This window comes from Eretmochelys imbricata, chromosome 9, assembly GCF_965152235.1.
Source record: "Eretmochelys imbricata isolate rEreImb1 chromosome 9, rEreImb1.hap1, whole genome shotgun sequence".
NCBI classification, from domain to species: Eukaryota; Metazoa; Chordata; order Testudines; family Cheloniidae; genus Eretmochelys; species Eretmochelys imbricata.
This window is the reverse complement of record NC_135580.1, coordinates 21,483,431-21,555,519: the sequence shown is the minus strand read 5'-3', so window position 1 is coordinate 21,555,519 and position 72,089 is coordinate 21,483,431. Positions and strand designations below refer to the sequence as shown.

At 43.1% G+C, this 72,089-nt stretch overlaps 1 protein-coding gene across 1 annotated transcript; it reads right to left on the bottom strand.

Moving 5' to 3' along the window:
* Positions 1-28,773: 28,773 nt before the first annotated feature.
* On the bottom strand, positions 28,774-44,995 carry NMD3 (NMD3 ribosome export adaptor). The gene is made up of 16 exons (XM_077827268.1): positions 44,890-44,995; positions 44,492-44,552; positions 43,855-43,989; positions 43,304-43,400; positions 42,432-42,512; positions 41,682-41,810; positions 38,730-38,820; positions 38,442-38,520; positions 37,966-38,062; positions 36,182-36,299; positions 34,432-34,577; positions 33,376-33,488; positions 32,016-32,088; positions 31,265-31,371; positions 29,812-29,882; positions 28,774-29,464 (listed from the first exon to the last, which is right to left on the bottom strand). The coding sequence occupies exons 2-16, from the start codon at positions 44,533-44,535 to the stop codon at positions 29,331-29,333; spliced, it is 1,515 nt and encodes a 504-aa protein (XP_077683394.1). The 5' UTR covers positions 44,536-44,552; positions 44,890-44,995; the 3' UTR covers positions 28,774-29,330.
* Positions 44,996-72,089: the final 27,094 nt, after the last annotated feature.

The following is a 72,089-nucleotide window of genomic DNA, read 5'->3' as shown; positions in this document are numbered from 1 at the left end:
TCTTCAGCCCGCCACCTCTCCTCCCAGTCATTTTGTGCTTTCCTGCACTCTGACATTATTTGCCTCCACGCATTCGTCTGTGCTCTGTCAGTGTGGGAGGACAGCATGAGCTCGGAGAACATTTCATCTTGAAAAAAGAAAAGGAGTACTTGTGGCACCTTAGAGACTAACCAGTTTATTTGAGCATGAGCTTTCGTGAGCTACAGCTCACTTAGCTGTAGCTCACGAAAGCTCATGCTCAAATAAACTGGTTAGTCTCTAAGGTGCCACAAGTACTCCTTTTCTTTTTGCGAATACAGACTAACACGGCTGTTACTCTGAAACATTTCATCTTGAGTGCATTTTTTTTTCTTTCTAATCTTCACTAGCCTCTGGGAAGGAGAAGATCCTGTGATCATTGAAACACATGCAGCTGGTGGAGAAAAAAAAAGGAACAGCGGTATTTAAAAAGACACATTTTATAAAACAGTGGCTACACTCCTTCAGGATAAACTTTGCTGTTAACATTACATACATAGCACATGTGCTTTTGTTACAAGATCGCATTTTGCCTCCCCCCACCGCGTGGCTACCCCCTCAACCCTCCCTCCTCCCCGTGGCTAACAGTGGGGAACATTTCTGTTTAGCCACAGGCAAACAGCCCAGCACGAACGGGCTCCTCTGAGTGTCCCCTGAAGAAAAGCACTCTATTTCAACCAGGTGACCATGAATTATATCTCACTCTCCTGAGGATAACACAGAGAGATAAAGAATGGATGTTGTTTGAACACCAGCAAACATACACTGCAATGCTTTGTTGTACAATGATTCCTGAGTACGTGTTACTGGCCTGGAGTGGTAAAGTGTCCTACCATGAAGGACGCAATAAGGCTGCCCTCCCCAGAAACCTTTTGCAAAGGCTTTGGGAGTACATCCAGGAGAGCCGCGAATGCCAGGGCAAAGTAATCCTTTCACATGCTTGCTTTTAAACCACGTATAGTATTTTAAAAGGTACACTTACCGGAGGTCCCTTCTCTGCCTGCCGGGTCCAGGAAGCAGCCTTGGGTGGGTTCAGGGTGTACTGGCTCCAGGTCCAGGGTGAGAAACAGTTCCTGGCTGTCAGGAAAACCGGTTTCTCCGCTTGCTTGCTGTGAGCTAGCTACAACCTCATCATCATCATTATCTTCTTCGTCCCCAAACCTGCTTCCGTGTTGCCTCCATCTCCATTGAAGGAGTCAAACAACACGGCTGGGGTAGTGGTGGCTGAACCCCTTAAAATGGCATGCAGGTCATCATAGAAGCGGCATGTTTGGGGCTCTGACCCGGAGCGGCCGTTCGCCTCTCTGGTTTTCTGGTAGGCTTGCCTCAGCTCCTTAAGTTTCACGCGGCACTGCTTCGGGTCCCTGTTATGGCCTCTGTCCTTCATGCCCTGGGAGATTTTGACAAAGGTTTTGGCATTTCGAAAACTGGAACGGAGTTCTGATAGCACGGATTCCTCTCCCCAAACAGCGATCCGATCCCGTACCTCCCGTTCGGTCCATGCTGGAGCTCTTTTGTGATTCTGGGACTCCATCATGGTCACCTCTGCTGATGAGCTCTGCATGGTCACCTGCAGCTTGCCACGCTGGCCAAACAGGAAATGAGGTTCAAAAGTTCGCGGTTCTTTTCCTGTCTACCTGGCCAGTGCATCTGAGTTGAGAGTGCTGTCCAGAGCGGTCACAATGGAGCACTCTGGGATAGCTCCCGGAGGCCAATACCGTCGAATTGTGTCCACAGTCCCCCAAATTCGAGCTGGCAAGGCCGATTTAAGCGCTAATCCACTTGTCAGGGGTGGAGTAAGGAAATCGATTTTAAGAGCCCTTTAAGTCAAAATAAAGGGCTTCATCGTGTGGACGGGTGCAGGTTTACATCGATTTAACGCTGCTAAATTCGACCTAAAGTCCTAGTGTAGACCAGGGCTAAGGAATGGAAGGGAGAAGAATAGACTGCAACCTTTAAAACATTGCTTAGGGCATATCAACTGAAGATGGAGTCTTTATTAGTTTGTGGAAATGGTTTGGCTGTAGGCAGATCAGCTGTATAAAATGTGACTATGCAGCTGGACAGATTTCAGTATAATCTGTTTTAATCAAGATGCCTCAGATCTTGTGGGTTTGTGTTTTTTAAAGGGAAACTTTACTGTCATCTTCCTGCTCCTGATCTTGTCAATATATTGTCTCAAGTGCTTGCCCCTATTTTAAAATCTCTGTATCAGGGTGGCTAGGGTAGGCAGGAAGACAGAGTGACAGAGGGGCTTGAAGTACTGTCTCAAAAGGAGGTTTGCAGAAGGTATTGGCTTCCACTTGGGGCTTCTTGGTTAATTGGCTGAAGATCAAAAACTCTTGATTTGAAAATGATGCTATTGTGCCTCTGTATGGCTCTTCAGGTGCTGTATCATTCTTAAACTCTGCATTGCAAATGCATTATTTGAATTGAACAGTTTGGGGGCATACTATCCATGATGACTCCAAGAAAAGTCTTGGAGTCATCATGGATAGTTCTTTGAAGATGTACACGCAGTGTGCAGCAACAGTCAAAAAAACAAACGCGATTTTAGGAATAATTTAAAAAGGGATAGAGAATAAGACGGAGAGTATCTTATTGTCCTTACATAAATCCATGGTATGCCCACATCTTGAATACTGCATACAGATGTTGTCCCCTCATCTCAAAAAAGATATACTGGCATTAGAAAAGGTTCAGAAAAGGGTAACTAAAATGATTAGGGGTTTGGAACGGGTCCCATATGAGGAGAGATTAACGAGGCTAGGATTTTTCAGCTTGGAAAAGAGGAGACTAAGCGGGGATATGATAGAGGTATATAAAATCATGAGTGGTGTGGAGAAAGTGAATAAGGAAAAGTTATTTACTTGTTCCCATAATATAAGAACTAGGGGCCACCAAATGAAATTAATAGGTAGCAGGTTTAAAACAAATAAAAGGAAGTTCTTCACTGAGCACAGAGTCAACCTGTGGAACTCCTTGCTTGATGAGGTTGTGAAGGCTAGGACTATAACAGGGTTTAAAAGAGAACTGGATAAATTCATGGAGGTTAAGTCCATTAATGACTATTAGCCAGGATGGTGTCCCTAGCCTCTGTTTGTCAGAGGGTGGAGATGGGTGGCAGGAGAGAGATCACTAGATCATTTCCTGTTAGGTTCATAGAATCATAGAATATCAGGGTTGGAAGGGACCTCAGGAGGTCATCTAGTCCAACCCTCTGCTCAGAGCAGGGCCAATCCCCAACTAAATCATCCCAGCCAGGGCTTTGTCAAGCCTGACCTTAAAAATGTCTAAGGAAGGAGATTCCACCACCTCCCTAGGTAACGCATTCCAGTGTTTCACCACCCTCCTAGTGAAAAAGTTTTTCCTAATGTCCAACCTAAACCTCCCCCACTGCAACTTGAGACCATTACTCCTTGTTCTGTCATCAGCTACCACTGAGAACAGTCTAGATCCATCCTCTTTGGAACCCCCTTTCAGGTAGTTGAAAGCAGCTGTCAAATCCCCCCTCATTCTTCTCTTCTGCAGACTAAACAATCCCTGGTCCCTCAGCCTCTCCTCATAAGTCATGTGTTCCAGTCCCCTAATCATTTTTGTTGCCCTCCGCTGGACTCTTTCCAATTTTTCCACATCCTTCTTGTAGTGTGGGGCTCAAAACTGGACACAGTACTCCAGATGAGGCCTCACCAATGTTGAATAGAGGGGAACGATCACGTCTCTCGATCTGCTGGCAATGCCCCTACGTATACATCCCAAAATGCCATTGGCCTTCTTGGCAACAAGGGCACACTGTTGACTCATATCCAGTTTCTCGTCCACTGTTACCTCTAGGTCCTTTTCTGCAGAACTGCTGCCGAGCCATTCGGTCCCTAGTCTGTAGCGGTGCATGGGATTCTTCCGTCCTAAGTGCAGGACTCTGCACTTGTCCTTGTTGAACCTCATCAGATTTCTTTTGGCCCAATCCTCTAATTTGTCTAGGTCCCTCTGTATCCTATCCCTACCCTCCAGCGTATCTACCTCTCCTCCCAGTTTAGTGTCATCTGCAAACTTGCTGAGGGTGCAATCCACACCATCTTCCAGATCATTAATGAAGATATTGAACAAAACCGGCCCGAGGACCGACCCTTTGGGGCACTCCACTTGATACCGGCTGCCAACTAGACATGGAGCCATTGATCACTACCCATTGAGCCCCACAATCTAGCCAACTTTCTATCCACCTTATAGTCTATTCATCCAGCCCATACTTCTTTAACTTGCTGGCAAGAATACTGTGGGAGACAGTGTCAAAAGCTTTGCTAAAGTCAAGGAACAACATGTCCACCGCTTTCCCCTCATCCACAGAGCCAGTTATCTCGTCACAGAAGACAATTAGATTAGTCAGGCATGACTTGCCCTTGGTGAATCCATGCTGACTGTTCCTGATCACTTTCCTCTAAGTGCTTCAGAATTGATTCCTTGAGGACCTACTCTGATTTTTCCAGGGACTGAGGTGAGGCTGACTGGCTTGTAGTTCCCAGGATCCTCCTTCTCCCTTTTTTAAAGATGGGCACTACATTAGCCTTTTTCCAGTCGTCCGGGACTTTCCCGGCTCACCATAAGTTTTCAAGGATAATGGCCAATAGCTCTGCAATCACATCCGCCAACTCCTTTAGCATTCTCGGATGCAGCGCATCCGGCCCCATGGACTTGTGCTCGTCCAGCTTTTCTAAATAGTCCTGAACCACTTCTTTCTCCACAGAGGGCTGGTTACCTCCTCCCCATGCTGTGCTGCCCAGTGCAGTAGTCTGGGAGCTGACCTTGTTCGTGAAGACAGAGGCAAAGAAAGCATTGAGTACATTAGCTTTTTCCACATCCTCTGTCACTAGGTTGGCTCCCTCATTCAGTAAGGGGCCCACGCTTTCCTTGACTTTCTTCTTGTTGCTAACATACCTGAAGAAACCCTTCTTTTTACTTTTAACATCTCTTGCTAGCTGCAACTCCAGGTGCGATTTGGCCTTCCTGATTTCACTCCTGCATCCCCGAGCAATATTTTTATACTCTTCCCTGGTCATTTGTCCAATCTTCCACTTCTTGTAAGCTTTTTTTTTGTGTTCAAGATCAGCAAGGATTTCACTGTTAAGCCAAGCTGGTCGCCTGCCATATTTACTATTCTTTCGACACATCGGGATGGTTTGTCCCTGTAACCTCAATAAGGATTCTTTAAAATACAGCCAGCTCTCCTGGACTCCTTTCCCCCTCATGTTATTCTCCCAGGGGATCCTGCCCATCAGTTCCTGGAGGGAGTCAAAGTCTGCTTTTCTGAAGTCCAGGGTCCATATTCTGCTGCTTTCCTTTCTTCCCTGTGTCAGGATCCTGAACTCGACCATCTCATGGTCACTGCCTCCCAGGTTCTCATCCATTTTAGCTTCCCCTACTAATTCTTCCCGGTTTGTGAGCAGCAGGTCAAGAGGAGCTCTGCCCCTAGTTGGTTCCTCCAGCACTTGCACCAGGAAATTATCCCCTACCCTTTCCAAAAACTTCCTGGATTGTCTGTGCACCACTATATTGCTCTCCCTGCAGATATCAGGGTGATTGAAGTCTCCCATGAGAACCAGGGCCTGCGATCTAGTAACTTCCGTGAGTTGCCGGAAGAAAGCCTCGTCCACCTCATCCCCCTGGTCTGGTGGTCTATAGCAGATTCCCACCACGACATCACCCTTGTTGCTCACACTTCTAAACTTAATCCAGAGACACTCAGGTTTTCTGCAGTTTCATACTTGAGCTCTGAGCAGTCATACTGCTCCCTTACATACAGTGCAACTCCCCCACCTTTTCTGCCCTACCTGTCCTTCCTGAACAGTTTATATCCATCCATGACAGTACTCCAGTCATGTGAGTTATCCCACCAAGTCTCTGTTATTCCAATCACATCATAATTCCTTGACTGTGCTAGGACTTCCAGTTCTCCCTGCTTGTTTCCCAGGCTTCTTGCATTTGTGTATAGGCACTTGAGATAACTCGCTGATCGTCCCTCTTTCTCAATATGAGGCAGGAGCCCTGCCCTCTCGCGCACTCCTGCTCATGCTTCCTCCCGGTATCCCACTTCCCCACTTACTTCAGGGCTTTGGTCTCCTTCCCCCAGTAAACCTAGTTTAAAGCCCTCCTCACTAGGTTAGCCAGCCTGCTTGCGAAGATGCTCTTCCCTCTCTTTGTTAGGTGGAGCCTGTCTCTGCCTAGCACTCCTCCTTCTTGGAACACCATCCCATGGTCAAAGAATCCAAAGCCTTCTCTCCGACACCACCTGCGTAGCCATTTGTTGACTTCCACGATTCGAAGGTCTCTACCCAGGCCTTTTCTTTCCACGGGGAGAATGGACGAGAAGACCACTTGCGCCTCAAACTCCTTTATCCTTCTTCCCAGAGCCACGTAGTCCGCAGTGATCTGCTCAAGGTCATCCTTGGCAGTATCATTGGTGCCCACGTGGAGAAGCAGGAAGGGGTAGCGATCCGAGGGCTTGATGAGTCTCGGCAGTCTCTCCGTCACATCGCGAATCTTAGCTCCTGGCAAGCAGCAGACTTCTCGATTTTCCCGGTCGGGGCAGCAGATAGATGACTCAGTCCCCCTGAGGAGAGAGTCCCCGACCACCACCACCCGCCTCCTTCTCTTGGGAGCAGTGGTCGTGGAACCCCCAACCATAGGACAGTGCATCTCATGCCTTCCAATCGGCGGAGTCTCCTTCTGTTCCCTTCCCTCAGATGTATCATCTAGTCCACTCTCTGCCTTAGTACCTGTGGAGAGAAAATGAAAATGGTTACTTACCTGTATCTGCGTTGCTGGTACATGGACGCTCCCCTTTCTTCTTCTGGAGGTCACATGCTGCCAAATTTCTTCACCGTCCTACTGTCCCCGCTGCATAGCCTGTTCTGAATCTTCAGAACATGGTGTCCGTAGAAGCATATCCTGACGTCTGTCCAGGAAATCTTCAGTTTCTCTTATGCAACGCAGGGTCGATACCTGTTGCTCCAGACCTTGAACCTTCTCTTCCAATATGGAGACCAGCTTCCACTTTGTACAGACAAAGTCGCTTCTGTCCTCTGGAAGAAAGACAAACATGGCACATCCAGTGCAGGTCACAACAGCTGAACACCCCGCATCCATATTACCTTCTTTCTACGAGCTCAATCAGGAGTTGTAGTAACTACTCAGAGAAGCCGGCAAGATGTAAGCCTCAGCAGGCTCTCCCCAGGCAGATCCCAGGCAAACTCCCTCTGTTAGCCACTCTGCTGTTCGCTGCTCAGCTGGTTCGCAGCTGACTGGTTCATTCCCTCTGGGGTACCTGGCATTGGCCACTGTCGGTAGACAGGCATTGGCCACTGTCGGTAGACAGAATGCTGGGCTGGATGGACCTTTGTTCTGACCCAATATGGGCATTCTTATGTTCTTCTACTTGGCAAATACTACTCTGAAGTCTTACAGGAGCAGAGCTCTGAACTTTGAGACTCAAAATTGGGAAAGGCACTGCTTGTGGCAAGCCTCCACTGCTTCCTCTAAGGCAGTGGTTTTCAACCTGTGGTCTGTGGACCCCATGGGATCCGCAGACTATTTCTAAGATTTCCACCTCCATTTGAAAATTTTTAGCGATCCGCAAATGAAAAAAGGCTGAAAACCACTGCTCTAAGGCAGTATCTCAGCCTGTTCTGTCTCAGCCTGCATGTGGTCCCCTGATTTTGTGCAGGTTATAAAATTAAAATTGTTGTGGAACCTGTCACACAAACTGGGTGCCTTGGCTGCATAGATTGAAATTAATATTGTTGCATAATATATGGGATCTTGGCCAGAGGTGCTTTTAGCAATAATGAGGAAGGGTGGGGCAGTCGAAACACCCTGTTGGAATTCAGTAACCAAGCTCAGTGTTTACACTTCTCAATTCAGTAAGTAGATCCTCAACAAAAGGCAGGAGCATTAAGGAGCATCACTTATCCAGATTTAACATCATACATCCAGAAGGAGAGGAGTGAGTTTTCTTTGTTTTGCATGGAATGTACACTAACTTTTTTGCAATATTAAAAAAAAATTATTTTTAAGGGAGAGACAACCTCCTTTCTTAAAAGTAGTTTGTGGCAATTAAGTTGCTTTGATATGGGATTTTAGCATAACTGGGCTTTTACTATAAACTGTATGTAATGTACAGCAAGGTGAATGTTACATTAACGATAGTACTGAGCAATTATATGTCTTCGTATATGGTGAAGGCACTATATGTACACTAACTAGTGAAATCTACCTGTGAGGCAGGTAAGTGAACAATACTGTCTTCATTTCATAGAATAGAAAACTGAGGCAAAAGTTTTTAGTGGATGATCTGGTATTCCCGTCTAGCCTTAAGCTCTGTGACTGAGTGATTTGTCCAAATCCACAAAGGACATTGGGCTTAATTACCATGTTTAATTTCTGTTGTAATAACTCAACTTTTTTTTATGTTCCTGGAAAAAAATTGTTTTAATTAAAAAAAAAAAAATTAGGGGTTGGTTGATCTCAGTGAGGCCGGGATCTCACCCTAGATATTTATATTATATTTCAGAAAATTATCCATGTTCCAACTAAAAACAAAATAAAGTCTTCTCTGTTTTCCTTCTAAGTTATTTTTTTATGGCAAGCATAATGTACCTATTTGAACTGGGTTAATGTGTTACTTATTGTCAATAAAAGACAGGAGGCCATGAGACAACTGAAATGATAGCACTTTTATTCAAACCCCTTTGGTGACCCCACAGTGTTGGTATATAATGCAGAATGATGTGTGATATGTTCCAGGAAGAGAATAGAGTGGGTGAGAGAACAAACGTACAATACTTCCTAAAATAACTACTTTATATACTTGTAAAGTGTTCATCCCATCTGACAGGCTCCCTGGGTTTTCGATGTTGGTGTCTGATTTGCCTAGTCAGTGTATTATTGTTTTTCTCAATAGTGTTATATTTATGTAAATTACTCTGGATTCTTTAATTCCTTTGCTCTCATTGGTTTCTGTATAATGAATTTTCAAACTGTGTGCCAGCAATGAAGTTACTCTGCTCAAATCAGCCTCTTAGATTCACATGAAAGAGAAGGCAGGACAGTAAGTGAGGAGATGGAGGAATTTATTAATTGCAACGAAACTTTGACAAAAATTCACAAAAATTTTATTGAAATTTTTGTGAATTTCCCTTGGGTTTAATCTACTATAATGTAGGACAAAATAATAAAAAAATGACTGGGTGAGGTGGGCAAAGCTCCTAATTTGATTGGATTACATTGTTACCCTTCTCCTTTCCTTTATGACCACACAAAGGGGCAAGCATGAATGGAAACTTAATTCCTCTCATACTCCCCTCAGATGTCCTCAATGACTGTGCCAGAACGAGACTGTCAAATACCCCTCCCTGAGGACCTCAGTCAACTTGGCTCCCTTCCATTTGTCCTTGGGAAAATGAAATGCACTGAGGGGGATGTCTCCTGAAAGCATTTTGAGGTTTGGTGCCTCATGGGAGCTTGTGAAATTCCCAGATCTTCCTTCTTGCTTCCAGTTTTGATTGTCTGCAGAAGTTCCAGGTTTCCAAGGCTCTGGTGAGTCCTGCAGCTGTTCTGGGCCACCAGTCTGTCCTGCATGTCCAGATCCCATACCTTGATTACTTTTCCCATTCTTGTATTTCTCCCTATGAACTCTTAGGATTGACAGGAACTGCTTTGGATCTTAGCAGAATCTACAGGACCATGGCTTACAATGACCTGCTATGCTTCAGAGCTGCTCCTGTAGATCTTGAAATAATCCTTCAGGAGGCCGAGCTAAGAAGGTGGAGTATGACTCAACCTATGGAGCTTGGGGAGAAGTTGGGGAACATTGACATGTTGAGTCTTTCTGAAGAACCAGGGATCACACAATGCTCCTAAACTAGCTAGCTCAGAATTTCAGACAGAAGAGGCACTACAGGTACCTTGATATGAGGAGGTGTGTGAGAATCTGGCCATGCTCATTTTTGGATGGCTTCTCCTCTCTCTTGCTCTAGTCTCTTAGCATCTGATCAAGTCTTCCCACTTCAATATGTGTTTTCAGTTCTAGGATTTTAGCTGTGTTGTCACAAAGGTGATATTATCATTGTGGTTTATGTTCAGTTGCATTATGTGTCATTGACTAACTGAATGCTTCACTCCTTGAATATCTCTTTCAATCTTTACTGCTGTGTGAAACAATTACAGTACACAGAGCTGAGCATGGCATGGCTTTTCACTGAATCATATTTACTTTTTGCTTTATCCAAAACTTTCTACATTGTCTCTTCCCCTGCTAACTTTCTTTTCTTTGTTCTAATAGGTCAAACTTCTTGAAGCTGGTAAAAAATGAAGATGGCTGTTAAACGTTTGATGACCTATCTCTACTGGCTATATTATCAGTATAAACTGATCACCTGTAGTGAACTCATGGTACCCTGTGAAAAATTGGTCTTCTACACTGTTATTGTTCCTATGCTTGCTGCGATTGTGTACATGGTTTACATCTTTATCACTATGCAGATCAATCTTGCTTTTCAGTTTTTCTTACTTGTATTTGGAAACCAGCCTGAAAGTACTGTTTCTATTATAAAATAGCCTAGCCACCATCATGGTGGCTTTTTGATCCTGCACGTGGTTCTCCTAAACCTGTGTATTTGTTTAGAAGCAGTTTGAGGTTTACGCGAACACTGCTTTTTGTGTGTGTAAAATCTGCTTAACTAGGAATTGTACAGAAGATGAAACCAACCTTTATTCTGTAATGGACACTTTATCCTAGACATATTACTTACTGAATATTCCACTTGTCCACCTTAAGAATAATGTGCATATACAGTATTTTAGATATACTGAAATAGGAGAAATTAAATCTTTAATCCTTATAGATTAGAGCTGGTAAAAAAAAATTTCAATATTTGATGGAAAAACTATGGGGGAAAAAATTGTGGGGGGGAAACTTACATTTTCATGAATGCTTTTTGAGCAGCTTTATTAAACATACAGAGCTTACTCTTTATCATAGTGGGTAATATCTAATGTAGAATGACTTACTTTTCCTAATTAAGACTTACATACTTTCTTGAGCGGGATTTAATTCTAATTGTTTATATAAAAATGTGTGGAGAAAAACAGCATAAAATATTTATCAAAAGTGTAAGGGAGGAAGAAAATGTTAAAGTAATGTGTCAAGGCAGGGCATTAACTTGCTATATATTACTTACTTCTGCTTCTGTAGAGAATATAACTGTTAATACTTTACAAATCTTGTACAATATTTGTCATGATTTATGATCTCTTCCACAGTCCTGACTTACAGTATATAAAAAATGTGAGTCCAGTGCAACGTGACCTGAACACTGCCAGTAAAATCCTGGCCCCACTGAAGTCAATAGCAAAACTTTCATTGACTTCAAATGGGCCACGATGGTTGTTCTAAGATGAAAGCCCATCATACTGACCAATATTGTCTCATTCTCTCCTTGTACTCCCCCATCTGTCTGTCTGTCCATCTGTTGTCTTATGTTGTAAGCTCTTTGGGACAGGGACTGTCTTTTTGTTCTGTGTTTGTACGGTGCCTAGTACAATGGGGTCCTGGTCCATGACTGGGGCTTGTAGGTGCTATGATAAAAACAAATAAATAATAATAATGTTCTGAAAGAGCTTTGGCCTTGTCCTTTGCTACTTGCCCCTTTTCTCTCAGCCTTGGGTTTGTGCTGGTTATAGAATGATTTCATTATCCATTAAGATTGCCTTAGAATTATTTAAAACACACACAAAATTCCACCTCAGTTAATTGGACCCCAGAATGCCTAAATTAATTGGGCAGAAAAATCTGTTTATTACCTTGAAAGTTTTATAAGTTTTGATGAAATTAATTATAACTAATTATAACTAAAATTTTCAATTTTAATTTAAAAAAAATCACTTTGTTTTGGTTTTAAAAAACTTTTATCAAATACATTTAATCAAAATGGAACTGATTTTTTGCAAAACACTTTGATTATTTTATTATTCATTAAAAAGTTATTTTATTGAAAAAAGTGTTCAGTTGAAAAATGTCAGTCCACTCCCATCTTATTCACTGACCGTGACCCTGTTCTTCATCAGGAAACCCCCTCCCCCGTTCTTTCTGATCCCGTTACCCCCACCCCCACCCCCCAGCATTCAAATGTGTCTAAAATTAAGATATTTGTTCAATGTTCCTACTTCAGTGCAGTAGGAGAGCTGGACAGCTCAGCAGCGTGGTGCACAAAAGGGCAGCACCCATCCGGATTTAGTGCATCACACCCGGAATAAGCAGTAAGTTTTCTTGTATGTATTTGGAACTTGTAGAAATGTTTCTGGAATATCCTTCTCTTTCATTTTAAAGGCCATAGAATCTTCTTGTTAAAAATAGTTCATGGCTATTAAGCTACTTTGTGGGTTGTTTGTATGAACTGAGATGTTGCGACGCTTTCTGGGGTACCCAACGTTATGAGGCACCTCACTATCACCTGCTGGTAGCATGAGGAAGCCTTGTCTGTCCCTGCCGTGAGTCAGCTCTCCAATTTCATGGTTTCCTGGCAACAGAAAGCCCTCTGTTCTTGGCTCTCCTGTCACTCTGCAGGTTAGTAATTGGCACACTCCAGCATTTGCGCCCTGTGAGCATTTCCCTGGATTGTCCAGCTGCTGGTCCACTGGACACTGGAAGTATTTGCAGATTTGCTTCTTCCCAAGAAGCAGTACAGCCCAGCTTGCCAGTTTCACCTCTGATGGCTTCTCAGCTTAACACACAACGCTTGGATGTGTTTATAGTGAAAACAAGTGTATGTCTATTTAACAAGGAACAGAGATTCAGGCAGTAAAAGTAGACGTAATGGTTACATATAAAATAAAATCACAACACACATTCTGGAACCTAGACTTAATTAACAAGATGCTCTTGTGTCTAACCAAGTATTGCTCACCCAAAGTCCTTGCTGTACCTTGACAGGTTGGCTGTGACCTTCCTTTCATTAGACGAGCATGCTGTCAGCTTGCCTCCTTGGTGAAGGATCCAGTATGTCCCTTTCCACTCTAAGATACACCTGAACAATCCTTTGTCTTTGTTCATCAACAGGACATGCCCCTGTTGTTTGTTTCTTCCTGTAGATTTCTTCTCTTGCACATTTCACAATATCTCAATTAGACCTTTTGTCCATATGCAAATAACCATACATTATGAGGCACAGTGTACCAAATGGCCAGTACCCAAATAGTCAGACAGGGAGATAGATATCTGTCACCTTCTGGAGTATGCCACTTCCTGGTGGCCTGCCTTAACTCCTAGACCTTAAGAATGTAATTTTTGGTACAGATATGTAACTCCTCAGATATTATCAGTACATACCTTTTACAATGATTATGATGACCAGGGAGCTACAGGCTCTTGATGGAAACCTCACATACCACCCTGTTGTGAACTATTTGCAGATCTCTCACCCAAGGGATGCCTTTAAAACACTATGTATCCCCTGTGTCCTCTGCCAGAGATTCCTCACCAAGAGGCCCCTCTGTCACAGATGTATATAGATAATATGTATAAGCTGAATGTTCTAATGATATCACTTGAAGATATTGATGTTCATCACTTATACAGCTCTACGCATTCAAGGCATGGAACAAACATTAACTTCTACAATATCATCTGCAAACATTTTCCCAATTTGCAGTTAATGAAACTGAGTCAGGGTGTGTAAATGACTGACTGAAGCTCAGAAGGGCAGTTTGGGCCTAACTAACTCATTTCATTTCTGTTGAGTTGGATGGATGTTCTTTGAGCTCTGGAAACAGTTTCTCCTGTCTTCCATTTCTGAGGTGCTTTTCGTATCAGAAACTCAGGTGCATATTGTGTCTCTGCTCATTCCTCCTTTCCTGACACACCCACCTTGGGGAAAGGTCACAGGCTGGGGTGATGAGTCCCTAGAACTGCTCCCTCCAGCCTGGATCAGGGGAAGGGGACCTTGCTGCAGTCCTCCCAAAGTCTGGGAGAGAGGGGTGACGAGCCTCAGGAGGAGCAGAGGTGAGGCTTAGGGGGCTGAACTGCTGGAGGCACAGGAGGATGAGCGATTTGGAGGTGTGGGCAGAATTAATTGCTGGGCAGGGATGTGCTGAGTTGGAGGTGAGAGCTCCTGCAGTGGGAGCCAACATCACGTCTTACCTCAGGGGTGGCCAACCTGTGCTCCAGAGCCACAAGCGGCTCTTCAGAAGTTAATATGTGGCTTCTTGTATAGGCACCGACTCCAGGGCTGGGGCTACAGGTGCCAGCTTTCCAATATACCAGGGGCTGAGTGCTCAACCTCTGGCTCTTTTACGGCCCTATCCCCACTCCACCCCTTCCCGTCTTCTCCCCTGAGCGTGCCGTGCCCTTGCTCCTCCACCCAGAGCCTCCTGCATGCCACAAAACAGCTGATCGGGAGGTGCAGGGAGGGAGGGAGAGGCACTAACTGGCAGGGCTGCCAGTGGGTGGGAGGCGCTGGGAGCGGGATGGGGAGCTGCTGATGTATTACTGTGGCTCTTTGGCAATGTACATTGGTAAATTCTGGCTCCTTCTCAGGCTCAAGCTGGCCATGCCTGCCTTACCCAATACATTTCTCACAAACAGGATGGCCAGAGAGAGTTTTAAAAATCACCATAGACCAAAAAATGCAATCTAATCTTTTGTTAAAATAATAAAAAAACCCTTGTGTTGTGGGCTTATCTTATGATTTTTTTGGAGGTCTGACTCATGATTTTTGATCTCTTGAGATTGGCAATATGGAGTAACTGAAGACAATTGTGAAAAGCCCACACTAAATGCAGCATACTAAGTATTTGCCTGGGAAATAGGAACTTCAGAATTCTAATCTTTGCTCTGCCACTGACACACAGCTTGGCCTTGAGTGAGTCACATCACTTCTCATTGTTTCATATTCCCCACCCTGTAAAATGGGGAGGATAATTGCATGTGTCAAGACTTTGAGGATCACACAGTTAATTATAGCACTTTTAAAAAACTAGTGTAGCTGCAGAAATGGATTTGTACAGTAACTAGTTATTAGTTCTTATGAAGGGTAATTCTGATTAAAAATGTAACTTGTTATACTTGAAGATGTTAATAGCTGCTGTCAAGCATGTGAGATCTGTACGCAATTACAGACTTCGCTAAAACTGGTGGGTATGCAGCAGCTAGCCATCCTTCATCAGGCTAAATAGAAGACCGCAGAAGCCAGTGTCTGAGGTGCTAAGCCACATGCAAATCTGAGCCATGTGGACTGAAGGATTCTTTGTGGACTGATTGCAAGTGCAGGGGCTGGGGGGCATTGACTGTTTACAGCTGTGTGTGTCTGTGTGAAAGTAACCAGAAAGCCAGACAGCAGCCTTGGGCATTTCTGAAAGGGAACAGAGACAGAGCTCTTTGGGGCACAGGATTGGCTGGAAAGGTAGGCTTGGAAATTATTGTTAGTAAGGAAACTGCCTGCAGCTGTTTGTTTCTACTGTGTTCGGGGAAACAGGGCTTTTGTATGTGCTTTGTAAATAACCAGGATTTTACTGAAGAATATTACCTGCTGTGTATCATCCATTCCTCCTCCTAAAGGAAACAAGCCAGAAAGGCCCCAAATATTGGTGAACTGCTCGGGCCAAATGGCAACAAACCAAATGAGTTTTATTAAATATCAAATGGAACATCTTGTGCCCCTATTATAGATACAAATATGGTGAGATCTGTAAGCAGCATGACAAATATTAAAAAAACAACCTTTCCACTATGGAAATCCTTAATCCTAGTTTGGCTACATTTAAAATAATTAAACAGAACATCATAACATGGCAGATAATAAGGCTTATGATTTATTGTCTGCGTAATCATCTTATTGCTTCAGCCACACTTGTGGAATCATCAAGTGATGTGTTCTCTAAATTTGCTGAGAAACTCTGTATTTTTTGTCTTTTTTTAGGCCTTGACTCTGTAATCTGCTGCATGTGGGCAGATCCCTACAGCCACAAGGAGCCGCCCTGACTTACATGGGACTCCATATAGACTTTTTTTTTTTTCTTTTGAGCAGAGAAATCTCCATTTATTGCCCTCCATGACCCTTCCACAGAGCCGCACCAAGGTGAGATCCACAAAGGTATTTAGGCACTAAACTGCCTCTTCAGGGTTGGGACCAGTTTATGGTTCTAGGGCAGGGTAAAGGTTTTGGACAGTTTGTGGCTCTGGGCAAGGGTTAGGTTTAGGGCTGATGTGTGGTACCAGGCTAGGGATGGTGCCAGTTTGTGGCCCAAAGCTAGGGTTAAGGTTGTTGCTGGTTCCAGTCTAGGGTTATGGATGGTACTGGGACTAGCTGTTTGAAGCAAAGCCTGCCTGACCCCCCTGGGTCCAAGCTTGGGTGGCTAACTCAAGCTGCAACTTGTGCCACAACATCTACACTGCTATTTTTAGTGCACTAATTTGAGTGAAGCTAGCATGAGTCTATCTTCCCATGCTGGGAATTACACTTCCCAGCTGCAATGTAGACATACCCTTGCTGGTCCTTGAAGTAGGGTTAAGGTTTGTAACTGTTTTTGGCCCTATGCTAGGGCTAAGCATGGGGTTTGTTGATGGCCCTGAGCGGGGTTTAGGGCAGGGGCCAGTTGATGGCACTTGGCTAACATTAGGATAAGGATCAGTTGGTTGGTCTGGGTTAAGATTAGGGTTGCAGCCAATTGTTGGCCCAGGACTAGTGTTTGTGCTGGGACCATTTAGTGACGCTAGACTACTGCTTGAGTTGAGGTTTATTGTTCAATAGCTAAGGCTATTGTTGAGGCCTTGATTTAAAGTTAGCGTTTGGCCAATTAATGGTCCAAGGCTAGAATTAGGACTGAGGCTGGGTGGTGGCCTCAAGGTAGTGTTGGGGGTTTGTCCTGTCTGTGAATCTAGGCTTTGTTTATCTGTGTGAAATTATCTTGGTTCCAGTCTGAGTGCTAGTGTACATGTATCAGAGACCCAAACATCACAATTGTCCACAGCCCTCATAATGTTCCTTAGCCATGTTACTAGCATCATCAATTGCCACTGGATGGAATATGCAGTGCTTTTAGAATAGTCACTATTGCTAGAGAACCCCCAGGCATACATGAGTAGGAAACATTACTTTTGCATCAATACAATACACAAAATTGCTATTAGTTTGTTTTAATTTTTATTTTGATTTATACAAAGAACAAAATGGAGGGACAACTCTCCACGGTTCTAGGTGCCTGTGCCATAAACTATGCAAACAAAATTAAACTGCCCACAGAACACCAAATTCTCATCCCCTCACAAATCTGATTGCCTTTAAAAGCTCTCCTTTGAAGCAACCCATGTAAATAGACGTGCCTTGCCCTGAGCCCTAAAGGGCAATACACTTGTGCTATTTTGGACTGGGGGAAACCTGTTCCAGAGCTGAGAGCCCCTCACAGAGAATGCCCCTTCTTATTTAAATCAAGAGGGATCCAGCTCAAGTGCCCTGTTGACTCAAATTTCTCAGCAACAGAATATTTGTCTGTTTAATTATAAGAACAGTAGATGTAACTATGTGCTGAAAGGTGTCTGGCAAACAGCTACAGCACCATTTCAAATGATTTTAATCAAGACTATATCCTTGTTTACCTATGAGATGACTGTGCAGTCAGCCTATACCAATTAGAGCATGTATTTAAAAACCACCAGCTTCTTAGTGGTGTTGCTCTGATCCCTGATTAAGCACCGGCTTGGGTTGTTCTGGGTTGGTAATCTTGGCTGTTTGTATGTGGGAACAACAATCCCAGATGCAGGTTTTGGAACTAGACAGGTGTTCATAGAATTTATAAATCTTTTCTTAGTGTGGATTGGATCTGCAAACAAGTTTGTTATGCTCTCATTGCAGAGGCTCTGCTAAATATGTACTCTTTGTTGTTGTTAAACAGCAGCTAAATTACAACTCTGTCTTATTCCTAACCTGAGAGGGTAATTGCTATGAGGACTATATAGTATGTTCTAAAATTAAATAGTCTGGCTAGCAGGCTAAAGGGACTGATGATCAGCAGACTCCTTGTGTAACAAATCTGGTCTTTTAGGTATAGTAGCTTTCTTGATGAAGCATGAAATAGCAAATGTATAACAAAGGGAGTTTCTCATTGTCTCAGTACGGAAAATGTTGTGTTTGTGGCTGAAGAGTGCAAGTCAACAATCTGCACACAAGATGTACAGCTAGGAGTTTCTTTAATTTCTGACAGCAGTGAACAAGCTTGAAGTTGCTGAATACTACAGTAGCAAGGAATACAGTACAAACTTGCTCCCTCTAGTGACCAAGTGGGGTATGAGTACTTTATACTCATAAAGAAAAGGAGTACTTGTGGCACCTTAGAGACTAACCAATTTATTTGAGCATAAGCTTTCGTGAGCTACAGCTCACTTCATCGGATGCACAGTGCCACAAGTACTCCTTTTCAATTTGCGAATACAGACTAACACGGCTGCTACTCTGAAACCTGTCTTTATGCTCATAGTAGGGGACATCCCTTGCCTCAATTAAGGTGGGTATGATCTTTCTGTTTAAGAAATGATTTTTTTCCAAAGTTGTTTAACATGCATACTCTTGGAAGTTGCTGTGCATCATCAGTACAGGGGGGTAGAGTTGGTGCGAATGTGAAATTTCTTGTTTATGAAGTTCCTGAGCGACAGTGGCCAGAAGATAAGGACCCATCAGTAAAACATTCACATTCTTAAGGATTTGTTTGCACATACCTGTGGCTCATATTGTTGCACTGATTTCCTTTGAAAACTGATGTTGCCCATGGGTTTGATCTCAGGAGCTCATTTGTGAGCAACACAGGGAGCAATATACTTGTGAGCACTACTCCTTGAGCCCAGGGACCTGGAGTTTGAATCTTGCCCTGAGGGGAGTTGCATGCTATGCACATTAATGCTCTTAACCTACTTTTGTTGGTGTCTGGGTTATACTGGGATTCCTTGGTGGTGTGTACAATTTTGAAGATGTTCAGCACATCACACGTGTACCCCAATACCATCTACTTGTCTGCCCAAGACGAACCAGAGACAGTAGTGAACAGTACTGTGTCTGGGATATGAAGCCTGGTATGGGGATGTGAGTCCAGGCTGATGTGACAGGAACTAGCTGCGGCTCTGAAAATGATACTAGGCAGTATCATTGGCACAAGAGTCTTGGCTAGGATAAATCAGTTCCATTGCTGAACTCCTGCTGGACAGCACTAGACATGACAGAATGGATCTGTGTCCCGCTGTGGGAACGGGTATGTTCAGTTTGCTAGGATTGGGGATGAGAATACTCACTGAGATCCATACCTCTCAGTGGTATTGTTTTATTTATTTCTATAGGGTGTTCTTATTCCAGTCAGACCTGAGATGAAGGGGCCACCTCCCATCTCTGTGTGCAGAGCTCCTATATTAGTACACAGAGTAGATTTTGGTTCAGATAGTAAATGAGATGTGCCAAGGAAACCCATTGTACCACTCTTATAAATGCCCTTCACTCTCCGTGCTCTGAAAAGGAACAAGGCAGTCTTAGGCAACCTTAATTCTTCATTAACAACATGTTTTGAAGTGACTTATCCTGAGTATGACATTTGTGAAGGAAAAGTTTGAAACATAACCTACTGCTTAAAAGAACACCTTTCTGGGAGTGCCTTCTGCACTGCCAGGGACATACTGGCTCTATCATCTGTCACATGTGAATGTGAATTCATCTCTACATATAACCTGATTCGACGGAGAACCCAAATAGCTCTGAGATTGAATCAGAAGCATGAATCTACAAAGAATTTAATTAAAACCTATTTCCATGACATGCAGGCTCCATGGGTTTGATTAAATCTAGACACTGAACACTTTTAAAACTGACTCTCTAATGCACTTAGATCCTCTGCACTTTTGGGGCATTTCCTCAGCCTGTGTGAAGCTCAGCCAGTGTAAATTGTCAGAACTCTATTAAAGTCAACGCAGTCATGACAGTTAACACCAGCTGAGGATCTGTGCCCTGTCTAATAGCTTTGTTTACAAGACTGAATATTCAAAGTTCCATAAGGGACCCTTTCTCTCTTACCTAATCCAAAGATTTTTGTACCATGCTAATCATCATGGACTCTGAGAACCTTACAAGTTTTTAAAATTATTTTATTAGTAACTTCTATTACTTAAAAAACAGAGGAATACTTGTGGCACCTTAGAGACTAACATTTATTTGGGCATGAGCTATCATGGGCTAAAACCCACTTCACTGGATGCATGCAGTGGAAAATACAGTAGGAAGATATTAGCCCACGAAAGCTTATGCCCAAATAAATTTGTTAGTCTCTAAGGTGCCACAAGTCCTTGTCGGGTTTTTTTGCTGATACAGACTAACACATCTACCACTCCGAATTCTATTACTTAAGTTTCTCTCCTACACTGAGATTTTTATGATGCTGTTGAACATGGGAAACATAAGTCAAACAATTGAGATTTGCATTTAGTTTTGAAGACACTGAGAGTCATTGTTATATAGTGGACATGTTCTGGAGTGAGTTGCACAGCTGTGTCCAACTGCCAAGAAAACTCCGCAACTCATGTTCATGAATTTTACTCTTCTTGTTAAAGGTGCCGTTGTTCTGGTGGAACATGGCTGACATGAGTGGCCTTTGCTGTGCAGAGAGAGAGGTTTGGAATCCCAAGCCTCCCTCTGGCCTGGACTTAGGTGCCTATGACCCTTTGAGGGGCAGGTGGAATGACCCCTCTCATCAGCAGTTCCTGGGTGCTAAATTCAAGGCTGTAGATTCCACCAGGTCACAAGGTACCTGAAAGTTAGATACTGGAACACCCATGTCCCTTTGTGAATCTAGTCTTGCATCTGTAAACAAGAACTGTGAAATAATGGACTGAGCAACGGCTGGAAATAAAGAGTTCTACTGCTGGCCCTGCCACTGATGTGATATAACCTGGACAAACCTTAGGCACCCAATTTTGAAAATGTTGGCTTTAACCAATCGGGGCCTCGGTTTCCCCATCTGTTAAATGAGGGTAAGAATACATACCTCACAGGAGTGTTGTGATGCTTATTCAGTCTGTCTCTGTAAAGTGATTCAAATGCCTCATGTACAAGGTGCTAGATAAATTTGGAAATTGATTATTATAATAAATATTTAGTTTTAAATCTGCTGGAAATCCCAGCCTAAATAACAGGGAATGGTTTTGAAATATGTTCTCTGGAGTGTTCTGCCTGGCCCAGAGGCCCTGTTTGTTCCACTCTCCAGCAATGCTGCATGATGTTTAATTATCACAGGATATTATTGATGGTTGGAATGTTGTCTTAAAGTCCCTTTACAATTGAAGTCATTACCTGTAAATCTAAACAGAACACAGCTGGTCTGGTCTCCAGAAAATGATCAGTACAAACTGAACGAGATTCATTTCTCTGAGTGTTTAGTACCGACTGTTGTGTTTTAAGGGCAGAGCAGTTGTGGCAGGGAAAGTGGCCATTGTGCTCTTGTTGATCAGATTCCTACCGATGCCATTTACATTAGGGAATATTGACAAAAGGTGGCCTCTCCTATGAATTTCCCACTCTCCACTTCTCTTTGTTAGAAAATGTCAATCAAACAAAGCTGCCGCCAACCAACTGCCCTGCGTAATGGATTTTGACTGTGGATGGTGCCTTTCAAGTAAAGCACTCATCCTTTCAAGCAAAATATACACAACTATTTGCTGAAGAGTCCAGTGTATTTGTTTGTGTGTTATAACCACAATACTCCACTCTCTAGCACAGGCTTTTTTAGTAACAAAAAGAAGAGCTCTGTATAAGCTTGATAACTTGTCTCTCTCGCCAACAGAAGTTGGTCCAATAAAAGATATTATATCGCCCATCTTGTCCTCTCTCAAAAGAAAAACAAGTGTTTAAGGCAACCAGAAATCTTACCTATTGATTATCCCTGCAGAAAGGCAGAGTCTGAACATTCCTTGGGCAACAAGCATTTTCAAAATGGACTCTCTCTCTGATAATCCTGCTAGATAGAGCCCTGGATCCTAGTCCACCCAGGGCCTGATCCTGTGCCCAGTGATACCAATGGGAGCTTTGCCCCTTATGGAAGTGGGTGAAGGGACAACCTCATAATCTCCATTGAACTTCCCTGGAGGCTGAGGGGCAATAATCTAAAATATGCATGGAGCTTTCATTTGGAGCTATCATGCCCAGCTAGTTTAAAATTCTTCTCTGAGTTTCCACACTCACTCTCTAACTGTATCACTCTGGTGGTGGTTATGCACTGAATGTATGATTCTAACATTCTCTGTTCTAATTGGCTCTTTGATTAATCTTACTAAAAAATTGCCTATTTATCCACTGTGGTAAAGAGAGGCATAAAAGTTTTAAGATGTAATTTTAAAATAGTGTTCAATGAAGCTTGTCAAAATTAACAGTGCTACCTTTTACTACTTCACACTTTTTAAAAAAATAAACTCTGTAAAAAATGTAGAAGTCAGATACAGGACCTCATGAAAACAATTCAGTGCAGAATGTTAGGCTTTTCCCTAGACAACTGAAAATGAATCTCTGTTCCTAAGGCCATTTTAAACTTCAGGAAAATGTTTGAGACCAGTGGTGCTCAACCAGGGGCAGGTGTACACCTGGGGTACACAGAGGTCTTCCAGAAGGTACATCAACTCATCTAGATATTTGCCTAGTTTTACAACAGGCTACGTAAAAAGCACTAGCGAAGTCAATACAAACTAAAATTTCATACGGACAATGACTTGTTTATACTGCTCTATATACCATACACTGAAATGTAAGTACAATATTTATATTCCAATTGATTTGCTTTATAATTGTATGGTAAAAATGAGAAAGTAAGCAATTTTTCAGTAGTAATGTGCCTGACATTTTGTATTTTTATATCTGATTTTGTAAGTGATTTTGTAGTTTTTAAGTGAAGTGAGAACTGGGGAAGGCAAGACAAAACAGACTCCTGGAAGGGCTATAGTAGTCTCGAAATGTTGAGAACCACTGCTCTAAACGTCACCCATACATCAGCTTAATCCCAGAAGCCTCAGGATGTCTGTCCTTTATTAACAAAACTTAACCCTGCGGAGAAATGGGTCACTCTGAACAAAATACAAATTTAGGGATAATGGGGGAGTTAGATTTAGGCTTTTTCCACTGTGGGCAATTCTAGTAATTCATTGGCAAACTACAGCAAAATGTGATTGCTATAAAAAATCTCTTTGGTAGGAGAAAGTAATTATTTAAGCCATTGCTCCTGAGGAAAAATGAGGATAAGGCAAGGCTGGAATTTGATTGGAAGCCATATTCAGTTTCCCATTGTAGGAGTTTTATTTTTGAATGAACAAACCTGTGGCTGTTTTGAAGACAAAGGCTCTCCTGTGCTGACATGGAATCTCTTCAGCTGCTTACAGTGAATTCTTTTAAAAATACTTTCAAAAGGAAGGTAGTTTTTGTTTCTAGTCTCACTACAAGAATTTCACTTTCAAGGCCCTTTATAACCCATCAGTGCCCTACCTATCATCTCTCATTCACTGCGATATTGATTCCTGCCTCCTATCTGCCAATATTGCCAGCTTCCATTGCCTGCTTTTTCCCATGCTGCCCCTCAGGCTTCGGAGAAGCTCTTTGTAAACATCAGCAAAGTTACCTCAAGTCATTACTCTCCTTTGCTGTGGTGCCTACAAAAAACTGGACAATGGTTTGGTTATTGGTGTCCTGAAACCTTAGCCTAATATTATCTCATTGTTTCTTTGTACTCCCCCATCCATCTGTCTTAGTCATTGGTTGTCTCTAGTGTTATACTTAGTTTGGAAGCTCTTTGTGGCAAGGACCAACTTTTTGTTCTGTGTTTGTACATAACCTACCACAGCGGGGTCCTGGTCAATGAATAGGGCTCTTAGATGCTATGATAATACAAATTAGTTAAAAGTACATTTCAAAGGTTGGACATCATGTAGCCATTTTGGACAGGCCTATTTTATTCATGCTAATACATTGGACATATCATTATTTTGTGTTTAAACTGTGGTAGTACACATCAGTCCCACTGTTCTAGGCACTGTATAAGTGTACATGAAGACGCAATTCATGCCTCAAAGAGCTTATGATAATTTTTCCTTTAACTCCAATTTAGGATTCATCCACATCCGTGCTCAGTCAAATCTTGAAGTGATTATTAACTTTAAATCGACTTCTGTGTAATGTAAAGAGAGGAGGGCCTTTCTCTGTAAGCTGCATCTCTGCTTCTACAAATATGTATTTTTAAAAAGTAGCTCTGGAATCAATTAACATATAAAAAGGTCTTGCAGGCTGCGGTGTAGGCAGTAAATGACAGTCCCTTATCTGGTGCAAATTAAGTACTTGTTATCAGATTACCAGCTACTACTAGTATAATCAAGAAGGGTATATGTAAAGCAGCAGCCAGTGAAGTATGGACTGAACCTTTTTTGGCTCTTGGCTCTTTTGAATGCTAAAGGGAAATTATCAAGGCTGGAAGGTCTAAAATTAGATTAGCTTTGATTGATTTCAGATAGGCACAATACACTGCTAGTCTGCTCTGCCTGCCAGCTCTTCTTGTGAAGGTTACCAGCTGGCAGACAAATGCACAAACAGCCAGCAGGAATCTTGTTTATTTATCTAGCATGTTTGGAGTGAATGGCACTTTCTGAATAAGACCCTTGGTCAGAGCTGGTTACAGTCTAATTTAGGCTAATAAGGAGAAATGGTATTAAGCTACAGAAAGGAGGGGAAACAGAAACCTGCTGTTTGGAGAGCACTAGTCACACACAACTTGGGTTATTTCATTTTGTGGTTTTGGGGGGTGGGTTTGTTGAATGGGCATTTCTGGTATATTTACAGGAGGATCCAGCATATGGGAGCAGATAGTGATAGCTGAGGTTGGTGAGGAAGAAAGGAAATGTCAGCAGGGGAATGAAAGAGGTTGGCCCAGGAGCTGGTGTGTGGCCTAGCTGAAAAGCTGGGATAACTTTTTAACACAACTCTCTCCTACATTTCTCAACAGCTGGAATCGTGTGTTTAAAAGTTAATTTTTAGGGAAGGTTAGATTTTTGGGTATATAAGGTCACTTTAACGAGTGAGTACAGCATATTGCAGGCCTGGATAATATTCCCTATGCAGACAGAGATGATTTGATTTAAAGTTCTAAATTTCCATACTAAATTGCAGCTCAAAGGGATTTTTGTGGCCAAGTTTATTCACGCTACCTCCATTCCTACTGGCAGGTGTAGCTACAATACAATATTTATTATAAAATCCATGTTTATTACAGTGAAGATTCACTTCGGTGACACAGATGAATTCTCATAAAAAGATGTTTTTAAAAGCCTTGCTTTTATTTTCTATGCTAGAGCTGAACTATGGATCTGGCATAAAGTGTATAACTTAAACCAGATCTCAACAGTTTCAGAGTGTTTTTTTTACTGCTATTTGATGTAGTGAAAACTTTAACCAGTTCCTGGGAGAGGAGCTCAGTGTGTCACTAGTACGCAATGATACGTAACCATCTCTAAGAACGGCAACTCCACACAATGCCAAAAGTGCAGCTAAATAAAAATGCCTGCGAAATCTGCATTTTTCTGTACAAATGAGGATACTGAGCCATATGGTCTTCTTAAAAGCAAGTTACAAAATTATGAAGCATAATCCAGAAGATAATTGAGCCGAATCAAACTCAAACCAAAACCTTGACCTCAATGAGAATTGATTTGAGCCTTAAGGGTACATCTACACTATGCAGTAAGTAACCTGTGGGACTCAGGTTTGTAGACTCAGTGTTTCCAAGCCTACGCTTGAGCATCCACACTGCATTGTAAACCCATGCCTTCCAACTGTGTTCATGTGTCTATACTGCGCTACATTGACCTGAGTCAAGCTGTTTCTGGAGGCATATCTGCCAGGGTTCCAAGCACCCTTGTAAGATACAGCCACTCTAGGGCATGATTCTTAGTGGATTTTGGAAAAATTTGTCTGTCCACCTGTTACACCCGACCAAGCCCTTTTTGAACCTGCACAGTCCTACCAGCCAGAGTTGTTAACATGGATCCAAGCTTGGTGGAAGAACTTCTCCAGCTCCCTCTCAGTGCCTATTTCAGAAATGAGAGCGTCTGTGACACTGGGGGACACTTCGGTGGCAGTATTTGACCTGCTGAAGGCACCTCTTCCCCCACCCCCCCCAGCTCTGATGCTGCTCATGCCTGTTGCCATAGCTGCACATTCCCTTTATGTAAACCACTTCTGGAGCAGGGCTACAAACACAGACTGGTGAGATCATGTTGTCATGAGGATGTAGATGACTAGCAATGGCTCTATAACCTTTTTGCATAAAGACGCAGATGTGTCTGGAGGTTTGCCCAGACCCTTCAATACCAGGACACAATGAGGAAGGCCATATTCAGCCACAAGTGGATTGCTGTAGCCATCTGGAAGTTAGCTACCCTAATCTGATATAGGTCTGTTGCTAACCAGTTTAGAGTTGGCAAGTCAACTGTGGGGGTTGTTGTGGGAGGTTTGTGAGGCAATTTGTGGTGTACCCAGAAGGGGTTGGCATTGCAAATATTCCTGAAATAAGTGCTGGCTTTGAGAGAAAACGCTTTCTACACTGGTCAGGGGCCACTGATGGGGCTCATGTGTCCAATAGTTCATTCTCTGCAAGGAGCACTAGACACAGATGGCAAGGGGTACATCATTATACAGCCCCATCTACAGAGGCAGATTTATAGACATGAACATGGGTTGCAGTGGCAGGGTGCATGATGCCAGGGTTTTACAGAGATCAGGACTTTACCTTCATTGACAAACAGGGACGTTATTCTCACTGAATGATGTTATAAATGGAGTCACCATCCTCACCCTGTATTTCCATGGCTAGGGCTATAGATTTATCAGGGAGGAGGGGAACAAAGGTCATGGATGTCATGATTTTTCTGTTTATTACTTTTTTTTCCTGTGTGAGATTTTCCCAAAGGCTGGGTCACTGGCCCAGTGTGGAGGGGAGACCTGAAGGGGGGGTTGGTTGTAGCACCACCAAGGTTTGCCCTCCCCATCCTCCTTGTGACAGGAGGTTGGGAAGGTCAAACCTGAGCAGAGCTAGGTCACAACACTGAGTGGGGGGCTGGGCCCAGCCCTAAGGGACAAGTGCTATAGGAGCCACCACTGCCTGGGGTGAGTGTGGGGCAGGCTTGCTCTCCAGTCTCCACCCCAGAACCTTCCCTCCTCTTGAGATGTGGTTAGGGGTATAGTGCTGGGGCAGAGGGTGGTTGGTACCCCCACACTGGGCAAGTAGGGCATTTTTTTTTTAAATAAAAAATCAGGGAGAAGTCACAGTAAACAGTAATTGTAACTTACTAAATTTAGTGACTGATCCATGATTTTTTATTAAAAAAAAATGCTGTGACAAATTACAGCTCAAGTCATGACTTCTGAACCTGACTACAATGGGCTTGGGAAAAGGAAGTTCAACTACCCATTCAGTAGCTGTAGGATGGTGGTTGAATGTGCATTTGGCAGACTGAAATCCCATTGGCTGGGCTTTCAGAACCATTATCAATGCTACCTGTGTTGTTGTAGGCTGTGGCATTCTGGACCTCTGGGAGGACAAAGGAGAAACTGTCAACCAAGAATAGATTCAAGCAACTCCTGGATTTCCGAACTGGCACGCACAGCCAGAAAGTGCATCTGTCATAACTAGGGCTGCATGCCCATGTACAGCAGAAATGATGGATGCTTTGTGCACCTACATAACAGGTTTACTTGATCCCATGCAGCAGGAGGGAAGTGGTATTTGTAATTGAGCTGTCCAACAGGACAGGGGCTTGAAATATAAACTGGATTATAGGATTAATTATGGGAATTCTTGTTCACATGGCCATGTCAGGGATTCTTAATTTTTCCTTCAATCCCAGGAAAGCTATCAAAGTTGAGGGTCTTCACAACAAACTATTAACCTAATCTTAAGAGAAGCTCGCTTTGGTTGGACCCCAGTCCTGCCCATCTTCTGTGTTTCAATCTTGTACATCACAAAAATACATGTAGGAAGGAATGGTCCACACCTAAGTCCAATTCCTAGGCTGTGTATGATACAGTTAGAGACTATATCCTCTATTGAATTGACGCTAGACTAGACATTAGGTCTTCTTTTAACTTTCTACCTCTTTAAATTTTACAGTGAAGCAAGGAGAGAGAGTTTCTTCCTTACTTCACATTCTAGTTACTTTGCATCTTTTTAGAAGAGTTAAAAAGATGGTGGCAAGACTGGTTTTACTGCCTTGTCTAGGTTTATCCTTTCTATCCCATTATAGATTTGAGAAACCTGAAAGCTCTCATGCAATTCCACCAATCACTATGCAGTAAAAACAAAAAAAACTGAAGGATGTCAATATTTCATATTCTGTTATACCAGAACAATTGCACATTTTGACCATGCCCTCTTTGGTGTTACTCACTTAATTGTTATAAGTTTTAAACAGTTGACAGTGACATTTTGTTAATATACTGAGTTATTTGCTAATAACAAGTGTTCAGAGTTCTAAGTTTCAAATGTAAGATTCACAACTGGAGATATTTATTCATGTTAAATTAACATATGGATACTGGCATTTAGGATAGTGCAGTATATCCTACAATGAGCAAGGATGGCCAAGCTTTGTGATTCAGAGGGCTGTACTGGCAACTGACTTACATATTTTACATAAAATCCTTATGCACACAGTAGAGGAACAAACAGTTTACTTGTATTTACCAGAAATTTTGCTGAATAAATTCATACTACATCTTCCATTCAAAGCTCTTAAAGCACTTTCCAAGCAAATCTAGCCTAACAACTCTCCTGTTAAGAAGAAAAAGGTCTCTTTTACAGGAGAGGAAGCTACAGAAAGTCTGGCAGAATCAGGAACAGAACCCATCGCTCTTGACTCCTCATCTTGCATCTTAACCTCAAGACAATCATGTGGATACACCTGCAGTTTCAGCTTGCACTCACATTGCAGAAGTCATAGGGAGAAGGCAGCAGGAGAACATCTGAAAAACTTGCAGGCCTTATGTTGTGACACCTTCATCAGGAGTTTGATTTTACTAAATCTGATCCTCATCAGCAGTTTGTATAGCACACACACTTATTTATGGGTAAGATGTTTACGTGCACAGCCTTTTATATTCACAAGACTACATGAATGTCTACAATTAGTTCAACAGTTCATTACATTTATTTCTGGGCAGGATAGTTTCTCCTCAAGAGAGTACAATGATTGCATTTATTAATGCATATGCTTATTGTGTCATCATATCAGAACCCTCCCCACCAGTGGCATCCTGGGAGATATGGAGTTCCTCTAGCATCTCAGCCAGACTGATTCGTGGAGCACCTTCATCATCTGTGTCACTTTCCACTGGAATTTTTGAATCTAAAAAACCAAAAGAAAAACCAAATAAGGAAATAATAGCTCCAAGAAATTTCCTAGCTTAAAGCAATGAATACACCCTGTCACTTTCATACAGGCTGCTGCATTATAGACCAATCCTTCCTACAACTGTTCTTTCCCCCCAAATTAGACTTCCACGCCAATCCTACCTTTGTTGCAAATACAAAACATGAACACACGGTAATCAAAGGCTGTAAAATACCTGTTGACATTATGACCTCAAGCAATATGCATTTTTCTAAGTGTATGTCACTTTACCCTGAGCATTCAAATCCTTCTGAATTACCAGAAGCTAAATAAAATCTGAAGTCACAAGTGTTTTGACTTACCTTTATAAATATTGACATTCCTTCTAATTGTCTCATCTTCTTCAAGATCTTCAAGGAAGTCCTGGTACTGCCTAAAAAAGCAACAAACTCAATTGAATACATTAACTCTTCTCTTTTCCTTTAGAATTATGCAAACTCTGGAGTCTGGCAGGCTAGCAGCCCAGTGGAATCATGCCAGATAACTATTTAGGCCAATCCTAGAGGTGAAACTCTACTGCAGGTAAAACCCCAATGGGGATGGGTGGAGAGACTTACTCAGAAAACTTCTGGAGTTGACAAGTGCTCTTGTTTTTATTATACACAGAATACATTGTAGAAGCTGCAGCTGTGTGCTTCAAGCACAGATTAAAAATTAAAAAACTTGAAGAGCGGCTTATATTTCTATGGGTGCTGTGGGGACCACTGAACAAATGGCAGAACCCTAGCTCCATCCCCCAAATCCCAAGTTGCCTGGATGTTTTCGAAAACAAGACAGACAACTTTAGAGTTGGGGGAGAAGGATAGGCATGACTCACTGACCACTGCCCTTCTACTTGCATGGGTTTAAGGCACTTATTTTATGTCTTGAGCATGCAGTCAGCACTTAAACTGCTCTACATCTCACTTCTTTGCTCCTCTCAAGGGCCATTAAGAGTAGGGAAGCATTGCACACCAAGAAATGATTACAGGATTTGGTCCCTCAGACATATGCTCTTTTAACATCCCCATATTTGTAATTCAGTCTTCGGGTAGTTTATAGTATGCCACTAATATTCTGTAGCTTTTACATTCCAATTTAACTCTGATCTTTTGCTTCCATTTTCCAGTCAGCTAGACATTAGAGTTAGTCAGCTGTTGCATACAATTTGTTACTGAACATACCAATGACAAACATTTCCTCTCCCTTGCAGATGTCTCTTTAGACAGCTTAATGTCTAATTGGTTGCCCACAGACATGTGGTCTGTGACCCTACTCACTAATGATTCCAGTTTTAAGTCTTCGTAGTCCATGCTTATACTGTGTAATCTTTAGTAATGGCTGTCAGATTGTGGGCAAAATTCAAGAAAGTTTTACTATATTGTCTCAAATATCAATCTCCCCTGCAATTTCACAAAGCAGTCAAAAGTGGGATGAGATTTCACTCTAAGCACTCAGGGCTAAATTGTGTCTTTAAGGCACTTCCTGCAGTAGGGAGCAGTGAAGAGGTATACCTCTCCCTAGAATGCAGGGAGACCAGACCTGCTAAGCCATCTTCTGATAATGGTGAGCATGCACTCCCCCTTATGGAGTGCCAGTTGTACCTGCCTGTGTGGAAGAAGAGGAGGAGTGGTGTCTCCACTTATTCTGGATACTCTTTAGATCTGAGCATGAACTAAATCTAGTACCATTATCAGGAGAGATTGAGAAATGCTGCCCATTACTGAACCCTGCACAGATGGTTCAAGGGGAAGAGTTACTGAGCAGAAACCAAACCTTTCGTCATCTGTATCCATGCCTTCTCTGTCCCTTTCCAGCTCTTTCAGTTTCCAGTTCCTGCGACGCTGGCGTTTAGTACGGTCATAACTCTTCTTTATTAAAACCTACACAGAAGATATCATTTTAGACCAACTTTCAGAAAAACACTAACATTCTTTAATCTATGAACCAAGGAATTGTACTGCATTGTGGATTCTGTTATATAATAATTGGTCACAAGAGGGCAGCAATGGAAAGCTGTATAGGATAAATGAGTCAGGCACCTCATTGAGCCTGAATAGTGAAGTTCTCACACTATTTACATAGAGCTTGTCATACAAAGGGCTCCCCAAGTCCTTTCCAAGCTATATATGTGTATGGAAGGAACAGTACACAGTGCTGGCGCAGCACAGATAGGACACAATAGTTTAGGGAAAGAAATGGATACTACAGATCCAGAAGAGCAGAAGGGATAACTGATCATCTAATTTGACCTTCTGCATAACACAGGCTACAGGACTTCCTTGAATTAATTCCTGTTTGAGCTAAGGCATGTCTTTAAGAAAGCCAATCAAAAACAGGGAAAATTTAAACAGCCAGAATATAATTTCCAAAACTGGAATTTGACCAGGATGTTGGTGCCAATACCTCATTTCCCCAGATTTTTAAGCTAGGACTACAACATACATTTTATAGACCACAACGTTCTCATCTTCAATTATGCACAAGAAACAAACTTCTCTACAAGAAGGAGACTCTAGGACCTTACCACATCAGGAACATTGTGTGGGTTCATCTTATTTGCAAATTCGTCATTGAGGTTACAATTGGCCAAGTCATATCTAAAAGGAAGATATTTACAACACACTTAATAGCTTGAATACTTAACCTTTCATGTTTTATACTTCCAAGAAGAAACGAACATGGTATAATTACAATTTTATAGTTCACACAGAAGAGAGATACACAACAGGGAAGAAAATCCATGCTACTAAGTATCCTTGATAAACAAGTTAAACTCTTTACATTATAAGGTATCTAACACACACTAACAGCAATCAAGTACATTACATGCTATCAAGCTGCAGAGCATACCCTTCAACCTATTGTCTCCATCCCCTCTTGCCTTCTGAGGCATTCCAGCATACTTGGTCTTTGAACATGTCCCTACCGTGGCATCTTAAAAACCCTCCCAAGCCTCTCCATGTCTAAGCAATATGTTTGTCATATGTGCACTCTATACACTCATTGCTTTGATTCTGACTACTAGCTGACTGACCCCATTCCACTCTGGCTTTTGTCCCTCTATGCCATTGAGACTTCTCTCATTAAGGTCACCAATGACCTCTTCCTGGCCATGACCAAGGGCCTCTTCTCCACCCTCATTTTCCTGCAACTTCTAATTTTGAAAATTAGAACAGTTCACAATTCTGTTGTGAAAGCATGAGCCGAATCCAGATCAGCTTCTCACAGTTGTGATAGCACTTCAGTGCTAACCATAGCAAAAAGTGGAAAAACTAATTAGATACAATTCTGAACACGCACAGGCAGTAGTACTGAGTCAAAAAGTGCCATTTTTACAAGTTTTGGTTTAGACCAGGGTTCTCAAGATTCATTGCATTGTGATCCCCCTTCTGACAACAAAAATTACTACACTATCCCAGGAGAGGGAACTGAAGCCTGAGCCCTGCCACCCTAGTTGGGCTGGGAGGGAAGCCGAAGCCCAAGTCTTCAGCCCCTGGCAGGGGGCCTGTAACCTGTACTCCACTGCCCAGAGCTGAAGCTGAAGTCAGAGCAGTGCCACTCAGGGTTCGGGCTTTGGCCCTGGGCCCCAGCAAGTCTAATGCCAGCCCTGGTGACCCCATTAAAACGGGATTGCAACCCACACTGGGGTCCTGATCCACGGTTTGAGAACCGCTGGTTTAAACAGACACTTTAAAAAACAGAAGCCACCTCTTCTCCTACCAACCCAAAATCCTTTTCCAAAATGACAGAATTACAAGATCTTTCCTGTCCCCCATGTCCTGTAACTTTGGGGTCAGTGTTACAGGAAGTTGAGATTTTATTAATCTGCAAAATCTGTCTCAGTCAATCAAATATTGATTGAAAATAGCATATATCATACAAACCCCAAGACTAGGTCTCCAGGATTTAGAAGGTGCCCCAAGTGAGTGCGGCAGAAATACTGATTATCTGTATTCATCTCTGAGGTTTTCTGTACCCAGGCTTCAGCAAGAGTGTGCTTGAAAAATGGAAACAAACATTTTTGTAATGAGATGGAGAGTTTCATTTTCCGCTGCATAATTAAAAACACTTCTATTGCTGTACTATGTACCATTTGATATTGCATCAGTAATACTGGCTTTCTGTATCCAGCTTATATTTCCATTTTCTTATTGTTAATGATTGTCTTTTTACTGAAGACAAACAAATGGAAACAATGGGAAATTTGCACAGATTCCATTTAGATTTCCTCCTATAAATATGATCACAAAGATTGTTTTTATTTCATTATGTACCGTATAGAGTTGTTGGATCAATATTATTTGGTAAGGAAATATAAAAAACGTAGAGCAGCAAATCAAAGGCTAGGCATTGTTACATAGAAGTCTCTGTGTAGGACAAAAAAGTGCCAAGCCACAGTCTTTTGTGGAGGAAGGACGGACAAGGAAGAACAACTGCTACAAGATCTGTAATAAAACACTATTAAGAGAGGTGAATTGACTTCTGAACACCAGTCTCTAGTATTAATTTGACCTAAGCATTCAGGTGGAATATTTGTCAAGATATTTATCAAATATGGTTCATTTAGTTATAATGAATCTTAGCTGGTATCCACAATCCTCTTAAGTGTTGGGCTGCATAAAATGCTTCATTATGAAATTGTGACCTAAAATATTAACCTAAGAGTAAGCAGCTTATAACAATCAAATTTTAACTTAATGTTGAAGCAAAATAATTTCTGAAAAGGGAATTCATATGATGTGTATGCAATTCCCAGTGAATGAGAACAATGTATTGCACCTTTCTTAGGGGAAAGCTTCACCAGCTAACAATAGTCAGAACATTTTGGGCTATATTTGGAAAAACGTGCAGTATGCTTTGTAACATCAAGTGAGCCAAAACAGAATCCCAGACAAGGAACCCGGTTTCCAAAGTGTTAAATAAGGCAAATAAACTCTTACTTTGTTTGATCTCATCCCTGCACCTGCACCTTGTTTTCTCTCTTGGACCCTGGTGATATCTATTACAATGAACTCCTCCAACTGCTTTGGATGGAACAAGCTATTGAAAGGGTGACGCCAGTAAGTGTTTCCATCAATGTCAGCAACTGAAAGGGCAAACACAGACCTTTGTGGGCACAGGAAAATTGCTTTCGGACTCAATATGCATTATTAAGCCAAAAATCAAGGCAACTTCCAAATGATCAGTGATATTACACTTCAACAGAGTAGAAGCATTGAGGCCAGGTGTACACTATAAACTACTGCTGATGTAGCATTGTCTAAATCAGGGTGTGATCTTACTGACAAGAGTCCCTAGTGTAGATGCAGTTATACAGTACCAGCAAAACTGTACTTTTGCCAGTATAGCTTATTTTGTTAGGAGGGGAAGGGAAGACTGGAATAAGCTACACCCACTCTAGGAGTGCTTCGCTGGTAAAATATACTGGTACTGCTATTCCCATGAAGCACTCCTAGTGCAGACCTGCCCTGAGTCACATGTCAGTTTGCATTCTGTATCTCCATCTTAATTCTAAAGGAATATGCCTGTGATAGACTGAGGCCTGGTCTACACTTAAAAAGTCGCTTCTAACCAACACACCAGGGCTGGCAAAACCCCAAAACGTAGACAGTTTAATTCTGGTATAAACGACACCGGCAATACAAGAACCCAACTATCAGAGCTGGCTGGTAGAGCTGTAACAATAAACCCTTTCTCAAGCAGACACGGCTTACATGGCACAGCAAAGTGACAAAAGGAAAATATCATCCAGATAGCCTCTGCAATTCTTTCATTTGTGGTACATTTTGTATGCAATAGTAGAGAATTCAGGGGCAAAGATTAATTTTAGTTTGCCATTAATTTGTTCGGCAGTGAGAAAACTGATTTAATCTTTCATAATTAAGGTCTGAAACACAAGATGTGCATCAGGAAAACATTCAGTAAGAACAATGCCAACAGAAGAATGCTGTTCTCACATTAGCCATGCCATCAGGGGCTCATTCACCTGCACATCTACCAATGTGATATATGCCATCATGTGCCAGTAATGCTCCTCTGCCATGTACACTGGCCAAACCGGACAGTCTCTATGCAAAAGAATAAATGGACACAAATCTGACATCAGGAATCATAACATTTAAAAACCGGTAGGAAGAGAACACTTCAACCTCTCTGGCCACTCAGTAAATGACCTAAGGGTGGCAATTTTACAAGAGAAAAGCTTCAAAAACAGACTCCAACGAGAAACTGCTGAGCTTGACTTAATATGCAAGCTAGATACCATTAACTTGGGTTTGAATAGAGACTCGGAGTAGCTGGGTCATTACACATATTGAATCTATTTCCCTGTGTTAAGTATCCTCACACCTTCTTGTGAACTGTCTAAATGGGCCATCTTGATCATCACTACAAAAGTTTCTCTCCTGCTGATAATAGCTCATCTTAATTAGCCTCGTACAGTTTGTATGGGAACTTGGTGTGTCTCTCTTCTTACTATATGTTCCATTCTATGCATCCGATGAAGTGGGCCGTAGCCCACGAAAGCTTATGCTCTAATAAATTGGTTAGTCTCTAAGGTGCCACAAGTACTCCTGTTCTTTTTGCAGATACAGACTAACACAGCTGCTACTCTGAAACAGAAGAATTACTAGACAACAGGATTAACACTCAAGGGGAAAAAAGAACAACAGCTCCCCTCCCCCAACTTACTCTGAAGAGTGTTGGGATCAATGAGGTGGACAGTACTTGTTACTCTGATGCACACACAAATCTGGCTCATATTCCCAAGGCTCTGTGCCAGTTTTGGAGACAGACATACAACATTGTCCTGTGCAGCAAGAGACAAAATTTCACACATTTGTTTTCTTGTTTTTAGTTATATTCAGATTTTTACAGAAGTACTAAAACTTTTTTAAACAAGTCCTTAAATTGAGTTTGAGAACAACCACTATTACCATTCAACATAAATGCTATGAACAAACAACTGGGGGTGGGGAGTAGATGAGGGGAAATCTAATTCTACAATACTGCGTGGCTGAGAAATGAGTTTCTAACCTTCTCATGGCAAATCTTTGACAATTGGTAAGAAAGTAGCTTTTTAGTTACAGCACAAAGCCATTTCCCCCTCAACCTTCAGTTGAACAAAGGAGGAAGACACTGTCCACCTGCATGGTTCTCCTACTTAGCAGAAAGTTTTGGATATTTCTGTAAACTTGAGGAAAGTTAAGGTTGTACCATATTAAGGTTTCTTCAGGGATCACTCTTTACTTTTTCGGGGATTAACATTAATTGTTTTCTCAGGGTATAAAGTACTGATAAGAAGTCAGTAGCGTGGGTCTCTGTCTCGTAAATTAGCAAAAATGCTCAAAGGTGGAAAAGATGTTTTACACTAACTATAGTACATATTCAGCAGGGCTCAATTTGTGAGCAGCAATACTTTTCTTAACTACCCAAATGACTAGGCTATAAATACTGGATACATTTTTAGGCAAATTGTCTAAAATACAGACCTCAATTATCTACAGATAACCACCCTCATTAATATAAATATTGTAGTAATACCCAAAGGGGCTAATCAAAATCTCATTAAAGCCCCACTGTGCTAGACTCACTATAAACACACACCAAGACTATCCCTGCTCGGAAGAGCTTTTCACACTTGGTGCAGTTATTTTTTTTAAACTTGCCCAGAAGTTTATGTTTTGCCTATATTTTGCTTCTCCAGCTACTGGACTGAGACAAACCCACATGACACCCTGACAACCACTACCACTGCTAATGGTCATCTTCATTTGGGTCCAGCAAACTTTCAACATGTAAATCAAAGAAGAGGTGCAAATGAATATATAATGTATGGAAACACAAGTGTATGTTTTCAGTGCATTGGAATACGTATTTACCCTAATATTTAAAAGGTGTTATTACATAAGTGCTACTATACCAGAATACTCTCTAAAGCCAGCAAAAAAGCATTTTTACGTGTTAAGCAATACAGAACAGAGGTGCAGTTTGAAGGTTATAGGTAAATCTACTTTTCAGGGAAATGAGCCAAAAACCCAGTTTGCAAGATCTTTGAAAGCGAACAGGGAAATTCTCAAGCCATTATCTCTCTCAAAACACTTCACACGATTGTACACCAAACTTTTCAGTCAAATTCTACCATGGGATGAAATTTAGCATGCAAATTTTGAGGTGGATTGGTTTTGCTTTTGACGTAATTATACAGGTATGTTGCACATTGGGCTTGTAAGTGCTGGTTTCAGCCAGAAGTTTGGAGAAACAAGCACTCTACCCCCTTTCTGAGCATGCTTTTTAAAATACTTTCCAAACTAATGGACTGCTTGATGACAGCTTTTTTCACTAAGAATGCATTTACCTTAAAAGATCTTGTTTAAAAAAAAATCCTGACTCATCATGATCAAAAATGTAAATTACAGCCACTGTAAATTGATAATATATTTTATTCCTTTAAAAAAAATAAAAAAGAAAGCTACCTTACATACTGGAACAATCTCCACAGAGAAAGTGCTTTTGTAATTGTAGGCATTGCTATGAATATCATGCGAAATCAAACGCTGGGATGATTTTGATCTAAAAAGCATAAATAAAACTTTAAAGGAGCAAAATGAGGCATAAGAAATATACAGAAGGTAATTCATTCTCTCAGCACAAAATATCGTAGTAGAAATACTTGCAAATATATGGCTTCATATCACAAGAAAACTAGGAATAACATGGAAAACAGGACAATGGACAAAAGGGTTAGTTCCATGATGTCTCAGCTGATGGAGAAAATTGGAGACTTTGGGGCTGGTAGCTTCACTTTGTTGTAATTACAAAAGACTCACTGCATCCAAGAACTGCTGATTCTGCACTTTACATACAATTTTCAAAATAAAGGATCAGCAAAGTAATTTTCCAACAGCTCTTGAATATCTGAGTTAGAATGTGATAAACTATGGCAAAATACCTGGAAGGAACTGTACACTGAAGAAAGTCTACCATCTTCTGGGCATGTTGCTTTGAACCATAATAGAAATCCAGGCCATCTTAAAGAAAATACAGCTACATGAAGATACTATATTGTACTTTAAATGGGTATTTTTCACAATAAAAAGGCTATATCTAAGTCATACCTCTCAGCAACCAATGTGCACAAAAATGGAATACTAGTACTTATTTTTCGGACCCAGAGACTTCCAATTTCGATTACTTCAGTCATTTTACATAAAGATTATTGGCAAGCCACTTCACTTACCATGAATCTCTTTGATCCGAAGAGTATTTTGATGAAGCCTGTGTTTTAAAATCAATTGTTCCAAATAGTAGAAAGTTTTTTTGTGCAGAGTCTAAAGTTAAAAAGTCAAATCTAGATTAGATTATGAAAATGTAACAACCTTCAAGTTATCTGCAAATGCATCAACAGGGTAACCATGAACATGGAACGATCAACTGAAGCAGAAATAAAATAGTTCTTATATAGTGCTTTTTATCAGTAGCTCTCCAAGCACTTTACAAAGGAGGTCAGTATCATTATCCCAAAATTACAAATGGGGAAACTGAATAAGCTTAGACACTGAATGAAGTCTTTATTACAAGAGAACTACTGAAAATTTACCATACATGTACATAAATGCTCAAGCAACTGCTCTATTTATGCCTTTCTGTGTTGCTTTTAAACCTCTCTCTTATTTCTGTAATATTGATTTTCTCAATACATTGGATCCTAAACAATTATAAATAACCCATCCTTCTGATTCTAATGGGATTAATTTAACTGATATTATAAAACCGAAATGATTTAAAAAAACAAATTCAACTAGCCCCGTGAGCTACATGGCACTAAAATTGTAATATGCACCCATTCACTTCCTTTTCTCAAGCGGTGTACTTGAATACTAGTTAAAGAAATGCAAATATGGACATTTTAAAAAACCAAGCTATTCAAATGTTCAGTTTATATATCTGATCACCTTATCAAACACTGCACAGCTTAAAGATTATTGCCTAGGAAGTGTGTTTTCCATCACTTTAGAAGCAAAACAGTTTCAGGAGGATGCAAACTGCCAGCAGGCAGTCTGCTAAGAACAAGATTATTTAGACTAGTCAAGTCTTAGGCAGACCTGAAAGGAATCACAAAAGGACTGTACAAAACTAAGGCTATGTCTATCACACTGCAGCTGGAAGCGTGCCTGCCAGTTAGGGTAGATATAGACGCTAATATGCGGACATTGTGGCACTGGCTAGTTGGCGGAGTACAAGCCCACTCTCCTCCCCAGGTCCATACTTGTGTGGCTGGACTGGACGGATGATGAAATATCTATCTACGCAGCTATTAATTAGCATGCTAGCTTGAGTGGATTTAGCATGTCTGTATACCTGGTTGGAAGGCCCAGTTCCAGCTGCAGTGTAGACATACCCATTAGTGTCTGAGCAATAGAATGACTGAAGTTGGCTGTTGGTCAAAGCAAAATATTGGGGTAAAATAAAACACTTCCCGCTGCTTTTTCCTAGCAAAAAGTGAAATAGTCACAAATGCAGTTAAAAAGTCTCAGAAATTTTTCGAGTATATTAAGTGTCCTAAACATTAATTTCAAGTGGGAAAAATCGAAAAACACATTCTTAAAAAACGATATCAGGTCTTATTTTAATAAAGCACATTTTATAGTCTTACATTACAAGGTTTTAGAATTTTTACATAAGGCAAAGGTGCATCCTCTAGAGAATCTCTGCATATTGGTAGGACTTAGCAAGACAGCATCAGTTATATTTTCATGTTTAGAAGGTTACCTTTGCAACCAAAATGGCTAGAAATCATATTTAATTAAAAGCTAGTGGCTCTCCAGATGAGCAGTGAGTTGCACTGAAGTTTAAGAAAAGCAAAAATTGAAGAATTCATGACAACCTGTGACAGCATTACAAATAACCTACCTTAACAATGACATGAAATGCCCCACAGACAGGTGTAAAATAAAACATATCAGAAAGTGCAACTTAGATGCTCAGACACTCACTTTATCTGAATTAGTTTTAGACTTATGGAAAAAAGATGTAGGTGTTAGCTCACTGTATGGCTGGGGCCAAAAAAGGAAACAAGAGGTCAGCTAATGTTAGGAGGAGGCTGGAGAAAAAGGAAAATATTTCACCACCACTATAGGTGGGGCTGGTAGCTTCACTTATTAAGATTGCCCAGAACTTCCCATTATAAGACCCTGTTTTTAGCTACTTATAATAATTTCACTGATCTTTACTATTTGGGCTGAAACTTCCATGCCAAGAGCTTGCCTCTGGCTGGTATATTTTTATTTTTTAATGTCAGCCAAAAGGGTTCATTCATTTTCGAAAACAAGGCAATTGAAAAAAAATAGTTTTGCAATGTTAAAGAAATTCTGGTGACCTTTCCTTTGAAAAGCTCTAGTGGCCCCATACTTTGGAGCATATGTACAAGGCTGGCAACCTTAATTCTGATATTTCCTAAATACCTTATTGACTTTGCAACTTTAAAAATGTTCCTTAAACATTTTTGTGTGCACAATATACTACATATGCATGAGATTGATGGTTCATGTTCACTTTAAGTTCTGATGCTCACCCTTTTAGGCCAGGAAACAGATCTTCTCATCCCTTCCCCCAAGGCCAGGTGAGCTGGAATCAGAGGAGCAGGGTTTTCTTCCTCCTTTCCTTATAGGTGGGTGAGGGTAAGTAGCTATCATCATCTCTACATGCCTCTTCCATAATCCCCGGCCCTCCATCCAAGCATAGCAATATTGCATATTGCCTGACACATGAAGATGCATACCAGAGAGGCAGATCAGGAAGGGTGTTTACCTGTCTATATGAGATCCCTCTCCCAGCTACTGGCTTGTGGTTCACTGGGATGCATAGGCTTAAAAGTTTTTGGATAAGAGGAGAGTAAAAGAGTTCCTAAAAAGATGACCAAAAGAGAATACAGAAAAGCACAAAGAAGGCTAGTGAAGCATCTGCAGTTACTTTAATTGGGATACAGCGTGAAGGGCCATTAATGTTCATGTCTCAGAGAACAGACTGGCTGGGGCGAGGGAAAGATTTCCACCTTATGTTTGCAGACTGCATTCCTGTATTGGCCAGATGCATTTGAGAAGCTTATGCTTCTAAAGAAGGCATTCAGTATTGGTCACCTGACTGGTTACTGAACTAGACGGATACTGAAGAACATTACTATTGTTTTTACCTTTTGTCTGACCTGAACCACTGCTTTCCAGAAATCCTTAGCTTCAACTCTATGACAGTCATCACACATTTGAGGCTGAACTACATACTCCACCACAAACACTTGTTGAAGGATTGCTCCATTCATCACCTGCAGAATCAAATTTAAGAATGATTACAAATTTTCTTTCTTCTGGTTGAAGATGGCGCCATTTTATAGTTTACATCACTGATGCAAATATTCAACCAAAAATTAGTATATTATAGTTCAAAGTAACTGGTATAGTAAGATTACTTGACAGCCATTGTTATGCTATGCATGGAGGTTGGCAGTACTATTCATGAAATATAAATGTTATGCTTTTATGAAGGCCTCAATTTTCCAAATAATTACTCAGAAAAATGGAGAAAATCATATTTTAAAAAACAAGATAAAAAAAGTTGCCTGCTGGTCTTCAGAAATTATTATAAACCTGTCTCTTTAGGCGGTTGACTCTTTCATTAACTTCTCTGCCTGCATAGGGTTACCTTTCCTCCCTGCAGCTGAGAAAGCAAAATGCCTTCCTCAGGTCACTGTCAATACTGCTCCATCTGTGGGCTTTAGGCACAGCGAAATCAGCATCTTCCTCCAAGACAAGCAAATAACCTCTGGAACATTCTTGGCCTCCACCAGCCAACAGAGAATTGCCTTTCTGTACGCTACTGTATTTGTCGCCTAAAATAGTGCTTAGAAAAAAAAAAACCTATAAGAGGTGCAATGGATCTCAATTACCTCTTTTTGTACTGTCAGCTTTATCTTAAGTCTCCTGGAATGTGGTTCAGTCCAAACAAAGCTTGCTTCGATCAGCCGCACCTGTCAGTAGAAACAGAGAGGATTATTCATTATCCTCTAGTTGATAACCTGTCAGACTCTCTAACATGCATGTTTAAAGCATGAAAAGTTAACCATTAAGAACACAAGCTTCAGGTAATGAGTTACAAAGTACACTATCAACAATTGAGGACTGGAAGACATTTAAGAAACATGTTTAGCAGTACAACAAACCCAATCAATATTATTCATGCTACACCTCCACATAATTAGATTGAAAAAATTTCTTCAACCTAAAACCACCAACACAGAACTACTACTACAGCCATTTGTGCTTTCGCTGCAAGTTGTCAAGTAACAAACTGCCAGTTACTTAAACAATGTAAAAAAGGCTTACTGAAATGGTTACTGTGCGCTACTGTAAATTTAACCGAAATAAATAAGATAGTGGTCTATTTCTGAGTCCAAACTGCAATGTGGTGGCACAAGACCAACCAATATCTGGTAACACTAACATGATTGTCAAATGCATAATATATGTTTCGTTTAATAGCAGAAATTCATTTTGATAACCGAGTGTTTTCTTTAGGGATGTGTTTTGTTTGTATTAGCCAGATCTAGCTCCAAACTCTGGGTGAAATCCTGGCCTTGCTAAAGTCAATGGGAGTTTTACTATTGATTTCAATGAGGTCAGGATTTCAGCCTCCACCTTTAACATAAATCAATTGATACAGGGTAGTGGTCAATGTGACTGACTACCAAGAAAGTTCTAAAGTCTATACAAGTTAATCAGATCTTATTTTATACAGCGCAAATGCAATTCAGTGACTAACCTTACTAAGCGAAGCTTTGATTTTTTTAAGACACAAAGTTAGAAGTTCTCTCGATTCTAAGGCACACTGAACCCAAGTTCCTGGAGGCTGAAGATATCTGAGATAAAGGAAAACTTTCAATGATTTAAATTATTCAGAGATCACTGTTTATTTCAAACATTATTAGGTTTAGAAAAAGAAAATGTTTACCATAAACCCCAAACTGGTGCTTCCCTAATAAAACATTAAGATCCACGTTCTTCAGAGGTACAGTACTTGAACTTTTCCCCAACTCTGACCCACCCACTTTTTCCTTCAGAAACTACTTAATCAGTCTACTTTTTTCCTACATGTGCCTCCACATCCCAGAATTAATACTGCTTCAGCAAAAGAAAAGCCTTAAAATAATAATTAAAAACAAAAAAACAGATAAGGTCAAAACAGACATTTGCATTCTATGAATATAAACTTGGTCATTTCCAACCATTGCTTATGATATTAATGAAAAATATCACAAATTTAACATTTTAGTGACATATTAGCCTAAAACCTACGGTGTAATCACACCATACCTCTCACACTGTTTGCAGAAGTGAACCGTGACTTGTTTGGGGATTCCTTCTGTGATATCCACCTGAGTTCGTAAACATGCCACGCACATGTTTGCAGGGTTTGGTGGGATTGGGATGCCACACTGGCAGCACAGGCTTGAGTAAATGAAGCAGAATTAACAAATGAAAAATAAACACCATACTTGGGGGGACTCAGAGGAACAAAGGCAGAGAAAAATGTTGTGATAGAAGGAAAAAGGCCTGCTGCCAGCCAGGACACACACCAATGCATCCTGTCACTGTGCACTTTGTCTGGAAGCTTGTATGGGTTTGGCCTGAAATGAAGACCCAGATCCCCCCAGGGTGTCAGTGACCAATGGCCAACCCAGCTCAAGCCACCGGTGGAAAGCGACGCCTGTACTGGCTGCGCTGGGGAAGGATTCCCGACTCGTGGTGCTTCTCCACGGACTCCCCTCGCAGGGAATTTCAGAGACGTCCGAGCTTCCATTTCCTGCCCTCCCCGCTATGGGTTCCGGGGACCCGGCCGGGGCCTCACAAGAGACCGGGCACTTCGCTCCAGTCCTACCCAACCCGACCCCATAACACCCTCGCGGGCCCCACCCCGTCCGGCGGGCAGCGCCAGGCCCGTGTCACTTACATGTTGCCCTGGCTGGGGGCCACCGGCGCCTTCATGTACTCCATGTCCGGCCACACGGCTCCTGGGAGGGCGGAGAGCCGGGTTAGCGCGGGCTCGGGGCACCCTGGTGGCAGGGCGGCGAGGTACCCGCAGGGGTCCCCCTCCCGGGCCTGCACACGGGTCTCTCTCCGCGCACACAGGCGGAGGGCGCGAGGCTATGGTAGGCCCGCGGCCCCTGGGCGGCGTGTGCGGGCCGACAAGGGCCGAGTGCCCGGGCAACCCACAAGCAGACACGTGTCGTGTCGTGTCAGGCCGGGCCAGTCCCGCTACGCCGCCGCCCACCCCTTCCCGCCGAGTCGGTGGCAGGGCCAGTCCCGCGCCCCTCTCCCACCCGGCGGCGCGAGGGACCCTTTCCTCACCAGCACCCACTACCCCGTGGGCACTCTGCACTCGGCCCTTCCCAGCTCAGCCTCGACTTCCGGGTTCCTTCCGGCAGAGCACCGGCCGGAGCCGAAGTCCCGCGAGAACAGGGCGTAGGCGGGGACGGTGGTTGTTTACCTCAAGCAAGGTTGAGCTGACCCGCCCTTGCGGTTTCTTAGCCAATCCGCGGCCGCGGAGTTAACGCTTAGGGGCCGCGTTCGGAGCTGCGACCCCGCGTCCCGCCCCGGCTCGGGGAGGCTGACAGCGAAAGCCCGTGCTCTCCTTTGCTATGGTGTTCCTGGAGAGGTGGCTGGCATCCTCCATCCCTCTGAGTGTGCCCTGCTGATGGAAGTCCTCGCGCTCCCGGATCTTATGCAGATGAGCCACCTCCTCCTGCAGCTCTTTCCTGCTTCCCTGTGGGACTCCACCCTCTCACCTGTGGTGGTTCCCCCTGCCTGGCTTTTGTCAGTAGGGATGTTCAGGTCCTATTCCTAGCAAGTCAAGACCAGAGTCTGGACAGAAACCTCCAGGGTCAGGATGCCTGGCTTGTGGGGAGCTCTAGATGTGCAGGAGATGGTGGCAACATACCACTTTCCTCCTGGGGTAGGGTTCTTCCTTGTAGAGTATCTGAAAGTAAAGGAAACAAAAGCAACACCCAACTCTAACTTGCTGTCTCCCATAGCTAGCTAGCTAGCTGGCTCCCTGCTGCCATTGTCTTACCAGCCCTAGGCAGCCTGTATGCTTTTTAAAGATTGGGCCCCACACACAGCTCTAGTGGGTGACTCAACCCACCCCCTCACTCATCCACTCTAATCACTACCCTATCCAATCACAAGCTGCATTGCTCTCATTTCAAAGGACCCCTTGCTAGGAAGCAGGGGCTGACACACCTAACTTGATGGCAAGTTCCCAGCACAGAAAGTGCTTCTCTTCCCCCCCCCCCGCCCCGCCCCAAAAGTTGATCAATAATACAATAGAAGTGCCCCAGAGACACTATCCAGCAGCTTAACTTCCTTAATCTCCCAGCTGTCTTTGTCTCACCAGCCACTTGTCTAGCAGTGCAGAAACTAGGGGCCTGGACTATTAGATACGTTAAGGCTAATATAAAAGTAAGTAGAAACAAATGTTTACAGCACACAAGTTTAATAAAATCGCAGATCAATCTCTGTTCCTCTATATATTGTGGGTCTGATCCTGGAAGTTCCTGAGCACTTCCTGCAAGTGCTGAAGGCCCTCCACTCCCATTGATTTCATCTGGGCATTGAATGGGCTCAGCACATTTTAGGATTGGGCCCTGTAGAAGTAATGGATACCTAGGTAACTTATTTCAGAGAGGTAGCCATGTTAGTCTGTATCAGCAAAAACAACAAGGAGTCCTTGTGGCACCTTAGAGACTAACAAATTTATTTGGGCATGAGCTTTCGTGAGCTTATGCCCAAATAAATTTGTTAGTCTCTAAGGTGCCACAAGGACTCCTTGTTTTTTCTAGGTAACTTAGTTTTACCGAGTACACCAGGACAAAAATGTCTCATTGTTATTCTGGTGTACAGCTTTGCTCTTGGAAGTTCCTTCTTAGGAAGTGTTGATTCCCACTGTGTAATTTCAGATGGACTGAGGCAAGAGCTAGGGAGTCTGTAAGGCCAGGGAGAAGGAAGTTTTAGTGATCTATACAGGAGGTGAGCAGGGGTTGGATGACTACAGTCTTAGTCTGTAATGGCAGTCAGACAGGTCAGTGATTGCCTGTCAGAATAGCTGGAACCTATTGCACTATTTGTGGTGCACACCTGTCAACATTTTCCGGCTTCCCCCAGAGTTAATCTTGAAGGATCTTCTCCAGGTTCCCCACCAGGACTTGTCAGCTCTTCCAGCACTAATCATCTTGCTCTGAGGGTGGCTATTGGTCTTTTGGAGTCTTGCTGCAATTAACTAGCTGAGTACAAATGCTTGCCACAAAAGTCTGAAGCTGAAATCACTTGAGGCCCTCTGTACCACTTAAATCCCATATTGGGGATAGAGGGAGAGGCTCCAGTAGAATGAATTCATAGAGGATGCCTTCTGTGTGTTGTAGGAGTTATTGCATAGCTCTCTAGTGTGTATGGGGGGAACACAGCAAGAGGAATATGTTGGCAGACCATCACTCCTATCACATGGATCCAGTGGCCCTAATATCCTGCGCACGTGGTGAGTAATGTACTAGGGGCATTGGTTGCAGATACTGTTCCAAACCACATGGTGGAGTACATGTTGTGGAATGGGAAGAGCTGCACTGGCTCCATGTTGTGCATTTCAATCTCCCAAGTGTTATCAACTCAGATCTTACTGTGAGTCTTGCAATATTTGGTGTTTACCTTGAAGTGCCAGCTCTGGGGGACAAGTGATTAGATGAGAATCTCAGCTTTCATTTAAAAAGAAAAGTAAACTTCTAACTCTCACGGATAAAGAGGAGTCTGAAAACGTGAGCCAAGTGAACCCTAAAGACTCAAGCCAGGTCTGTACTAGAAAAAAATTTGCAGGTATAGCAGTACCATAAATCTGTCCAGTCTAGATGCAGTTTATATTGTTGGAGTCTTTTTGCCAGCATAGCTTCTACTGGTTCCCTAAGTGTAAAAAGTTATACTGGCCAAAGAGTGCTTTTGGTTGTGTAACTGCATCTATATTAGGGCACTTGCTGGTATAGAAATGTTGAAAAAAAAAACAGTCACACCTAGAGCACATTACTGTACTGGCAAAAGTTTCTAGTTTAGACTTGGTTCGAATGCTTGGCGCTAGCAGTACTGCTAAACATATTTCACCAGCATATAGCTTCCTTTCTGCGGTTAATGTGACTTATACCCTAAATGAGGTGCTCCTAAAATATTTTGTTGCACATACTTAGTGTTGCATTTGCAAATGTAAGCAGAGTCAGGATGAGCTCTACCCTGACATCTGGTGGCGAGTCATGGTGGGTTGTGGAAAAGAACTTCAGGGGCTGATCTCATTTGCATAGGCACACCCACCCACCTAGATGGTCACTGTGGCTGCTGTAGGAGCCCCAGTTTCTCTGTTATTGGGGCAGGAATAAACTGTTATTATACTGATTATGTGAATCAAGGACAGTGGAACTGTACTTGGCCTTTTGTTATGATGGAGGGACTCACCATCAACTAAGCAGCACTCGCTAGGGAAAGGCCATGGGTTCCAAAACCTAGTGAATGAAGAGAGGCTGGGGATAGGTATTAATACTTGGTGGTATAGGCCTCCTAGTGAGGGCCTTACATGCTAATTACACTTCCTCCTCTTTCCCCTGTGGAATATATCAGAGCTAATTTTGACTCTATTAGGAGTCTAGTTACAGGCTGCTGAGCTGAGTTCACTTTGGGCTAATGGTGTACCAGCACTGAGGCTCCCCTACTACAAGCTGAAATCACAAAAGAGCTAAACTTACTAAGAACTGAAGTCACTGGGTGTTGTACTAAGTGATGGGAGAGCTTGAAGACATATTGCGGAGCAGTTTGTGGGATGGCTAGCGAAGCAGAGCGGCTGGTGGAGCGGAGCAGAGCAGTTTGCGGGACGGCTAGCGGAGCAGAGCGGCTGGTGGAGCAGAGCAGTTTGCGGGACAGCTGGCAGAGCAGAGTGGCTGGTGGGGCAGAGCAATTTGTTTGATGTCTGGAGCAGCTTATGGGGGCGGCTGGCAGAGCAGGACCCTGTGGAGAGGTGGGGCAATCAGCTTTGGACCATGTAAGGTGCCCCTTAAGCCCCCCCATCTCCCCCAGGTTGGGAGGTAAAACTATGCAGATAAACTTTTGAACTCTGGGGCTGCCCTGACCAGGGACAGAGACTTTTGGGTTGTTGGACTTTTGGGACTTTGGGTGGTTTTGGGTTGCTGGACTCAAGAACCAAAGGGAAAGGGCATGCCCCAATTTGCTTGGGGTGGGTTTTTTGCTCATGGGTTGTGTTATGAGTCCTGTTGGTGGTGTTTCCCCAAGATAATGCCACATTGTTTCTCTCTGTTATTAAAAGGCTTTTTGCTACACTCAGGCTCTGTGCTTGCGAGAAGGGAAATATTGCCTCTTGGAGGCGCCCAGCGGGGGTGGTATATATTTGTCCCAGGTCACTGGGTGGGGGCTCGAGCCAGTTTGCATTGTGTTATTGGGATGGAACCCCTAGATACTGAACCCGGCCCTTGTTGCTGCCAACTCCGATGGGCAGAAGGGTTACACAAATATTAATACTGGTATTTCCCCCACAGTTTAGTAAAACATGTACAGCTCTTCTCATGAACACTTACATGGAAAATCTGAATTTCTGACATCAGACTCTTTTAGCTATTTCTATGAAAAGCAAGTGGTGTTTAATAAACACAAAAACAAGAATGGGGAATAATTATGTTCACTCAAGAGGAGCTGAAAGGATTTTGCTAAAATTTTCCAGACATTCTCCCAGCAGAGACCAAGTGCAGAAAAAATTCAGCTCAAATGATGCAAGATTTAGAAAGTTCAGATGACATGAAAGCTGTTTTGCAATCTTTAATATGACTTCTATAATTATAATTACATCTTTTGCTTTAGATGAAAGAGATGGTACAAGCTGATTAGAAATTGGGTTACAGTCTTCTCACAATAGTGCAACAATCCGCCATTCCTTTTGGAAGACAAGCCCAGTACTGAATTGTCACAATGTGAAAGATATTTTTGCAGATCAGTGTCCAGTTTCCATATTGTTGCAAAAGCAGAAGAGGGTAGTGGAATGATGCTGTTATATCAACTCATTGCATGTCATATATTTGTAAGCAGTGTCATGATGAGCTCCACCCTGACATCTGGTGGTGAGGTGTGGCAAGTTGTGGAAAAGAACTTCAGGGGCTGATCTCATTTGCATAGGCACACCCACCCTGCCAAGAATGAGGCCATAGCTGCCCAAATGGTCACTTTGGCAGCTGTGGGATCCCCAGTGTCTCTGTTATTGGGGCAGGAAGAATAAATTGTTATTACCCTGATTATGGGAACTGTGCTGGGAACTGTACTTGGTCTTTTGTTACGATGGAGGGATTCACCATCAACTAAGTAGCACTCGCTAGGCAAGGGTCATGGGTTCCAAAACTCTGTGAATTGAGAGAGGCTGGGGATAAGTATTAATACTTGATGGCATGGGCCCCTTGGTGAGGGCCTTATGTGCTAATTGCACTTCCTTTTTTCTCCACTGTGGAATATCAGAGCTAACTTTGATTCTATTAGGAGTGTAGTTACAGGCTGCTAAGCTCACTTTGGGCTAAGGGTGTACCAGCACTGAGGCTCCCCTACTATAAGCTGAACTCACCAAAGAGCTGAATTGACTAAGAGCTGAAATCACTGAGCATTGTGTTAAGTAGTGGGGGAGCCTGAAGAGATATTGTGGAGCAGTTTGCTGGACGGCTGGAGTGCCTTGTGGACAGGCTGGTGGAGCAGTTTGTGGGACAGCGGGAGCTGCTTGTGGGACGTGGAGCGGAGCAGTTCGTGGACTGGCTGGTGGAGCAGTTTGTGGGACGGCAGGAGCCGCTGGTGGGGAGCGGAGCCAAGCGAAGCAGTTCGTGGGGCGGCTGGCGGAGCGGAGTGAAGGCCTATGGAGCTGTGGGGTGGTCAGCTTCAGATCATGTAAGGTGCCCCTTACCTCTCTTCCGCCCCCCCCCCCCCATCTCCACCCAGGTTGGGAGGTAAAGCTCTGCAGATAAACTTTTGAACTCTGGGGCTCCCCTGACCAGGGAAAGAGACTTTTGGGTCATTGGACTTTTGGGACTTTGGGTGATTTGGGGTTGCTGGACTCAAGAACCAAAGGGAAAGAGCATGCCCCAATTTGCTTGGGGTGGGTTTTTGCTCATGGGTTGTGTTACGAATCCTGTTGGTGGTGTTTCCCCAACATAATGCCACATTATTTCTCTCTGTTATTAAAAAGGCTTTTGCTACACTCAGACTATGTGCTTGCGAGAGGGGAAGTATTGCCTCTTGGAGGCGCCCAGCGGGGGTGGTATATATTTGTCCCAGGTCATTGGGTGGGGGCTCGAGCCAGTTTGCATTGTGTTATTGGAATGAATCCCCTAGATATTGAACCCGGCCCTTGTTGCTGCCAACTCTGACGGGCAGAAGGGTTACATATTTAATGTCATATAATATCTTAATGGAAAATTAAGTGTTTCTGCAGGTTTGGAATTGTGATAATTATAGGCTATAGTGGCTCTTTTCTTTGGCCTTTGTTATAGTGTGCCTGTTTTTCACTTTTCCTCATTTGAAATTAAATTCCTTTTCAAACCTTACCTGACATTGACTAAACGGCCCTTTCTTTTTTTTTTTTTTTTTAAAAATCCCCTGTACTTCAGCTGTTTCTGAACACCTGCCCTAAAGGGAGTGTTGTACATGTCTCACTTGCATCCCTCTATGCAACAGTGAATGATGGATTGCTTTGATGCATGAAATGACATGTCTTGTAAACGACAGCCTTTCATGTGTCTAGTTTCATATTGCAAGAGAGATGAGAAAAAGCCTGTCATTTATGTGAGCCAAATCTGTTGTGAAGCTACTGCGGGAAGGTTTATTTTCAACTTTGAACTTTGCTTCACTGCTAAAATACTGAACCCCGTCTAAACTGAACACATGAACACTACCTGTTGTCACTTAAAATCTGAACTGTTATCTGTAGTCATTAGGTAAGTTTGTAGTACTGTAACCCATACACCACCTGGGTGTAGTGTTCTGTCCCATCTAGTGGCACCAACACTACTTAGAGAGATTGAGCCTGCTCTACAGCCTTAGCTAAGAGCCATGTGGCTTTTAGCTCAGGCAGTAGAGGCTAATGCACTAAGCTGCAGAAGTCCCAGGTTCAATCCCGCCTGCTGACGGCAGGCGTTACAGTACTTCTAAATGGCTCCCTTTCCCAGTTCTTGCTCCATAGTGCTACCAGCCATTCAACTTATTGAACCAAAATGTTAGTAATATATAGCACTGTTAATGTTCAAAGAACTTGTACACATGGTAACATACTGTATACAGGATAAGAAACCAATCATGAAATACCTGTCTCAAAGAACTTGAAATGCAAGGTCTCAATTCTTCATTCTGTTTTGTAGGGTTAGAGGGGTTCTCAAGACAAGTTATTCGGTGGCCTCAGACTGCAGTCATCAACTCTTGCTTGTGGCTGCTCTCACATTTTCCCTAAAATACTTAATTAGCTTTAGGAAAAACAAATAAATATACACGTCCAAATCGTAATTTATTTATTACTAGCTAGTACGTCTGTTGTGAAAAGTGATATTAACAAACATACACGTCTCACTTTTCACAACAGACTTACTCAGCCCCAGCAAGCCTGGGGACAAATTAAGACCTGGTTGGACATAAGAACGGCCATACTGGGTTAGACCACTATGGGGGAGGCACCAGGGGCAGTGCCTAGGGTAGGCACTAGGAGGATTGAAGCCTGAGGCTGGAGCCTGAAACCCCAGGGCCAGAGCTTGCCCCCTCTCCACCCCAGGACTGAAGCCCAAAGCCTGAGCCCCACTGCCCCTGGGAAGGTGGGGACCACACCAGCTGCCTGCTCCTCCAGTGTTTTGCCCCAGGTATCTCCAGAGAGAGGCAGGGCCCAACCACTGCTGGCAGCCCCATTCCATTGCACACCCCCCGCCCCACCCCGCAATCACAACCCAGAAGGCTGTGGCTGCAAGAAAAGCCCCTGGTGGCAGCATTTGAGAAATACTGCCATAAGGAATCCCACTTAAGTCAGAGGAGCTCTCCATGGAGGTCAAAGTCTTATCACATTGATCACATTGCAGGATCAGGGACTAATGGTGCAATGGATTTAGTATATATAATGGAGAAGAATGGTGTGTGAATGTTATTGCTGATAGTATGCATGGTCCAGGCTTCTTCTGAACATGTTTCTGCACCAAAAAATTCTGCAAATGTTATTTGTCAAAATAACACTACAGAATCATGCCAGTTTCAATTATTTTGGTAATTTATTTCAAAATACCTGACAGCTGGGGGGCCAGACACCCACAACCCCTCCCCATGCCAGAGCCCAGCTGCAGGGGGTCCCCCGGCCCAGAAACGCTCAACCCCTCCACCACAGTGCCCAGCTGTGGGGCCCCCCTTTGTAGGATTGCCAAGGCTCCTGGGTTGGCTGGGAGTCTCCCAGAATTGGCATCAATCTCCTGGTGGCTACTGAAACCAATCTGGGAGATTTTAGGCCACTGAAAGTCCGGTGGCGCAGCGGAAGTAAGGCAGGTAGTCTCCCTGCCTGCCCTGGCCCTATGTGGCTCCTGGAAGCAACTGGCACGTTCTGGCTCCTAGGATCAGGGGCAGCCAAGGGGTCTCTGCGTGTTGCCCCCACCCAGAGCACTGACTCCCCAGCTCCCATTGGCCAAGAACCGTAGCCAATAGGAGCTGCAGGGGCCTGCAGGCAGGGGCAGCCTTCAGAGCCGCCGGGCTGCCCCTGAGCCTAGGAGCCTGACATGCCAGTTGCTTCCGGGAGCTGCCCAAGGTAAGCACTGCCCGGACAGAACCCACACCCCAACCCCCTGCCCAAGCCCTCAGCCACTCCTGCACCCCACCCCTCATCCCTGGCCCCACCCCCAGCCAGAACCCTCACCCCCTCGTGCATCCCAGCCCTGAGTCCCCTTCTGCATCCAAACTTCCTCTCAGAGCCTTCATCCCCTCCCGCACCCCAGCCTGGTGAAAGTGAGTGAGGGTGGGGGAGAGTGAGCGATGGAGGGAGGGGAGATGGAGTGAGTGGGGGTGGAGCCTCAGGGAAGGGGAGGGTCAAGGGTGTTGGGCTTGTGCAATTAGACTGTTGGCAACCCTAGCCCTTTGGCCAGATACCTGCACCTGCTTCCCCCAGGTCCAAGCTATGGCCCCCCCTTGCCCAGATACCCACCGCCTCCCTCCACCAGAGCCCAGGGATCTAGAGGGAGGAACAGCCTATAATGCTCCATCCCAAGCTTGCACAGTTTCCTGCACACTGCCCCCTCCTTCCCTCAAGGCATGCTGGGAGGTGCAGCTGCCAGGAACCATCTAGCTCCCTCCTCCTTCCTGCCAGCAGTGTCTTCTATGGACAAGTGGGGCTCTGCCAGGTCCAGGAGCCCCTAGTGGGGGAAAGGAAATTAACGTGCATGCAGAATTTCTGAAAAATTCTGCATTGTGCAGTGGTGCTGAATTTCCCCAGGAGTAACATGTGATCAGTGAGCAGCTGCAGTAGTGTAGTTTGTGATGGTGCCACTGTACTGATAGACTAGGATTTATTTTTTTTAAGACATTTCAAATCACTTCAGGTAATTTTTAGTATTCAAGGTGCTAGCCCAAAGAAGTTATTGTTGCAGAAACTTTAAAACTTATTACATTCAGCTGCTTGTGTGGGCAAAGTACACAGGATTGGGCCTCATTGTGTAATTCTACAAGATATCTTGGTAGGAAGCTGAGTATTTTGGTTCATATTTAACATCTTTATTTTCTGTTTTGTGACCTACTAGAAATCAAAAGACTAATCTGTTTGGGGGAGAAAAAAAATGGAGCTCAGAGCTAAGTTATTCTAGGGAAAGACCCAGTGTCCTTGCTGCCTGAAGAGAACATTGTGGGGGAGCACGAAGAGTTATCATTGGTCAGCACTGGGTTACTGGTGATAGGTAAGGACAGCAAGTGTGGTTTTTATTCACAAGAGGTGCCATTAGGAGCCCTGAAGGCTCAGAGGGCACAGAATAGCAAAATGATGGGACGATAACAGGTATTGTGCCATCTCATCTTTTTATTTGTCCAGTGTGCTATTGTTCTTGTGTTAAGGATCAGAGGGTGAAATTCCTATGCAGAGGGCCAGCAGGAAGCCTATGCATCCCTGAAGTCCTATTTTAAGAGCAGTTCACATGTGCTCAGTGATGACTTATTAGAGTTTGGCAGATAAATTTGCCATAGATTCTGTCCTCACTGAGCAGGTCCATTTCCTCACAGCTCTTAGAGCTGATGGGACTGTGAATGCATTATTCCCTACGGAGCAACAGAGCATGTGCCATTCCTGGGTCTGCAGAAGCTGGGAAGGACTTCCCCTGCAATTGGGGAGATACTGTGACACTGGGCAACGGAACTGAGAGCAAGGAGCCTGTCTCTTCTGTCCTCTCAATGACACCCTCCAATCCTCCACTGATGCCAGACAGTGTGGAGAAGAAAACAGTCTGAGTTGAATGGAGAGAGTGAGAAATGGTGGGGTGAGGGGTATTAGGAGAGGAGACTGGGGGGACTTGGGGACAGGTGAGGAGACGGGAATAAGAGTTGTGGGAGGGACAAGAGCAGGAGGCAGATATGGAAGTTAAGAAAATTGAGTGCCATTCTGTGTGAAGCTGGGCAAGTCATGTCAACTGAAATTTTTACAGGTGACCATTGTGTGTTTCTCATTTTCTTTGTCCCCAACCTGAAACACCCAGGGTCAGATCTGCAACAGTGCTGAGCACTCTAACTGCAGTTGAAGTCAATGGGAACTTTCTCTAAACATATAAATACTAGAAAAATCTGGAAAATCAGGCCCGAGGCTTCTCAGGGTTGCACAGGGAACCTTAATTCTGGCACTTCCTGACTTTTGAATACTTGAGTTTGCAACCTTAGCATTGTTTTAATGTAATTTTTTTGGATGCATTAAACAAGTTGTGATGACCACAGTATTTTGCTATTTCATTATTTCATAAAGCAGCCCCACATTCTCCCTTCGATTCATACAGAAACTCTAGAGGGTAAAAGTAGCAGAAATTTGATTTCTTCTTTATTTAAAGCCTTTGCCAATGGGGTATTTTATAATATATAAAACATAAACAAAGGATTCTGGAAACTCTGAAGTTTTAAATTCTTCCCCCTCTCTACCATTGTACTTGTTGGCTGGTGAGGATCATGTTCTAGAGACTATATTAAGACTGGAGAATTTAGATCTTACAGACTTTTATGCTGAATCATATATGCTTTGCATTTTCTTATCCTCCCTATTGCCGCTTTCCCACATGGGCCTTTAGTATTATATTTATGGTGTATATTAGTTTGCTACTTCTTACTATCACGCTCTTTAGTGTCTACTGAATTTGTCATCATAAACCTACTTCAGCATATTCTCTGCATTTCTTTTGTTTGTTAGGAAGATGATAAAACACAGGTAGGATCTGATGAGAAACAGTCAAAAGAAAAAAGTCTTATTCAATTACATCATGTAATGACAGCTAAAAAGTGACAAGTTTTTAAAGTGCTTATATACAAATGCTAGGAGTCTAAATAATAAGATGGGTGAACTAGAGTGCCTAGTATTAAATGAGGATATTGATATAATAGGCATCACAGAAACTTGGGGAAATGAGGATAATCAATGGGACACAGTAATACCAGGGTACAAAATATATTGGAAGGACAAAACGGGTTGTGCTGGTGGGGGAGTGGCACTATATGTAAAAGAAAGCGTAGAATCAAATGAAGTAAAAATCTTAAATGAACCATCTGTACTATCTGTATAGATAGTAATTCCATGCTTGAATAATGAGAATATAGTAGTAGGGATATATTACAGACCACCTGACCAGGATGGTGATAGTGACTCTAAAATGTTCAGGGATATTAGAGAGGCTATTAAAATAAAAAACTCAATAATAGTGGGGGATTTCAACTATCCCCATATTGACTGGGTACATGTCACCTCAGGACGGGATGCAGAGATAAAGTTTCTTGACACCTTCAATGCACCTTCTTGGAGCAGCTAGTCCTGGAACCCACAAGAGGAGAAGCAATTCTTGATTTAGTCCTAAGTGGAGCACAGGATCTGGTACAAGCGGTGAATATAGCTGAACCCCTCGGTAATAGTGACCATAATATAATTAAATTTAACATCCCTGTGGTGGGGAAAACACCACAGCAGCCCAACACTGTAGCATTTAATTTCAGAAAGGGGACCTACACAAAAATGAGAGGTTAGTTAAATAGAAATTAAAAGGTACACCGCTAAAAGTGAAATCCCTGCAAGCTGCATGGAAACTTTTTAAAGACACAATAATAGAAGCTCAACTTAAATTTATACCCTGAACTCCCTGTGGATAGAGAGGCCAAGTTACTAACAAAATTACTATTTTTATTGTGGTAGCACCAAGGAGCCCCAGTCATGGACCAGGACCCCATGGTGCTAGGTGCTATACAGCAGTAGCTCTCAACCAGGGGTATGTATACCCCTGGGGGTAAGCAGAGATCTTCCAGGGGGAACTCGACTGATCTAGATCAGGGGTTTTCAAACTCTGGGTTGCATCTCTGCAGGGTTAGCCACTGGCGGACCAGAGATGCTTTGTTTACCTGCGGCGTCTAAGGTATGGCCGATCACAGCTCTCAGTGGCCACGATTCGCCGTTCCTGGCCAATGGGAGCTGCAGGAAGTCGCTTCCTGAAGCTCCCATTGGCCAGGAACAGCGAACCGCAGCCACTGAGAGCTGTGATCGGCCGTACCTGCAGATGCCGCAGGTAAACAAAGTGTCTCCAGTCTGTCAGCAGCTAACCTTGCGGAGCCGCGACCCAGAGTTTGAAAACCCCTGATCTAGTTATTTGCCTAATTTTACAATAGGCTACATAAAAAGTACTAGCGAAGTCAGTACAAACTAAAATTTCATACAGACAATGACTCGTTTATACTGTTCTATGTATTATACACTGAAATGTAAGTACAATATTTATATTCCAATTGATTTATAATTATATGGTAAAAATTAGAAGCATTTTTTTCAGTAAAAGTGTGCTGTGGCACTTTTGTATTTTTATGTCTGATTTTATAAGCTAGTAGTTGAGTGATGTGAAACTTGGGGGTGCTCAAGACAAATCAGACTCTTGGAAGGGGTACAGTAGTCTGGAAGGGTTGAGAGCCACTGCTGTACAAACACAGAACAAAAAAGACAGTTCCTGCCCCTGAAGAATTGGGACCACATGTACCATTTTCCAAATATATCACTCTATTGCTTTCTGTCTTAAATATGAATAGATTGGACACTTCGATAAATGATGTGTATGTGTTCCTGGAAAGGCTGATTGCCAGTGCAAGAGACGCAGGAAAAATCTGTTAGTCAAGATGTGCCGGCCAGGGCAGTTAGCTGGCAGCAGTTTTATGTAAGTAGCATTTTTAACAAACAGGAGGAGTGGAGAGTGGGAAATTTTATAGGAGAGGCATATCTGTGATTAATTTAATAAACTACCTGATGTCAGTAAATTAGAGCCAGGAAAGAATTTTATCAGCAAAGCCATTAGAGCTGCTTGCTCTGTCACAGCTGCTCTGCTTTTGGCAGTGGTGGGGGTAGGGTGGAGTCCGTACCAGCTGGTTAGAGATCAGTCTGTGTTCAGAAGACCAGCTGTGTTCAGTTTAGTTTCAAGATTGTCAATTCAAGTTTGAGGGTTTTAGGATTAAAAAGCAAACCAAAAAAACCCACAACCAAACCCAGCCATAATTTCTCCCCATGTTAAAACAACACCACCAACAAAAACAAACAAAGAAACTAGGCCCTAGGAGGGAGAGCGGCAAACATGGCCTCTAGGGCAGGCAGCAGCACCAGACAGTGGACAATTGAAAATAAAATCTGCCTCCTCTTTAACTGCAAAACAAGGATGGGGACAACAAGAAAGAAATGTAGGAAGGCACCAAGAGAGTAACAGTTCAGCAGAAGAGCTTTGAGAGCTGATGCTTGGTTTAGTCTTTTGAAGGATCGCCAAGGTCATCAGACAGAGTTTGTCCATTGCTAAAGGCCTGAGCCTACACTCTTTACTAAGATTTTGACTGTGTTCCTTTAGCCTTAGTGGTTAGCTGATATTCAGGGCCTTCCAGGATTGTTTCCATTAGGAGGAGAAATGGCTGATTTGAGTCAGGTATATTCCTTGGTGCAATCCTGTTTTGCTTACAAAGAACATTTTACAAAGTCCTGTTTCCTGAACACAGTGGAAACAAATAACAGGCAGTTTCCTTGCTCATAATTTCCAAGTCTATCCCTCCAGTTAAACCTGTGCCCAAGGAGCTCTGTCTCTCTGCTTCCTTTCAGGGACTGCTTCTGTTGCTGTTTGCTGCCTCTTTTTTCCTTTCTGCCTCTCTTGCACACGTAACTTGCCAAACAGTCTATTGACCCCTCTCCTCATGTTTGCAACCAAAGAATCTCTCAGCCCACATATGGACAGTAGCTTCCCCCTGTTACCAGCTATCTCAGTACATAAAAGAGCTTAATTGCTCCACTGAATGTGAAAGGAGGTTGTGTAGGGCGAGGAAGCATTTCAGGGAAGATAATGGTACCTCTAATGCCTCTTCCTTGCATACCTAACTTCTCCAGTGGTGTGAGAATGGAGGAGGTGGGGGGATGGAAATGGAATGGTATTATGAAGGCAATTGACCCCCTTCCAGATGGGGCTCCTCCATGTGCTGCTCTCTGGGGGATGATCTGCACTATAATTATTGGAGCATGGCTCTAATTAATTTCGCATAGATGCACACTGCATCTGATGTTTTGCACTATTTTAACTAAATTCACCTGACTCATTAAGGCTTGAATGCCGGCTCCTTAAATGAATTGCATGCTGCCGTATCATAGATGCCCACACCAAATAATTTATAGTACTGTATTTTATTTTCCGATTATGCCTCTTCTTTACAACAAACTCTCTTTTTTGTAAATCAAGCAGACAAATTAAAATAAGATCTATGAGCCATCTTGTTAGCAATTCAGATTTATTATTCTAGATCTTGCTACATACTCACTCTGGAACTTTCAATGTTCAGCTTTGCAATGAATAAACCTATTAAGTACATACAAGGGTGTAATGGAAATTAGGAACCCGGCTTCAATAATATTTTGGTGTCTAGATGGAGTCTGCATTTTACATAATTAAACTTTAATTGGCTTCTTAACAGATCCATAGCTGTGATTTGATCTCAGATAAATGCATTCTTCTTTTAATTGGTTATATGTTGTTCTTAACTTCTCATTAAAAGATGATAGGAAAGATAACAACATAGCTGAGCCAGTATAGTGCAGAAGACAATCCTTGAAAAATGTTTATTAGAGCAGGAGGTTAAGTATCAAGATTTTTTCTTTGGTCTCCAGTGTAATGGGTGCAATGCATACAGTAACCTGCAAATGCTATCTTTTCTCACCTGAGGGAGCTAGTTCTCAGAGTTTCTTGCTACTGTGTGAGCAAGCTTGAATTAGCTGAATATTGTGTCTGCCAGAAACAAAGATGCTACTTATGTGCAAGTCTGGTTGTGACGTTCCCGTCTGGTGTTATCTGGACTGGTGATCTTCTAGGTCACCCCAATCCTTGACTCTGGGAGCCAGCCTTACCCGGCTCTGCTCTGAGAACCCCCACTCCTGGGCTGTTCACTCACAGCCTCTGGCATGTAAGCTGCTCCTTGGATTATGCAACCGAATGACACTAGCTAATATCTCCTGTCCCAGACACAACTCTAGGAACCTCCATCTTGCAGTGTCCAGTTATGCCCGCTGGACGCTGAAAGCTTATATGAGTTCATCAATTTAACAAAGAAATTGATATGCACCAGGCTTGATATCCCAAGGGGAGTCTCTGACATGCTTTAAACTAAATGCACTGCTTCAGGTAGAATAAACAAACAGATTTATTAACTACAAAGATACATTTTAAGTGATTATAAGTCCTAGAACAATAAGTCGGTTTTGGTCAAATGCAATAAAAGCAAAATGCATTCTAAGCTGATCTTAACACTTTCAGTGCCCTTACAAACTTAGATGCATCTCACCACAGGCTGGCTGGTTGCCCTTCAGCCAGGCTCTCCCCTTTGATCAGCACTTGAGTCGCATGGTGTTGGTGGTGTCTGTAGATGTAGGTGGAAGAGAGAGGAAGAGCATGGCAAGCCTCTCCCCTTTTATCATGTCCTTTCTTACCTCTTGGCTTTGCCCCCCACCCTTCGGAGTCAGGTGAACATTACCTCATCGCAATCCCAAACTGACCAAAGGAAGGGGAGTGACTCACTCGAGAAGTCAACAGATCCTTTGTTGTTGCCTAGGCCAGTGTCCTTTGTTCCTATGAGGCAGGGCTGGGTTTGTCCCATACATGGCCTGATGAGGTGTGAACTGCCCCTCTGCTTCTGGAGAGTTTTTGCCTGGGCCTGCTTTAAGCCATGAGGGCACGTTTTTAGCCTCATAACTATATACATGAAATTACAACCTATAACATTACTATAACAATGATTACTATCACAACAATGCTCAGTACATCATGAGCCTTCTGAAGACACCTGACATGACAAACTTTGCATTAGATACCACACAATCATATTCTAAGTATGAACATGGGGGTGCTGGGTGTTTCCCCCAAGGTACAGGACATCACACCTCCCCCATTAGTTTACTGCAAGAAGGTTAGTCACTAACTATCTCGAAGGCAGTGTGCCCTGGGTCCTCTTTCCTGGACACAGTGTCTGCTACCACGTTTTCCCTTCCCTTTCATGTATATAATTTCCATGTCAAACTCCTGCAGGATCAGGCTCCAGTGCAGAAGTTTGGAGTTTGTTCCTTTGATTCTGTTAGACCATTCGCCCTTGGTATGGTTAGTCAGGATCCTAAATTTTCTATTAAAGAGATAGGGCCTCAACTGTTTAACTGCCCACACCATAGCATAACATTCCTTTTCAATGACGGAGTAATTTTGTTCGGTTGGTGACAGCTTTTTACTTAAGAAGACAATTGGGTGTTTTTTGTTACCTTCCCCTGTCTGCATCAGTACAGCACCTACCCCAATATCAGAGGCATCTGTACATAGCTCAAAAGTTTTTTCAAAGTCAGGACTGGCTAGTACGGGTTTTCCAGACAAGATTGTCTTTATCTTCTCAAAACCCTTTTGGCATGTTTCTGACCAAACCACTTTATTGGGTTGGTGCTTTTTATACAAGTTTGTGATTGGGGATACAATGTTGCTGAACCCACACACAAACCTTCTGTAGTTTGGGGCACAGGCCAATTTACAATGGCTTCCACTTTAAGGGGATCAGGATATCTGTCCCCCTCCAACCCAGTGTCCCAAATAAGGGACTCTGGTTGCTCCTATCTTGCACTTAGAGGGTTTTACGGTTAGACCAGCCTCCTTGAGTGTGGACAGCACAATTCCCAGGTGTTTTTTATGAGCATCCCATGAGTCACTGAACACCGCTAAGTCATCTATGTATGCCTTGATCCCCTCCCTTTTCTTCCATACAAAAGATTGAATGGGGAAAAACCTGTGGATTCTTGGGGTACTTCCCTGTAAGAACACAACAAAAATGGTAATAACTCATCCCAATTTTGGCCCCTCTTCTTAGTGTATATCCCGAGCATGGATTTTAGAGTCCCATTAAATCTTTCCACTAAATCAGTGGTTTTCTAACTTTTTTTTTTTGCGAACCACTTGAAAATTGCTGAGGGTCTTGGTGGACCACTTAATGATCTTTGGGGCTTGGGCTAAGGGGCTGTTTAGTTGCTGTGTGGGGGCTCAGGCTGCAGCCTGAGCTCTGGGAAACTCCCACCTCGCACAATTAAACAGCCCCTTAGCCCAAGTCATCTGATCCTGGCCAGCCATGGGTTTTTAATTGCAGTGTAGACATACCCTTTAAGACATGCACTAACTTGATAGGCAAGAGTAGCCCACATGTGTCTGTCTTTTGGCAAAGTCCCATTGAATTCTTGCATTGTAAAGCAGTTCATGTTCTTATAGCAAGTTATGGTGATTACACCATAAATATACATCACAGGGCAAATTACACTCAACAGTTACTTAAATTCCTTGCATATACAAATAAGAAGCCATTCTGTTCATGCTTTTCTCTCAAAAGGTGGCACCAATAATCTCTTCATTAGAGGCCCTTCATTAAGGGGTCCATTTCCTTTACAATGACATTTTCCATCTTAAAATGTGGAGATCATGAGTCGACATGTTTGTGAAATGTGTTTCATTAAGAAACCCACTGAGCAGTCAGTCAACTATTCATTTACTTTAGAAATGTTCTCAAAGGGCAATGAATTGGTCTCCCAGGTTCAGAAATGAGACTGGTCAACAATTTGGCCTCTAGGGACAGGCCTAGAGTGGCTGTTCATTTGTGTAAACTTGTCTGAGGGTTGAATCAGGTTTGGAAAAAAAAAATCAGTAAATTCTGTGTGTCCTTGATTTAGTTCAAGAAGCTACACCTAGAGAAAAGATTTCCCTCCACTACACAGACAGGCAACCAAACAAAGTGGGCACCAAAACCTGAGAATCATTAATCCATGCACAAAATTTACAATCTAAATGCTTTCCACAATGCTTTGACAGGAAAACAAGGTTGGAGTCTTGAACAACATTTGAAGAGACACTGGCATATACTATTTCATTTTAAATACTTAAAGTACTCCAATATACTGAGAAGTAACGAAAAAAAAAAAACAGTGCAGGTTCTGTAGGACTGATTAAAAAAAAAAGATAATGTTTCATATTCTTGTGCTCCCTGTGCTGGTTATGTTTTTGCCACAGACTACTGAATTACTGTTCCGAGAGCATTGCCCACTCCTTAAGATTGCTAATAATTAGTAGCTGTGGCAGTAACATTACAAAACAGCACTGGAAACCTTTGCATTCTTATTTCATGTGTGGACAAATAAAATGTACAGTAACTCCTCACTTAATGTTGTAGTTACGTTCCTGAAAAATGCAACTTTAAGTGAAACGATGTTAAACAAACCCAATTTTTCCATAAGATTTAATGTAAATGTGGGGGGTTAGGTTCCAAGGAAATTTTTTTGGGGCAGACAAAAGGTATTATGTATTGTACTGTGGTTGGGAAGTGCCCCTGGCTTACCCCAGACAGGCACAGCCCGCTGCAGGCAAGGATGCTAAGAAGCACCTTCGCAGCACCAGTAGCAGCTTACCCGGAGAAGAACAGGCGCCAGCTTTGCTGGGGGATGCTCCAGACCCACTTCTTCCCATCCCCTCTCCATTCCAGGCTCACCTCTTTCCATCCCCACTCCACCTCCTCTCTGGAGCACGCTGCATCTCCACTCCTCCCCATCCCTCACAGAAAGTCCTAAGAATCGCCAAACAGCTGTTTGGTGGTGGGGGAAGCGCTGGGAGGAAGGGGGAGGAGGCGGAGAAGAGGAACTTGTGCAATGCTCCCTTGTAAAGTTGCTGCTCTTCCACCCACAAAATCTTACATGCAGTGTACAGAGCAGGCAGCCAAACGACGTTATAAGGGAGCATTGCACATTTAAACGAGCATGTTCCCTAATTGAGCAGCGATGTAACTTTGAAACAATGTTAAGTGGGAGGACGTTAAGTGAGGAGTTACTGTATTGTGATAACCTCTCTGAAGTTAAAATACTGCCACTTAGTTACTAGACACATTTTTCAAAAATAGGAGCCCAGAGTTAAGCTCTGAAGGTGAAATTTTGAAGTATCTCTTGGTGACCTACAATCCTAACAGCACTCTTCAAAATCCCCTGGTTAGGTGCTTAAACAGGGACTTAGGAATCTAAAGTTGGGCTCCTATCTTTGAAAGTTGGACTACAGATATTTTTTTCTTTAAAATTGTTTTTAGTTCTGATTCACAGCCATAGGACCCAAATCCCTTAGTTTAGCCTCAGGATAGGTACAATAAAGGTTCAATAAAGTGCAAGCCTCTGAATGCTCTCACATCAATATGTGGCTCAACTCAGCCCTGAAGAAACCATCTCCAGCATTTAATTTTCTATGGCCCATTCAATATGTGGCCTTTCTGCTGAGACTGCAGGCAAGGCTGCTCATCATTGTTAATTGTAGGTATGTCTACACGGCAGTCAAACATCTGTGGTTTGCCTGTGTCAACTGGCTGGGGCTCAGACTAAAAGGCTGTAAAATTGTGATGCTAGGGCTGGAGTCTGAGCTCTGGGATCCTACCAGTGGAGCATAGAGAGCAATTCCAAGCAATTATTATGGAGGGCCAACTACTTGCCAGAACGTCACCACAAGCCTCCCTCGACACTGCTGATACTGCCATCCATTCGATCTCCACAAGCAGTAGTTATGAAGAGGGCTTTCTCCAGATTTCTGAAAGAGGTACAGTATATAATGGAACAGGGGTTCTCAACCTTTTTCTTACTGAGGTCTCTCCAACCGGTGCTATAGAACCGGGATGGGCAAACTTTTTGGCCTGAGGGCCGCTTCGGGTTTCCGAAAGTGTATGGAGGGCTGGTGTAACGTATTAAATTGCTCCCCATAGGAATGTGCTGTTTATGGTGTACTACTTACACTGCCAGTCCTGGCGCTCTGAGTGGCATGGTAAGGGGGCAGAGGGTGGGGGGGTTGGATAAGGGACAGGAGGTCCCGGGGGCAGACAGGGGACAGCGGCGGTTGGATAGGTGTGTGAGTCCTGGGGGCCTGTCGGGGCGTGGGTGCGAATAGGGGTCGGGGCAGTCAGGGGACAGGGAGTGGGGGGGGGAGCGGTGGGGGTTGTATAGGGGGTGGGATGCCAGGGGGGCAGTTAGAGGATGGGGGTCCCAGGAGGGGACAGTCAGCGGACAAGGAGCAGGGTGGGTTGGATGCGTCAGGAGTTCTGAGGGGGGCAGTCAGGGGGCAGGAAGTGGGAGAAGGCGGATGGGGGTGGGGGCCAGGCTGTTTGGGGAGGCACAGCCTTCTCTACCTGGGGGTGTGGTGTATTCAATTGCTCCCCGTAGGAATGTGCTACTTACGGCTGCCAGTCCTGGTGCTCTGTAAGTAGTACATTCCTACGGGAAGCAATTGAATACACCACACCCAGCAGCTCTCGCAGCCACGTCGCCCGCAGGAGCTTGCAGCCCCACCGCCCAGAGTGCTGGCAGCAAGAGGAGCTGAGGCTGCGGGGAAGGGGCCAGGGGCTCAAGGGCCGGGCAGGATGGGCCGGATGTGGCTTGCAGGCCGTAGTTTGCCCACCTTTGCTATAGAAACTCCACAGCCCACCTGTGTCACAACAACTAGCTTCTACGTAGAAAAGCCAGGGCCAGCGTTACGGGGTAGCAAGCAGGGCCGCTGCCTGGGGCCCCACGTCACAAGGCCCCTCACGAAGCTACTTTGCTCAGGTGTCAACTTCAGCCCCGAGTGGTGGGGCTCAGGGCTCGTGGCTTCAGACCCCATGCAGTGGGGCTTCTGCTTTCTGCCCTGGGCCCCAGCGAGTCTAACACTGGCCCTGCTTGAGGGACCCCCTGAAACCTGCTCCCGGCCCCCTAGTGGGTCCAGGACCCCTGGTTGAGAACCACTGTGATGGAAGACCTTCCTTTTGATGGGTCTCAATTGTTTGTGGACATCACAAGTTAAGTGGATGTCTGATTGCGTTAATTCTTGCTATGAATCTTGTAATATTCAAGCACCTTTGGACATATGACCTCACTCTATGAGGTCCATTTCCATCTCTACAGCATTTCTCAAAAGTGTGCCTGTTATTGAAATATGTAAGGCTGGTACTTGGGCTTCTATACATAAATTCGATGAACACTATGCAGTAACTCACAGCTCTGCTTTTGACGTTGTGTTTGGCTTGGCTGTACTGTCTTCTGTACTGGACTCGACTCCAAAGCCCCCTCTTCCTTAGAGGGAACTGCTCAGTAGTCATCTAGAGTGGAGCACTCATAGGGACACTACTTGAAGAAGAAAAAATGTTTACTCTGCAGTAACTGGTTCTTCGAGATGTGTCCCCCTATAGGTGCTCCACTACCTGCCCTCCTTTCCCTTTGCTTCAGAGTTCTCTGCTATAGGGCTTCGTGGTAGAAAAGGAACTGAAGGTGGTTTGTCCTCGCAGTTCTATATAACAATGGCACGAGATATGATGCTGACTAGCCTGCATGTGTGGGCCAAATGGATACTGCGGTGAGATCTCCAATCAAAGATGCAGAGGGCACAAGCATCCCTAGTGACCACAGTTACTGCACAGGGTGAGTAACCATTTCTTTCTTATGTAATACTTTCTACCAGTAAATCGCAAAGCACTTCACAATCTTTGATGGATTAGTCCTCATAACACCCCTGTGGGATAGGAAAGTATTATTCTCTCCGATGTGCTTTGGTTCCCCATCTGTAAAGAGAGGCTAAGTGATTTTTCCAGGGTCACACAGAAAGTTTTGCAGTGAATTGAACCTGAATCTCCTGAGTCCTAGGCTAGTACTATAACTACTGGACCATCCTTCCTCTCTAGTTTTCTGAGACTATCAACAATGATGCCAGTTAGTGTCAGTTCTGAGGACTGAGATCATCTTCTTTCAAAGAAGCTACTGAACAGCCATTAGCTAGTGTTAAGTTTCAGTCATTACTTGCCTCAGATAGATTTCAACTTGAAGCCTAGAATTAACAAGTTTACTATTCCCTTGGGTTATATGCTGTTCCTGCCTTTACCAGGCTTTATATTTTAATCAGTGTGGAAAAATCAGACATGAACAATCCAGAATTTATTTTAAAATAAATAACCCTCATTGATGTACAGTCATTGTTAACTATGCAGATAGTTTTTATTCAGGAAATTTAATTATGGCTAAGGGAAAACATCCCCCTGGCATTTTATTTAATCTTTCAAAAAAGACAGCCTGGAAATGCTTCAGCAAGCACCTTCTGGAAGTTCGTCGTCTAGACTGATGTAAGTGTAATAGCCATCAGTAATGGATTTGTGAGATGATCCATGAAATTGGCCAAAAAGTCTTTACTGCAGAATAAATACTAACTTTTGACTAATCTAAATTAAGAAAATGAATTTTAAACAAGAAGGGAAGTGTGGGGCTGGCCAGCTGAGCCTAAACATCTCTCAGCACTTAATTCAATGATGCCCTTGCGATTTCATGGTAAATGCGAATGGAATTGGTTCACCCTCCTTTCTGCTTCATTTTGTCACTGTTGGATTATTGATTTTTTTTTTCTTTCCTTAAATACGTAATTTGCTTTTTTTGTTAGTCTGAAAACCTTCAGGTGCTGCTGTTCATATAACACCCTGAACTAGGCTTATTGTCAGTTAAAAGATAATAAAAAGAGACTGAGAGTGCCCAGCCCAGGTGTTTTATACACACAGATTAACACTAGGTTTTATACAACAAAATACCAGTCAGGACATGTTGGTGCTATGGCAATACCACACAAAGATGTGCGGGGCTTGTACACAGCTTGGCAGCTTTGAGATGTGCACACCCTAGCATGACTTATTCTTGCTAGAGCAAAAGACATCTATATTAAGATTTCATTTAATCAGAGACACTTCACAACATTAAGTTTTGAGGTTTGGAGGGTTTTTATTTGTTCACTTATTTAGATTTATACCAACACGACAACTGTGTCTAGCCATACATTGTATGACATAACTTAAAAACACAACCCAAGTACAGAAGTACCGTTTAATATAAACTATATCACCATGCACCAAGTACTTGAATCCTCTTCCCTCTCTTGCAAGTCCCCTGACCCCTCCGTTGCAAAGTCTTCTCCCACTCCTCTACTTTGAAATGCTAGGAAAAAAGATGAGCTTTGCAATGTGCTCTGAATGGCATGAGATTCAGGTTATTTGGGAGCAAGGTGGGGAGTGAATTCCAAAGCTGTGGGGTCCTTGCAGAGCATGCCCAACCAGAAGCCCCTCTCATTTATACCCATGAGATGCCAGCTTAAGTACCTATGCTAATTTCAACTGTAGCAGAATAGCATGATAGAGAGGTGGCCCATAGTCAGTTAGGGCTTTAGAGGTCAAAACCAAGACCTTAAGTTCACCCCAAAATTCTCAAGCAGCCAGTGCAAATGGGAGAGTATTGGTTTAATATGCTTGTGGTGAGATTTTCTGCTTACCAAGCAGGTCAATTTTATTCCACCACTAGCTTCAGTTTCCAGATGGTTTTAAATGTAGACCTCCATAGCACATATTGTAGTATCTGATCTTTATGTGACAAAGGAAGGAATGATAGTTGCATAGTCTACCAAAAGGAGAAACAATTGCAACTTCCTGTCTAAATGTAAAAGATGTTTCTTGCTGCTAGCTGGTCTTTTGATTGTGAGCCTGGCCAACAAATGGTGCGCACACACCCTCAATCAAAGGAGCAGAAATAATTCTTGCCATATCCTTCAGTTGCATTAGTCTTGTCTGGACTGAGCCTCTGTTTATTAGCCAGCTTTTATCCATCCTTCCATGTTCATCCAGATGCTGAGAAAGATCATTGACTGTTTGGGCTGAGTTAGATAGAATGGAGATGTGGAGCTGGGTACCATCAACCTATTGAAAGTACTGCAGCCCAGTCTCCTCACTAATCTTCCTGTGGCCCTATATATGCATTAAACAATGGGGTGACAAGAAGGAACCCTCTCACTGCCACATAAGAGCGGCCTCAGCTAGGATGAGCAGTTTTTTCTGCACTCATCTGACCACTTCTCCCTCTGCCTATTTTCCTCCAGTGAGTCTGAATGTCTTTTCATCAGGGGTCTGTAAATCAACAGACACTTTCAACAGGTCATTTGAAATATTAACTGCTATACACTTTTAAACCTTGAGAACAGAAAGCGGGGAGTGAAAGGAGCTGAAGGGTCACAAATCAAGGTTTAAAAAGAACTGAGGTATATGGAATGTGCTTTAATATTACTTTGCCCCTTCCTCACCCATCCCTGAATGCTCCTTTAAAATGCAATGACTAGGCTGGAGAGTGAAACAGAGCTTTCTGATGAGTATGGCCACAAGAGGGGAGAGGGTGGTGGATCTTCCACGTAGAAGCTGCCATCACTTCCCTATCTCTGCCCAGCCACTCAGTTAATGCATTGGCTGAATTAAACATGGCAGCTAGAAGAGGCAGAGGAGAGGTAGATTGAAATTCTAGTGCCAGTGCTCCTCCCGCAGTTGGGCTCAAAAGGAAATGCTGAATTTTCCCCTCAGCCATTTATAGTAATGTTTTCAAAGTGCCTTAAAAAAAAAAAAAGCTATTGTAATTACAACAGCATTACAGGGCGTGTACTTGTCTGCCACTATACACGCTTGTTGAAGCATGAGGAGCAACTACACGTCTAAGCTGTGTACATCGGCTAATAAACACACAACCTTGGAGTGTGTTACTACATACTTGAAGCACTCTGTCATACTGCACTGGACAAGTACAGTCCCTGCAGTGCTCATGGAAGCACAGTACTCAAGCGCTGAGGCAGCTGGAGGGATGGCAATATGAATTGTGCATACTGGTGTTAGTTTTAAAAGGTTTTATTTTAAATCATAGAATCTGTTTATATAGGAGCTAAGTCCTTCCTTTTAATTTAGTTGTGTGGCTGTATTTCTTTCTTTTAGAAGAGCTTCATATTGTGAACAGCAGCAGTGCGTACAGATGTTTGATTTCATTAGTCTTCTCTGATGCATAGTCTTGTTCTGGTAACTTAATTACAAACCTAGGTTGCTTCATGTTTGAGGGAATAACAGTATCATGGTATGGGGGGGTTGTCATGTACATTTACTGATGTTTGTATCAAGTAACTCTATTTTATAGACAGATATTAGGCCACTGCATAGCTGTTTTTCAGTTAACAGGAAGCACCCAGACATTATTAAACTGAAATGTTTAATTAAATATTCAAATCTGAAATGGAAGCATAAGTCTCATAGACTTTAAGGCCAGAAGGGCCCATCATGATAATCTAGTCTGACCTCCTGCATAGTGCAGGCCACAGAACCTCCCCCACCCACTCCTGTAATTGACCCCTAACCTGTGGCTGAGTTACTGAAGTCGTCAAGTCATGATTTAAAGACTTTAAAACCTATCCAAAGTTCCTACAGCCAAGAAGCAAACAACAAAATAGGAATTGCCTGGATCAGAGCAGTCATCTGCCTCGGGCCTAATCCAGATCCCTTTGAAATCAGTAAAAAGACTGTCCCGACTTCAAAGGGCTCTGGCTCAAGCCCTGAGTCTGTATCCTGTCTCTGACAGTGGCCAGTAACACCTTCTGAAGTATGTGGAACATTTATGCTAGGTTCTAGGGCCTGTGTTATGCGGAAGGTCAGACTTGATGACTATAATGGTTCTTTCGGGCTTTTAATCTATGACTCCCTGTAGCAAACAACCATGGAATAAGTTGGGGGGAGTTTCTTCTCAACTTCAGGCAGTTAGGGAGTGGTCTGTGCCCTGTAGCATGAAGGTTTATACCCCTCATCTTTGTCCTCTGACACCTGTGGCTGTTCTTCAAAGCCAGAGCCGGCCCACAACATTTTGACACCTGAGGTGGAGCGCTCAAATGGCACCTCCATACCCCCTCGCTTTGGCCAAAATTTTGAAAGATCACAGTTCTGCCTTTTTCCTGTTCTACTCCTCTCATGGTACTTCTCTGCTACCTACCCCAATAAAGGAGAACTAACAACTTAAAATGCCTTGTTCAAAAATTTTAAGTAATACTTAACTTTCAGATGCCTGAACAGCAAATGTAACTTTTCTTGTCTGCACAGTAAACACTGGCATTTTTATCTGTTTGAATAATCAAAGTGGTGCTTTCTGTGCCTCCTTGGTTGCACAGACTTTAACTGCTTCCTGAAGATCCAGTCTGGGCCAGCTCATGCTCTATTGAGATGGTTGCAAGGCCGACCAGCCTCTCCTGTGTCATTGTGGAGCGTAGATGTGTTTTTATTAACTTCAGCTTGGAGAAGCTGCATTCTCCACTGGCAACTGTTACAGGAAGTGTTAGAAGTATGCGCAGAGCAACAAAAGCATTTGGAAAGAGGGTGGTCATCTTATTTGTGCACATATATTCCAGAACAGCCTTTGGAGTTGATCCTGCTGAAATGTATCTTGAAAGGGCTTTCAGTTCATCACCTAAATCACTCGCATCAATATTGCACGTCATCATGTGTCAACACTGTCTCTAGTGCCCTGCACTGCTGGTGTGGGTCGTCTTCAGGTATAGTGAGGAGTTTTGGAATATCATACAACATCCCAAATATACTGCTGTGTTCCTTGAGCTGCATGAAACGTTCCTCAACTGACTGTATTGCACAATCTAGCACCTGGTTAAAGAATTCAACTTTGAATTGTTGTTTGGGGTCACTTATGGGATTTTTCCTGTGCCTTGTAATCAAAATGTCTTCTTTTTCGGTGACTCTTGTATTCTTGAATGGGTGGGAAAATAGCTTCAGTGTGAAGTTCCTCTGCCAACTTTTGTGCACTCTTCAGAACGTTTTGAAATCCCTCATCTGACCGGTAAGACTGTAGGTATGACTTTGCTTTGTCCAGTTGTTCCGTTGCTCCAGATATATCG

Coding starts and splice junctions, on each gene's coding strand:
- NMD3 (XM_077827268.1), bottom strand. CDS start 44,535: ATGGAGTACATGAAGGCGCCGGTGGCCCCCAGCCAGGGCAACAT. Junction 42,513..43,303: donor TCAAAGCTTCGCTTAGTAAG/GTTAGTCACTGA, acceptor TTCTACTGACAG/GTGCGGCTGATCGAAGCAAG. Junction 38,063..38,441: donor CAGTGTACAGTTCCTTCCAG/GTATTTTGCCAT, acceptor TATGCTTTTTAG/ATCAAAATCATCCCAGCGTT.